The sequence below is a fragment of the Triticum aestivum genome, chromosome 3A (genome assembly GCF_018294505.1).
Source record: "Triticum aestivum cultivar Chinese Spring chromosome 3A, IWGSC CS RefSeq v2.1, whole genome shotgun sequence".
Taxonomy (NCBI): Eukaryota; Viridiplantae; Streptophyta; class Magnoliopsida; order Poales; family Poaceae; genus Triticum; species Triticum aestivum.
In genome coordinates, this window is record NC_057800.1 from 135,522,213 (window position 1) to 135,593,510 (window position 71,298).

Here is a 71,298-nt window from a genome sequence, read left to right on the forward strand (position 1 = left end):
GGCGTTACAATCAGTTAGTGGAAGCGGACGCTCTGGAACGTTAAACTGTGACCAGAATAGCTTGTCCACTTCACGATCTGTTTGATCTCGGAAGTATTCGGCCGCATCGACGGCACTCGCCGTCAAATCCAGATATGCGTCTGCCGAACTCCACGGCCGATCCAGAGGGGCATACCGTGGATCTCCGAACTTCCTCCGCGGCAAAAAGGGCTTCCCAGCCACAATATCACCGGCTTCACGCAGCTCCTCCTTCTTCGCTCTCATGGCAGAGCGGGTGTCTTTGGTCGCCATCATGGCCTTTTCAAGGTCCATTGCCTTCGCTCGGTTTTCTTCTTCAAGGAATTGGCAACGGTCGGCAGTGTCTTTTAACTTTACGACCATCTTGGCCATCTTCTCTTTGATCTCGCAATGCGCGACCTTCTCGGCTCTTAACTCTTCGGCCGCCTTCAAAGCAGCCGCATTACTACTTCTTGCTTGTTCTTTGTCTCAGGAAAGTTCCGCCCGAAGGGTCTCCACGGTGGCGGCTCCATCTGCAGTCAAAACATATTAAAGATACTGCCGTCACGCTGCTCTTGCTATGTGACATTCACCAGAAAACATCACTTACCCTATGCCTCGTCAAGCCGCTTGTTAACAAGCTCGATGTCGGCATCTGCTGCATCCAGTTGCCGCTTTAGTTCGACAAACTCATTAGTCCGGCTAGCCACCGGAGCTTCCACCACCTGCACATAAAAGCAGTATGGTTATTACATCGGACTACGATCCTCTGTTTGTCACCGCTCTCGGTAACAACCAGAGTCTCAGGGGCTACTATCTACACAGGGCACACCTAAAAATGTGTGGTACTATCACAAATGTATATCATTTTATGAACCTCAAAGCCCGTTAGTAGACTCATAAAGGCATCATACAACCCGCTTTCGGCGGACGAAATCCTTTCCATCACCGTACCCATCAACGTACGGTGTTCTTCCGAGATGGTTGCTCGCTTTAGCAGATCCCTCAGCGCGTCCGACCGCATACCAGACGGTGCCGGACTCCTTTGTTTGCTCTCTTCAAGAGGCGGATGCTGGGGACTTTGGGTGACTATAGGATTATCTTCTGGCCTCACCGGATTCAGAGAGGCCCTCCGTGACGACACTTCAAGGTCGCCCGCTTCTTGAGCGGGGGAGTCCGGGGGAGGCGTTTCGCTCTCCATCATCTCCAGAAGAAGGTCCCCTGAAGACGAGCTCTGTTGAGAAGGGCTAAGATCCGAACTACAAGACAAACGCTTCGGTTATTTTCCTCGGAAGTAAGGTAGAATATCTTTACTATTAAGTATTTTTTGATCACTTACGGCTCGTTAGAGGGCTGATCCCTGCGCGGACTTTGTGCGGCAAGAGCACCCCCCAAGGCAAGACCCTCTGTTGGAGACTTCTTCTCCCGTTTGGAAGCCTTGGTTTCCAGATCTTCAGAGGCAGTCCTCTTCCTTCCCTGGAGCGAGGGAAGGTCAGAATCTTCCCCTTGGTTATCCTCCCTCATGGAGGCGCTCATTCCCTCGGTTGGAATTGGTAGCGATGGGGGCCTGCTTTCGCCCTCATTATCCCCCCCCCCCTTATCTTCCTTTGAGGGCTCCGGGCAAGGTGCTAGCTCGAGCATCTTTTTCAGTACCGGATTGTCCAAACCCTCAGGGAGGGGGGCCGAACACCGAATCATCTTCACCTTTGTTAGCCAGTCCTAGTCGAAGAGCGATTTCTCAGAATGACGTCATGATAAATGAAAGACGGTGTGTTCGGCTAGAGGATTACTTACTTGGTCGGCAGTGCGGTTGCTGCTCAGGCCCACGTCCTCGGTAGTATCCGGACACTCTATTTGAGGTCCGAAGAATGATTTATACATCTCCTCGCGTGTCAGGCTGAGGAAATTCTGAATAGCGCGCGGTCCTTCTGGGTTGAATTCCCACAAGCGGAGGGGCCGGCGTTTGCAAGGCTGGACTCGACGAACCAGCATGACTTGCATTACCATAACCAAACTAAAATCTCCCTCGAAGAGATCCCGGATGCGGCTCTGCAATATGGGCACATCCTTGGCAGGACCCCAGCTCAGCCCCCTGCTGATCCATGAAATCAGTTGTGGTGGAGGGCCCGAGCGAAAGGCGGGGGAAGCTACCCACTTGGCACTTCTGGGAGCGGTGATGTAGAACCACTCCCGTTGCCATAATCCGGACACCTCTGGAGAGGAACCTTTTGGCCACGAAGCTCCTGCAATCTTGCTTATTAATGCGCCTCTGCACGCTGCGTACTGCCCCTCGACCGTCTTCGACTTCACATCAAAGGTCTTGTGCCACAGGCCGAAGTGAGGGGTAATGCGGAGGAAGGCCTTACATACGACAATAAATGCCGAGATGTGGAGAAAGGAATCTGGGGCTAGATCGTGGAAATCAAGCCCGTAATAGAACATCAAACCCCTTATGAAGGGATCCAGAGTGAGGCCTAGTCCTCGGAGGAAGTGGGAGATGAACACGACGTCTTTGTTGGGTTCAGGAGTAGGGACGATCTGCCCTCGGGCGGGCAGCCGATGTGAGACTTCAGCGGTCAGATATTTTGCCTCCCTCAACTTCTTGATATCCTCTTCCGTGACGGAGGAGGGCATCCACCGGCCCTGGAGGCTGGATCCGGACATGATTGAAGATCCGAAGCACCTGACCTAGGCTTTTAGTGTTGGAACTCGAGGCGGGGGAGGGATTCGATTGAGCACGGGAGGAAAAAAGTAAAAGCCTTGACCCTTTATAAAGAGGGTGAATATCAAGCGTCCTCCTCGTTGCCGTTTGGGACTTACCTAGAATCTAGGAGTCCTAGGCGTGGTTGGGTTACCCACGCCCGTATTGATGAGAATCCCGTAATAAGGGGAACACGATCTCTGCTTTGACAAGACATATCAAGAAACTGCCTTGTGTTATGTGCGGGGCTAGGTAGAGAAAAACGGTTCGAATAATCGTCATGGCATGATGTCATGTTGCCTAAACGTGTCAGCAGATTAGATTTGTGGAAATATTATTCTCTCTACGGTGGTATGTGGAACTTATTTTGCAGGGTCGGACACTATCCTTTATTTAAACTCTTCTGTGGTGTATCCGGAGGAGGAACCCGCCTTGCAATGCCGAAGACAACACTGCGCGTCGGACTCATCGTCATTGAAGCCTGGTTCAGGGGCTACTGAGGGAGTCCGGGATTAGGGGGTCTCCGGACAGCCGGACTCCATCCTTTGGTTGGACTGTTGGACTATGAAGATACAAGATTGAAGACTTCGTCTCGTGTCCGGATGGGACTCTACTTGGCGTGGAAGGCAAGCTAGGCAATACGGATATGTATATCTCCTCCTTTGTAACCGACCTTGTGTAACCCTAGCCCCCTCCGATGTCTATATAAACCGGAGGGTTTTAGTCCGTAGGACAACATACAATCATACCATAGGCTAGCTTCTAGGTTTTAGCCTCTCCGATCTCGTGGTAGATCAACTCTTGTAATACCCATATCATCAAGAATAAATCAAGCAGGATGTAGGGTTTTACCTCCATCAAGAGGGTCCGAACCTGGGTAAAACACCGTGTCCCCTACCTCATGTTACCATCCGCCTTAGACGCACAGTTCGGGACCCCCTACCCGAGATCCGCCGGTTTTGACACCGACAAAGGGCATTTATGACATTTCATGTCGGGTTGCCCCCTGGCTATAAATAGCCGCCCCCACAACCACTTGTTGGTTGGCTGCTCTAGAGAGAACTTGACACTTTTCATTTGAGAGCAACCCACCCACTGACGACTTTGAGAAAACCCTAAGTAAGGAAAAAAACCAACCAGAGCCAAAGTGCTTGAGCATCACTAAAGAGATTGATCTGTGTGATCCGACGCCTGTTACCTTTGAAGACTGTCATTCTTCCAGACGGTTAGGCGTTATGTTTTGAGCACCCAAAAATCATTGTGGTGTTCCTGTGAACAAGTCTGTGAAGATTTTGGAAGTCTGCCTTGAAAACTTACCATGAGTGATTCGGCGAGGTCTAAGTGACCTTGGCTCAAGAGGATTACGGTGAGGACTAAGTGTCCTCTGAGTTAATCTCAGCCGCCTCAACCAGACGTACAATTGACACAGCAACTGAAATTGGTCTACCAAATCGTTGTGTCTTCACCGAGACTACCTGGTCTCAAATTCCTCACCTTACCTTTATGGTATTCCGCTGCTGAAGATTTTGTGATCTATGTTCTAAAGAATTTGAACTGAAGATTTTCATCATACTATTTTTCATTTCTTCAATTCATCTTTCTCATGCTTGTATGCTTGTATAATTGCATGTTTTTTCATGTTATTCACCTATATGTATACCGTATGCATGCTCTCCATTACTGTGATGAATTAGATGTCTCTCGTTTCTATTTCTTCACTCTGATCTTTGTCAAATTCATCAGAATTTGAAGAATTTCTAAAAATCTCTCATTTACACCCCCCCCCCCCGGAGTAAACCTGCGCTTTCACATACCCCGAAGGTATGTTGTAAATTCTTTTTAGAACTTTTTGGATTGTTTAAATATGAAATTTGGGGGCTGATAGTACAATCTCGCCTAAAAGGCAGACCCTATGCTAGTCTCCCTCTGTCTCATCCGCGAACTGCTTTGCTATCATGTCAGAACATTATATTGCAAGTTATCAATATGGACTACGCACTGACCGGGCTGGCTGTATAGCTGCAGCTAACCATGTCTAGAGGTGGTGTTTCTGTTCTCGAGCTCAAATGAGCTTGAACTCGGGTGAACAGTAAAATTCAAGAAAAAAATCAATTTGGTGCAAACATTGACAAATTTGAGTGCTCACAAAATTTCATTGTGAAATGTCACTTGCGAAAGTCATGGCAAAAACCCAAAATCGATGCTTCAAAAGTGTTATTCTCAAAAGCATTTTGGAGTGCTGATTTTGCCTTTTTTTTTGCCACGACTTCTACGGATGTCATTTCACAATGAAATTTTGCAAGCACTGAAACATTTTTTCGAAGTTCACCACAAGAAAAAAAATCATCATTTTTTGAATTTCTTTTCATTTTTTGCGATTTTACCGTTCAGCGCGTGCTCAGGGGAGGCCGCGAGCAGAATATGACTTTGGACCATGGCTGAACTTTACAGTGCAAGCTATCGTCGCAACAAGAGCTTAAAGATTTTATTACGAAAAAGAAAGATGAAACACCACTGGCAGCACCGTACACATTGTTTTGATGAACACCGCCACGCTACGGCTGGAACGACAAGACGGCAGACAATGCGAGCCGCCGGCCGCAGGGGACTCGACACGTCGACGGATCTTTCACCGCGGGTAAACGAGTAGCGACTGCCGAGGTGTCGACGTCCCCGACGTCCCGCGGCCCAAATCCTGGCTCGGGTGGGGGTAATTAATCCCGGGGCGACCAAAAGTCCCGGGGCGAGCCAATGGGAACTCGACAGACTAGCCCCGGTGACGGGGACCGGGAGTGAGAGCTACGTGCGGGCGGGTGACAAAAAGGACGCGCCCAGCTAGGCTGGCCAGCGATGGGGCTTGAGTTCACAGGGACATGCCGCACTCTGCCGCGGCCATGCACCACCGATCCGTCCATTTGACTGTCTCGTCGTCGTCGCACCGGATAAAAAGACAGCTGGAAAACTCGCCCGCCTTTCTTTTCCGCTTCTCCGGTTCCATCGCGCACGTACGCAGGAGTACATGACGGCATGCGAAGATTGGAGCTTCCGTGCAAATGTTCCCGGTGAGCTATCTGGCTAGTACGTAGCTAGCTAGGCCCGCTGTGTATGGTTGGTCACGGTCACGGCTTTAGTGCAGGAACAGGAGTTCCATGTTTATGCCTTCCCTTTGCGATCTGAGCATGATGAAACCGTGTAAATTCTACAACATTATTGAGAAAAAAACAGTGTAAATTTTCATATTAAAAAACAGTGTGAAGTTCCGGTGAGCTACGCTAGCTAGCTAGGCCCGCTGTGTATCATTGCATTAAGGAAGAAGCGGCAAAGAAGACGAGTACAACGCCTTTCAGTCATTACAACGTCAATCTCGAGAATTAGCAACCACACCCGCCACTCACAAGAACATATTAATGTTCAAACTAGTTTACGACATGTTGGCCCTGCCTTTCAGACTGGATTGGCAGTGATTTAGTATGCAGTTGATGTTGTAAACACCGCATAGGGTTTCGACAAGAAATGCTAGACATGCCCTTTTAAACATAGTTACGCTCAGTTAGCCGCGGGGGGGGGGGGGGGGGGGGGGGATTAACCAAATGAAAAACAAATAGGGAAAATTGGATGGAAAGCTGGATCATCATAATTTATCTCAACGCCAAACAGATTCTTGATATTTCTAAATTTTGCACATGACCCATCTTCCGTAAAATAATCAGCTATACCTCATCTCTTACTAGGTATCGCATGTTAAACATTTTTTTAATCACGGGGGAAAGAGGTTCCTCACCTGAATTTCCATTAAAGAAGGCCCAAAGTCCCAAAGAGTTTTTACACCCCAAGGGAGAATATATAGAGAGAGATATACACCAAGTGGATACAGAGAGAGGGGGTCTGGCACTGATCACGCGGGAATCTGGCCCATCATAGGACGGCATCATCTTTGCACAGCTTCCTAAGTTGAATAGTCGAGGGGGTCGCCGCATTGAAGACGACATCATTCATGTGTTCTCAGAGGTTCCAAACACACAACATCATCAATGAGGACACCGAGGTTTGCGACATCGACGCCGAAGTAGCCGCGTCGGGGGGGGGGGGGGGGTGCAGTGACAAGCTGAAGAGCCGAGAGGGGTGGGGTTTTACCCCACTCAAAATTTAAATTGCGATAAAAGATTGATTGTTTGTGTTGTAAAAAAATGCACTCTCTAATCCATATTTGTTGTCGCTCAAATAGATATCACTGAAATATGTCCAGATATATCTGTTTCAGCGACAACTAATATGGATCGGAGGCTTATATCACCTGAATTTACAAAGAAGCGACTCCACACAAATCCTTTCCTCCCACCTAAATTTTCCTCTTGGTCCACCCCGGACACAAGCCCATTAGTTTCCCAGTAAAACAGGTAGCGGTTAAGAGCCTAACCGTGGGCTGGCTAATGAATTAAGTTTCGAGGGGACGCATAGAAAACATGGGGCTGTTGTATATTCGCTCTCCGCCTCTCTCATGCGCCGCACCGCACGTACCGCCAGCAGCAGCAGCACGGGCGCCTCTCCTTTCCTAGACGGGCAATAGGCCATTTGACCCACCCACTCCCCCCTTTCCCAAACACGACTCTTCCCCATCGCCACAGGAGTCCGGACTCCGGACAGAGCAATGGACTTGGTGGCCGGCCGATCGATAGATTCTCCCCACCCAGGCCGTCGATCGACAGCAACCATCTAGGACTAGGAAAGCCTGAGTGCCTGACGCACGCGGTACGCCTCGGCAGCTGCTCGTGCTCCAGCAGGTAGCTAGCCTAGCCAGGGCCGTCGCGCTGGAGGAGCGAGCGAGCGAGCGAGCTAGTCCAGAGATCTCTCTCTCCTCTCCTCGCCTATAAGTACGTCAGGCCGTCGTGGTGCAATAGCAACGACGACGGCCTCACCGAAACCACACACACGCAGCTAGAGCTGCTAGCACGGGCGAGCTGAGAGAGCTGGCCGCCTTCACACACACACCGCCACTCCTGCTCGCCGGCGGCGGAGAAGGATCGGTGGTGACAAGAAGGAGGAGAAGAAGAAGAAGATGGTGGGGAGCGGCATGCAGCGCGGGGCCCCGCTGGTGGTGGGGCGCGTGATCGGCGACGTGGTGGACCCGTTCGTGCGGCGGGTGGCGCTGCGGGTGGGCTACGCGTCCAGGGACGTGGCCAACGGCTGCGAGCTGAGGCCGTCCGCCATCGCCGACCCGCCGCGCGTCGAGGTCGGCGGCCCGGACATGCGCACCTTCTACACGCTGGTGAGTCCGCCGACCGATCCGGCTCCGCTTCCCGCCGTACGTCGCTCTAGCTCATGCTCCTAGACTGCTTACTCAAGTGGCTGCTGGCTGCGCGCAGGTGATGGTGGATCCGGATGCTCCAAGCCCCAGCGATCCCAGCCTTAGGGAGTACTTGCACTGGTGAGGAGAGCAGAGCACGCGCCGGCAAAACTCCTAGCGGCCTCGCTCCCTACTTCCCTAATCCCTCCCTAGCTAGCTTGCTTGCTTGGAAACATCCCCCCCCCCCCCCCCCCCCCCATGCCGTGCCGTGCCCCTAACCTATACTACCATATATCCAATCTAAATTCAGATTTATTGCCTCAGGCAGATATTTGTATACAGTTGACGGGGCCAAATAGGATCTTTCCGCCAAAAAGGCCTCCGATCATTCGATGGGATTAATCAGGGATAAAACGATAGCTCACTCTCTCACGTGGTGTGGTGGAGGCATGGGTGAGTTCAATCAAATTCTTGACTTCTTGTGCACCCGACCTCCAAGTACATGCTAGGGCCCTAGCGGATTCCAAAACCAAAGATAAAAGTAAATAAACGAGAAGGAATGGCTTCTTCTTGATTTTATGCGCGGAGTGGCTAAATAAGATTAGATTCTTATTGAGTTATGTGTATATGATAATAGATTGGCATACATAGTTTAGGGGAATACGCATTTAGACGCACAATAATACAATTAAGCAACTAATGTGCCTATAAAAGAGTTCCACTATGTTTTTAAATCATCTCACCAGTTAGTAACTTCGAAATTATCTTATATAGTCCTATATATGGAAAAGAAAGCATGTTATCTCGGCCCATGCATGGGGGGCGCATGTACTTAGGAGAAGGAAAAATTATAAAGAAAGAAACACCAACATTTGCAGCACACACACACACACACACACACATACAGCTATTCTAATGCACAAAGGTATTAAACTAAAGCTAAAAGTACGAAAATTCAAGATATACCAAATTACTGCTCCCTCTGTTCCATATTAGTTGTCACTGGTTTAGTATAAAGCTAAAAGTACTACTCCCTCCATTCCTAGATATAGGGTGTATAGTTTTTGGCACAAAAATTTAAAAACCCGTGTGGAGGGAAAATTTCACAAGTTTTGGGCAAGATTAAACTTGACTAATTGACATGAGGAAATAGAGGAGCTTGCCCGATATAAGGAACTGTAATCAAATTCCTAAAAAATATATCCAAACGAGTGGTGCAATGCAATACACCTTATACTTTCGGACTTTTTCTCAAAAATCTATACACCTTACATCAAGGAACGGGGGGAGTAATATGGATGGAGGGCGTATGAAATAGGAAACTTGTTTGCATTGTACAATTAGAATCAAACCGGAATAACCGGGACAATTATATCTTTGCTAATTAGGGTTATCACATTATGGGTTTATATTAGCTTATGTTAAACATAAAATAGGCATATGCAACAATTAAACTAGAACAAAGGTAATTACACCATAAATGGGATTAAAAAAATCAATGCTAAGTTAACTAGAACTTCTAGTGAAGTAAAGCAAGCGAAAAGCATAAATTTAAGGAAAAATGAAAGGTTAGGATTGCTAGAGGTAGCAAATTGTTTTTTGTTCTATGGGAAGATGATATGTCTCATCAGTCCGTTACTAATAGAACAAGAATGACATTTTACGAGTTTGCATTAAATTATATGCTCTAGTTCGCACATTATTAACTAGACTTGTAATGAAATGTATATTTTTAATAAAAAAACTATATCCTTTGATAAGATGTATCCTACATATATTTAGCTAAAGATTTAAGGGGAGGGGAGGGGGGGGGGGGGTCCTTATTCATTGTTTTGAGTTTGAACTATATATACCGTACAAGGCTACAAAATAATTGCTTCGCTTTTGCAAGTTTTAGAAGAGAAGAAAAATTCTCACAAGGTCTTACAACATTAAGCCAAACAAAATAAAGAATCGGTTGAGGACATTAATGTTATCTCTTATGCAATAGTATTTTCGTGGTGTGATCAGGAAACAATGCATAAGTGGAAGAAAAAAAAAGAGTCATCATCTAAAAAAACTAATATATAGTGCAACATGCCAATAAATGCATATCTCATGCTTTATTCAGTTTTTATTTTTCAAATAAAACTTGTGCAGCACAAAAATTGGCTTCGGCGAGAAATATTTATTTTAACACCATCAATTACTTAATTCCTGTGACGCGATATAAAAATCTAGAACACCGGCATGGAAGGCAATGTTTGCTTTGCACTTATATTGAGGCAGGGGGCGCCAAATTTGTATCCCTCTTTACATGCCCATGCTGGGGCTGCTTGACAACCAATTCGCAAATACCTGGATGGCCTACTCATAGCCTAAAAGGGTCACCCCAAAGGTCCAAACTGCAGAGGTTTCCTGAGACCAGAATCTCCTGCACAAACTTAATCATCAATTTCACTGAAGACTACTCATCTGCTCCATCTGTAAAGAAATATAAAAACGTTTAGATCATTATTTTATTATATTTCTTTACGGAGGGAGTGCTTTTTTGTAATTAAGTGCTGAACCAATATTAATGTGATCTACCGATGCAGGCTGGTCACCGACATCCCGGGGACGACAGGAGTATCTTTCGGTACAGGAGAAGAAAACTGATCTCACGTCTCACCACTTTATTATACAGAACTCAGCGTCGCTCTGGGCTCTAAATCTAATGGAACTTTTCGTACGGATGCATGTCCAGGGACCGAGGTGGTGTGCTACGAGGGCCCGCGGCCGGTGCTCGGGATCCACCGGCTGGTGTTCCTGCTCTTCCAGCAGCTGGGCCGCCAGACGGTGTACGCGCCGGGGTGGCGGCAGAACTTCAGCACCCGCGACTTTGCCGAGCTCTACAACCTCGGCCTGCCCGTCGCCGCCGTCTACTTCAACTGCCAGAGGGAGACCGGAACCGGCGGGAGGAGGATGTGATCATGATCACCAGCTCCTTGTAGTACGATACTAGTAGTATATGTGACCACAGGATATGACGATGATGATGATGGTGGTGAGGATGAAGTCGATCGTATGGGTGGTTTGATTATACAGGGCGAAATGGAGAAAGCATTTGTAATGTTCGAGATAATAACTATGCGTGCGACATTTTTGGTCCGATGCTCGTGCATGCTACGTACTTCTGAACCACACAGATTGAAAAGATGTTGGGATCCAACGGGCCAGCCGGGAGATCGTACGGAAATCAGATGGAAATTGTCGTGCGGGTAGCGTCGCTGTATTTGTAATGTATATGTGTGAACTGTCTTTATACTTTGTAGAAATGTATTATTGGGTGCTTGTGGTTGTTCATTTGCCACCCCACCTCCTCTCTACCGGAAGTAATTTTCTTACAAGACGGCTATCTCTTCTGGTCCCAATATTGTTTTCACGTCTTAAGAAATGTAACAGGTTATTTCTACGGCTTTCTATTTTGTGTTTAGCACAAGTAGTTTTGTGTAATCATTTGTTCTGAAATAAGCCAACATAATGAAGAATAAGAATAAACAAGTACTATTTGTTGAATCCAAGACACGATCTCAATACTCTAGAACCGCGAATAAAGACATCATTTTGCATTTGTTTTCTTATCTTTGTAAAACGTTCTTGTAGCAACAACTTGCATCTCGCGTGTTCCTTTAACAAGGAAAGACATTCAAATATGATTCAATGGTTGTGAAAACACATGTATCTATCATTTATATTGTTGGAAGCAGATAACAAACATTGTTCATGAGGCACGATTGCGGCCGAGGAAGAGGGCTACTCAAGAACCTAGAATACAAATATCTATTTTTTTCATGTTTCTTCTTGTAGATCAAAGCTTTGTGTAGTCTAAACGTTACTTTCCTGTTCTCCCTCTCCCAAGGCCCTAGATAGCCATCACCGCTCCCTGCCAGCAAGGCCATAGATCCACTCCTCCTCCACCGGCTGCTCCGATGTAGGCACTGCGGTGGTGATGGTGGCACCATGCAGATTAAGAATAAAAGGTTTTCTTGACTCCTGGTCCGCCTCGTCAGCGGGGGTCTCGACAACGAAGTAAAGGAGGGCGGCAAATTGTATGTTACTACTCTTTTGGAGTGGTGGATCTGGTTATGTCTTCATGTTATGCTTTTAGCAGAGTGAGTGCATTGTGGCGCTTCGTGTCTTGGTCCTATGGCTCCTCCAACCGACGATGTTTGGCCAACTTCGACATTCGTTAGGGAGCATCTGAGATTAGGTCTCTCTGCATCTGTCTAGCCGAATCTAGGAGGATCATCTAGCCCTTTTCGCCGCCTTATTATCTGGGATGGCGATCTGTTTTTCAAATCGATGTCATCCACGCCTTCCGGCTTTGATTGGTCTCAACGCGGTGTCAACAACGAAGGTCCAGAGACGGCATCGAGCTTCGTTCACAGCACGCCTTTGGCGAGTGCAAGAGGAAGACGGGTATCAATTTCCCCAAGGACCTGTGTGTAATTTTTAGTTTATGTAAGGATGACCTTGTAAGGATTGGTCTGCTTTAATAAATGGATTTTGGCCTTTTCGCAAAAAAAGTGCTCTAAACATTATGTAAAAGGTTATTGTAGAAACAACTCACATATACCTTTCATAAAGAAATACATTCAATATCATTCAACCTTGCAAAAAAAACCTATTTATCATTTGTGTTGTTGGAAGCAGCTGAGAGCACATATTAGTAAAATTATGTGTAAGCTACTGTTCATAACGCATAAGGGGCCTGCTCGAGTACATTACCTTTGCTACCACCAATCTTACTTCGCTTTGCACTTCTGCAACTTTAAATCCTTGTTTAAAACGTGTGAATTTCTTATGTTAAATTCCTTCAATTGTAATGCATACTTTAAATTGTGTGCACATATTTCAAAAGTTATGTACACCTACTGCTTATATAGTTTGCATTTTCAAAAACTATCTACAAAACGTAGAATATCATAACTCAGATGACTAGGTTCCGTGTGGTGAAACCTGCCCACATGGGTCAAGTCTTAGACTTGGCATAGGTGGTCACATTTTCTTGGATTCATTTTAGCATTTTCAGTGCTGCTCTTTAAGCGGTATGGCATATTCGTCAATTTTTGTGATTAAGGAAAAAATTAAAACATGTTAAGATATTTGTAAAAAAATCTCAAGAAAAAGATGTAAAAAAATTCAAATATGTGTGCTCACAAAAAAAAAACAAATGTATGGCCATATGTGCATGAAAAGAATTAGGAAAAGTATGTATACATCTTTTGTGATTAAGAAATTTTATGTCTTATTATGCACACTAAACTTGTTAAGATAGTTGTTACGATTTTTTACATATTATGGCAAGTATACATCTACGGGATTTCTAGAATACTTACATGCACAAACACATGGGTGATATGTATGTGGAACTATAATATCAAGATTATACTAGCCAGTTGTGCGTACGTCACCCCGCAAAAAAAAAAAAGGTAGCAATAAATGGTCTACATATTGTACAGGACGGTGGCATTGGTTTCAACATAGCTTATGATCCATACACGCTCAAAAGAAAAAAGGAAAAACTTATGATCCATACGAAACTCAGAACTCGCACTTTAGGCCGGACCAGGATCTGCACTGAGAAAACACACAGACCAGTTGCTATTGGCTATTGGTGAATTTCCCTTCCTAGGAGAATACAAGAAAGAGAAAATGGTATCAGTCTTCACCAGAAGATTTTGTCACGCGACAGTTGCTGAACATCAATACTCAAAACTGTTCCTCGTGATCTAAACCACTCTATAGAGCTGAGATTCCTTACAGTTGCTAGAACATAGATAGCAGAACAACAAGATAAACCAACAATGAAACAAAAATTACAACTGTCAAGCGTGAAATAAATCAGCAGAGAAAACTCAGATAAAAATGAAAATGTTTTGGTAACAGCAGTGCAATATCAACCATACATAAACATATGCTATAGTTCATTCTAAACTATCAAAGCATAAACATAAACAAAAAGGTGAGATTTTTCCAGGTCCTAAAGTGTATCCTGCTAACAGGTTGGTTAGTAGCACTGCCACAATTTTGCCAGTCCAGCTGTAAGATTAACCTCGTCAACATTCCAGCTTCAGTTTGTAAGTTGTAACGACGAACTTGTGGCCATGGGATCCTTGGTAGGGAATCAATATTTACCATAGCGGGTTAAATGTGGGATAAGAAAATTGAGAAAGGGGCCTAAACTGGTTCGCATGCTGAAGTTCTTATGATGTGAATGGGGATGATTCTTCAATTGATTTCTGATCTGTGGGCTTTAGCTCCCAGTTACGAGGGCTGCCAGTTGTCAAATCAGACTTTGAAATGTACAAAACCTTGTTGTGGAACCTGTGAAGTGTTCTCCGGTGACCGACACTTATATATGTGATCCCTGCAGCTTCAATCTGACTGTATAGATGAACCTGTGCCAGGGGAGAAATAGTTAAAACGGCCTCAAGGTATACCTATTTGTGCAATTCAGTAGATCTATAGGTGATAATTCCAGAATTGGCCTTTTTTGACAATTCATGGTACAAAGCAGCTCGTAAGAGTGACAACAGCTTATATAGATTGTTACCTCGTTTATGTCATCTAGTGCACTTGTGGACTCGTCCAGTAGGACCAGAGTTGGTTTTGCGAGTAATAACCGAGCGAATGCAAGACGCTGCTGCTCCCCTAGCGAAAGAACACTGGCCCAATCATGGACAGAATCAATGCCATTGAAACGTGGCAATATGTAGCCCAGCCTAACAACCTCAAGTACTCTGATCAGTTCATCAGTTGAGGGCATCTCAGGCTTGGCACCCAACCCATCTGACGTGGAGACTTCAGACAGAAAGGAAAGAGGAGCTGGTATTCATAAAAAATAGCACAACTTTAGGTCAGTCGCACATGAATGTTTCAGAATCAGAAAATAATCATACGTTTGTTCCGCATCTAACAACAAAATTCAAACAACTGTAGTACTCCTACAAGATCAGAAGGAAATTACAAATAACCACTACGATTTTTGCATTTTACTTCTGTTAGATGGTTGGACCCTTCCCCGGACCCTGCGCAAGCGGGAGCTACATGCACCGGGCTGCCCTTTACTTCTGTTAGATGGTATTAATCTACATTGTCTTAACACTGAAATGAACATGCTAAATTTCAGAACTATCCCGTGGTATTACTCCTTGAACTTTTTCCAAATGCCTAGATATTTTGTGAAGTATGTTAGTTTAAACACCATAATACTTCTCATTTAGGCATAAATTGTAACACCTCCAAATTTGCTAAAACCAACGCCACATGCAATGGATCACAGATGCATACTGTAACTCACTTGGACTTGCATCCCCGCTCGACTCAAAATGGTTAACCTGGAGTTACTAGGCATGGTGCTGTTGTGTTTCTGTGCTGTCTAAAGACTTTGAAATCGTCTAAACTCTGCATGTTGGATATATCGAACTCCTACAACACACATGAGGCAAACTGGACCAAGGTGTTACAGGTACATGGACTAATAATATCCCACGATACTTGCATTTCCCTGTCCTCTTTTCTCATGCTCTCAGACCAAACCTTCATGTTGCTGCTTAAGATCAGGAATGGCTAATGGGACACTGATGAATTATCTGCTCTGATGCAACTTCTGTAAGCAAGAAACATTGCGTTCGGCTGGACTGACGACTGACCGGACTAGAAGAAAGTTTCCTTGATGTATTCATGTTTTGTTTTCATCTCTCTCTAGCTGGGATTTTAGTTTTGGTATTCTGTAACTCACTATGTACTTTTCTGGTTTCTGATTTTACTGAAACTTTAGCCGGGGGGCTCCCCTCCTGACTTCGCTAAAGTAAAATAAACGGTACGTTATCACTGCCAAAGACTCGAAACAAATGAATAAATATTTGACCATTCAACAAAAATAAAAACTCTATGCTATAATTACTGTATATTAGGTATGTCCATAGGTACTCTTGTTCAAAACAAATTCATGTTGGGAGAAACAAAACAAAGATTGGTGTGATCATATGAGCAATTATGTTTTCACCTTTTCCTTGATCTTTCATGTATTAGTTACTTTTAGGATTACCATTATACAGTTCGTGCACAATTTCCATTTGACTCAACGTCCAAACTGATGTAGTCTGCACCTATACATGGTAATTTGCAATTAATACCTCCCCGTGAAACAAATTACCTTTTGTCTGAGCGTCATTAGTTGGTGACTGATGCGTATCTGCAGTCCATGTAGGATAGAGCAATTGCTGACGAAGAGTACCCAAAACCATATATGGTCTTTGTGGGACAAAAAATATGCCATTATCTCTTCTCTGCTTGGAACTTTGCAATAGTTCTTCACCCTCCGGCTTTATGTTGGATGGCTCATTAGAACCTAAATTTGCTGTCTGAAGCTGCCTAGAATCTCTGGCATGGTATATGATATTCCCAGTGCCACTAGTCCAAAGGCCAGCCAAAGCACGGAGCAATGAGGTCTTCCCGCAGCCGCTGGGTCCCATCACCTAAAAGTAATAATGAGAACACCACATCAGTCTGATGTCACCAGTATTATTTATGTTACTGATTGTACAACCAGATATAAGACATGAAATACCAGTAGGTGGTCCTTGTCTTTTAATTCCATACTGAAGTCAGTGATAAGAATATTTCCACCCCTAGGTGTTAACAATGTCAAATCACAAATCTCTAGAACTATGCCTGGCTCAGATTGCATTTGTGATCCATTAGAACTAAGAACAGAAGGACTGCCGCTCTTGAAAGAGATGTTGATCCCATCAATGCTATCACGTTGGGGTGATAGAGAAGACTCATTTTCACCCAATAGATCATCAAATTCACCTGTGGTTTAAAGTTCAATTAGGTTAACCTAGGCACCTTAGCAAGTACTGTAGCAGAGAGGGAGGGAGGGAGGGAGGTGTTACCTAAACGATCAATGACAGCTGAGAATGCACTAATTGACTGAAACTGGAAAACAATGAGAGAAAAATCACTGAGGATGTGATTGAAAGCAGACACCGATTGGTTTATTACTCCAAACTCGATTTTTCCTGCAAAGAACATTGGAGCAACAACTGCAGCTGGCAGGATTTGAATTAAATATCGGTAACCATTGGTGAAGAACTCCAGATTCCGGGATGCTATCAGTAATTCCTACAAGGATAACAAAAAATCAAACATCGGATTATTCGCAAATATAAATTGCATCATGAGTTTCTAGTTGAACATAAAAGTATAGAGAGAGCGAAGCTGACACAGAGTGCCTGTTTTCAAGAGTGGTGGTGGCATGGTGCATTCCCTCACGACAGTATAAATGCATAAGCATGAGTTTGTTTTGGGACCCGGAAATCATCTAAATTTGGAAACCTTTTTTAGAAGTATACGTGTTCCATTTACATCAAATCATGTAGACACACCTAAGAAAGCACTGGAAGGGCACCTGGCCCCGTACTTCTGCACAAACAACCCCCGAACAAAGACAACTACAAAAATAGACCTGGTTACTGGGTGAAATATATTTAGTCTAGTGGCAGGAGAAGCTTATGACTGCAATGTAATACCAACAGTTTATTACAGCATGATAAGAAAAGCAGTATTAATAATTTACTTTAAACATATAAAGAAGCATATTAATGTGAAATGCAACCTATGTAATACCACATCCAGAGAGAAATAAATTTGTAGACATTCAACATGCTTTTCTAGCTATCATGACATTTTATTTCGCTCGCCGATCTTGCTGATGCTGAGGAGATTGTGGCAACACCGCAAATCATGTGTCCTTGACAATGCACAGCCCGACTACAACAAAGATCTGGAAGTTAGTTGGCACTAAGAAGCCAATGGCACGCGCAACCACCTACCGCATTCCTTGTCAGAATATTGGCTCAGGCTCTTTTGTGTAGTTTTGTGGCAGCTTCAGGCTGCAGTTTTCATAGTTGGTTGTTAGGCTCTTGGTCGTGTTTTGGGTCATTATCACCTGTGGTGTTGTATCTTTTGCGCCTTCTCGGCGTTTCTTCCAATGCAAAAATATATACTCTTTGCGATGTGTTCTAGAAAAGTAATAATTATTTCACCTGCCACAGTTATCATCATAGTTGACAATCTTTTAGGATATCATAATATTAGCATATCTGGTATCTCAATGTTTTCAAACTACATAACATGACTCACTAATATGAGTAGCAATTTACAGGATTATCAAGGACAGGCAAAGTTTGGTCTAGAAACCATGGGTGTTTTGCTTTCTGGTGAAATGTGTTATAAATAAGCGATTGAGGATTATTTGAGAAACTCATCCAAATATCCTAATATTCTTTTGCAAAATATAAATGAGTGCTAGAAGAAAAACTTGTGGGTGCTTCTGGTTTATTGCAAGCTTGCAGCTCTACTCCACCCACTGCTTAGCAGGCTTACCTACTGATAAATGACCCAATGGCAGCTTTCATAATGTCAGAACTCGGAACTAACAAGGAAAGTGGAGCAAAACAAATGGGAATATAAGGTGATAAACAGGCTATACAAGCAATGCTTACACTTAGGTTTTCGTAAGCCCTCCTGAACCGATCCAACAGAAGTTGCAGTTCATTTTCCTCACCACCGTAAAAAGCAATTGATTCAGCGTTTTCTCTAACACGGACAAGCCCGTAACGGAAATCCGCTTCTTTCTTTTCTTGCATGAAGTTCAAGTTGACCAAACTCTGTCAACACAAGCATGGCAAACTATTAGTTATATGAATAACGAAAGAATGTGAACAATTATATCTATTTTGATTCAAGTTATAGATAAATAATGCTGGTAAAAGCCTTACCTTACCAAGGAAGACACTAATAGCGGTCCCTCCAAGAGAATAAACAATAAGAACAATGAATAATGGTGGATAGATCCCATAAAGGATATTGCTGAATGATACCAAATCCACGACAGCATTGAGAAGTGTCAGGGAAAACGCAAGCGCAGTTCCAGTGAATGCACTTAGGTCATCATTGATCCGCTGGTCTGGATTGTCTATTAGTGATTGAGACTGAATCTTGTAGAATGTTCTGTTCTTAAAGTAGCGCTTCATGTAATAACTCGTCATCCAAGATCGCCATCTTAAAGAGAGGGTTTCTCTTGCATAGTCCCTCAAGACAAAGAACTGTATAGCAGTGCAAGCAGGAGGTTGCAAATCAGAACATAAGATTAAGAGGTACACTAATTGCTGAATCTGCAACATGAGAAGCAACGTAACGAATACAGCTCCTAATGATGAATGCTAATAGGAGCATAGCAATTCCAGACACTTCTGGGAACCAGGAGCAAGAGTAAGATCCTTGCAGCTTTAGTCCTCTAGTGCAAAGATCAAATGTTCAATTGTGTATTACTTTTTCCGGGAGTTGGGGACCTTTTGCTAAATGGAAGAGATAACCAGGTAGATTTTAGGTAAAACATCAACAATAAATTTAGCTACAGCCTCTGAAACAACTAGAAAATATGAACATCGTGGATCTAGACAACCCTGGAAAGGATACCTATCATGATATACAAACCACTGATACTTAACACAGGAAACCACAGTTATGTTCCCTCTGTAAATACTAGTCATTGATTGTTAAACAGGACAGTGCACTAATGGAGAAAAGATTACTCATAAGATAGCATCATCTGATACTATCAGTTTTCATGTCTAGTTGCTACAAATAGCAGCTTGAAGAGCAATACCTACAAAAGGGCAGCAATATGCTCACCGGAACTCCTACAGCGAAACCTCCCAAGTAGTACAGCAGTTGCTTGGTAAATTGTTCCTGGTCCTTGTCTTGAAAGAGACACCACTAAATATGTGTTAGCAAGTAAAAAGATAAGATGAAGTACATTCACTTTGAATTATATGAAGTGACACCTTCAGTTATGAGTACATTCACTTTGAATTATATGAAGTGAGACCTTCAGTTACGCCCTATCGCTTGATGCTACATTTGAGATAATAAAAACGCCCTTTATCGGAAAAAAAGAAGTTACGCCCATACAGAAGGCTGAAACATAATTTCTTATCTACTTTTTATATTGCAAAAGATTAAACCGAGGTATGTCATCTTTAGTATCACTCAATTTTTATGTGGAACAGAAAACTGTTAATCGCTCCCTCTCCTACCCTCTAATCTTAATCACGTGCACTGGCAAAGTGGCAATTATGTGTGTGTATGTTTATTCAGAACACTAACATTCAAGCTACCAGTTCTTAACAGTTTTAACAAAAGATGAAACATACCGGCAAGGGCGTTGTAGAAATCACGACCCAGAAAGTTGAATCCAACACTAATCCCTGTAGTCGCCAACGTGAGAGCAAATACACCAGCAAGCTGAAGCCTTGCTTGGACCTTGTCCTCTGACCACCAGTAAGGGGCGGCGACTTTCCAAAATCTTCTAGCTAGCGTTTTGAGGTCTGTACCAGCTCTCTATCAGCATGAGATGAAGGAAATATGCATCCATTAGCAACGCAGCAAACAACAAACCAGCACAAGAGGCACCAGCATTTGCAGAGTGACACGCACAGCGCCCAAAATGCCATTCGCTGCAACGACATGGCATGTAGTTGAACAATGGATGTCGGGTCAAAGCAGATCTACGGCTAGTAACCGCAGCACAGCATTAGGCGAAACAAAAATAATAATAAACAGAAGTTAAGACTGAACTCCTTTCCCTAAAAGGAACTGCGGCTAATAGCGCAATGCGGACCCTGTGCAAAAACTGGAACTGCATTTTTAGAATAACGATCCTATAATCTTATGATGTTTGGCCATGCAAAATCAACCTCACTGAAGCGCATTGCAGCGACATCACGATAGCAAAGCAGACAAACTGGCACTTTGCTTGTGCACGACTAAACAATGCAGACTGTGATCTTATGATTGGTTTGTGAATTGCAGTACGGCCCTGTCGCTCTGAATCCGCCCGCTGAACTGCGAACCCCTGCATGATCTAGCAAAATCTAGCAATGCGGCAGGACGCTAAAGCTATTATTAAACTAGTAGAAGCCAGTTGCAACACAGACCTAAAGCTCAGAAGCCAGAACGGAAAAGTAGGAACTGTAAAACCATACTAAGTGTACTAAGCTCAAAGCGGAGCAGAGCAGAGAAGACCACGCCCAAAAGGCCACGGCGCGGCACAAAAGACCATAATCACCTTGTCCTCGCCTCCTGGAGGGCCAGGGGAGTCGCTGGAGGCCTCTGATGCGGCGGCGGCCGGAGGAGGGGCCGCCGCCCTCCGTCGCCCGCGGCGGCGCATGGCGGGGGGCACCGCGGCCCGGCGGAAGGGGAGGCCGAAGCGCGGCGACGCGGAGTGGCCGAGGCTGCGAGACAGCTGCCGCGGGAGCGATGGTGGTTGCGGCGCGGACGAAGTGGTGGGGAAGCAGCAGCATGTGGGCACGACGAGTAAGTGCATCTTCCTCGCCCGCTTTTTAAAATCCTCTCTCCTCGACCACCGACCGACTGCCTCGTCGTGGCAAGCGAGCAATGGCGAGCGCCGTGGACCACGGCGCGGCGGCGGGCGTGGGAGGCGGTACTGGCGGAGCAGAGACGCTACGGTTCACGCTGCTTCGAGTCGACCCGCGGGGGAGGCGGACGGGTCGCTGACATTCTGGCCACCGAAGGATAGTGGCCCCATCTCCGGGACGAAGGCATGCCGCGGGGGCGGAAGCAGCACCACACGCATCCTATCTTCTGAAACCAGAAACAGCGCGTACACCAAGGAACAGCAGCAGTAACACAACATAATTAAGCTCTCCTCAGCATCTGAGACGTCACACGAAATATATATTGCATCAACACAATTGGACATCTTCTTTCCTTTTGGATTCCTTTTCTTTTCTTTTCTTTTCTTTTCTTTTGTTCACAAGAGAAATCATCAATTTATTGCAGCAATGAAGAATTTACAATGCCTGGCTGTGGACGCCAGTTTATGCTTCTTTTTCTTGCCTAGCCTGGTAAAGCCCTACCTCGCTAGCTAGCAAAATCCTGTGACTAAAAAAACACAAGCTAAGCTGGTTGCATGCTGGCGGCCATGCACAAGACGATGAAAGAATCTGGATGAATGTGTGTGGCGCTTCGCCACTGTAATTGGGGTTGGTTAGTCCTTGTCAGAAATTTCAGTTCATGTATCCACGGCAGTTAGGGGCTTTACACAGGCAGGGAACCTTGCGATCCTCCGACTCGTCCGGGTCAAATTTGTAGTCATACCTGTGGATGACAGGGGAAAATAGAGAGGATCAGAACATCAAATGATTGCAGATTGTTGTATACACTCTCAACGCGATTAAATTGTCTTTTTTTCCGTGTGTAAACCAGACAGAAGAGGACAGGGTTATGAAGCAGTACGTCAATTCTTCTCCGGCTGAGACATCTCTTCTGGCAATCAGAATTATCTGGCTCTTGTTGTCGCCGACGCTCACGATCCTCGCGTAGCAGTTAGGCATGCACTGCAAACGCAATGACTATATTAGTTAACCATTTCATGGATTCAAGAAGATGCAGGTGTCAGAGAGCATGATCAAGGTTTACCGAGTGGTTAATTATGCGGGCGATGTTTCCTCTCTCCGTAGCATCAATCACAACATCTTCACTTATTTTGAACAGCTGCAGCAGCACAAGACGCAAAAAAACAATTCAGCACGTCAGAACAACAAAGCTACAGTTTTTATGTGGTTCTACACTTAATCGAATTGTCATCAAGAAAAGATTGCATGACGGCGATTAGTTACACCAGTTAAACCGTTCAAGTTGAAAGTAGGGAACCAATTAAAACAGTACAAAAAGGATAACTCACGTAGCAGTCTTTATTTTCCTTGTGATATCGTGCTTCCCTCAAATCAGCAACACTACGTCTGACTTGGTCCCCACGATATTCGATCACCTGGCACAAGTTTGGTTAGCTGACAAATTAAGAACAGATTCCTCACAAATGGGATGTATTTAAGTGCTTCGATAACATAGGCATAAGCATTTTCATGGTAAAATTTTGAACTCTAGTGTGAGACAGAAAATGTACTAAAAATGTTCATGCTGCTGATTTAACATGTATGTGCCTATAAATTATGCACAACAAACCAATTACATCTACAAATTGGAGATCAAGCATTGCAACCAATTATATTCATTAACTGGAGATCAGTCAATGCAACCAAGTATATTCACTAATTGGAGATCAAGCAAGTAACAAAAGTTATCTGCTGTATTAGACAGTGCACATTTAATCAAATTGCTGCCATAAATGCTACATTGGGCTGTTAAATTATGCTTTGTGACCAGATTAATATGGTATGTCAGTGCATGTGCTTGATAATGTAGTTAGTATGAGCACTGTTGAAGAAAAAAATATAGTCTGCAGTGATTACCATTTGCCCCTCTTGAATTTTCCTAACAGCAAAGAGCCCCCATCCATGTACTCCAGATCGACCACAAGAGACCCTCTTATTTTCAGTTCTCTGAAATAGTCAAACATATGTTTATTGGTTTGCTCATATAGCCTTTTAAGAACCAGGATCATTCAGAAAGTAAACCTGTAAATATTGAAGCCTTTCTTTGAACGTAGCAAAAGGTCGGTCGCCCTTCTGGTCCTGCTGACAAGGGAATAAGATGCCTAAATGTTTCTAGCATTCAAATGTTGCTTAAAAAAAGATGGTGATGGTCAGGACCAGGCACTTACCATGTATGTGTTCAAAGCCTCAATCAAATCTTGAGAGTGGTGTCGGGGTCCCATTATTCGATGGGCAACTGCCTCTCCTTGTTGTTTCTGGAAAACACAGATAATTTAGTACCAAGGACTTGCTGACAAAACAACAGAAATTAAAACTACACAGGTCTGTTAACATCACTTGCATTTAACATTAACCTAAGTTGGGCATAACAGTATGTCACGCAAAACAGTGCTGCTGCAATTTTCAGAATCAACACACACGAACACGCGCACACAACAGGCAAAAAAATTATACAGGAAGGATGAAAAAAAGGTCAATGTATATATTGAGTATAATTGTATAAATGAACTAGAAACGAAAATTATCACAAGGTAATGTCCAGGGTGGATGCAGAAAACCAAGATAATTAGAAAATACCTTGTTTTTCAAGATTTCATAAGGTAGGCACCTTGCAGCTGGGCAATCAGAAACTTCAGCAGGAAAAACCTCCTGGTGATTTTCACTCTTAGCTAGTCTTGCAGGAGATTGTTTCTCATTGTTTTGGAGCAAAAATTTGGTGGAGAACACTCCATCTGGTGTCTTCACTATCAACACATTATCTGGGTCAGGAGTACTGAAGTGGACAAGAAAGAATAACATGTATTAGTAACATTTACTGGTGATAATTTATGCCTCAGGTTACATTTTCACTTCTGCAAATGACATTGTTCCAAAATCATGCCAGTTCCATGGACCATATTTGCCATTGTTTTCTTAAAATAGGTTTGATTGGTACTAAAATCAACCCCAAAAGATTACACAAAAGGAAGTATATATAATGATCGTTAAGCCAGCTTAAAATTGTTCTTCTAGATAACCATTCATGAGTTTAACTTAACCAAAAAGGAAAAATCAAGTGATAGAATTATTACCTGTGAAACGCACAGTAGGAGACCATTTTAGTCACCTTCCTACCATTTCTCTCAGAGTATTGCAACTGCAAGAGTACAGGAAAAGTACAATTTTAATCTTTATGTTTAAAATCGGTTAATAAAGGAACAAACGCCAGAAAATGTTTGCGTCAAATGATGCACAGTTTAAACAGTTGTATCAAGTTATGCTTTAAAGACAGCATGCTTAAAAACTTTAGGATTAGCTCAAATGGAATTATTTGAGCAACGACACAAAAAAAATTGGCACAAGGGAATTTTTGCCACAACATAGCTTAAATGTAAAAGTTGGTGGAAAAAACTTGCTAATCCACAGCAATACTACACAGAAGCAAACAATATCAGGCTGGTAAGTGGCATATGCTCAAACATAATCTTTCAGACAATCATTATATAGCCAATAATATGCATTCTGTTTTCATATAAGAAAAGAGAGTGAAGGTTAAATTAAAGAAAATGGATATGCAAACATATTATGATGACAATTTCCTCTACAAAGAGGTGGCAAAAGCAGTCTACCTCCATGCGATATCCAGCTCTTGATGCACATGTTGCATGATAATAAGTAGAACACTTGTAGCACTGGGTGCAGGCCCCATGCATCTGCTTGCATATGATACATGTCTGGAGTTAACAAAAACACAAGAGTTAAACAAAGAGTAAGATGATTGAACACAGAAGCACATACAATAATTACCCATTAGGCAACCTTGCAAAGAGTACTAGATAAAAATCCTAACCTTCTTAAAGTACTCAGAAGGGATGCTCAATATGCCCACAGCTGGCTCCATTGTCTCGTCAACAGGAAAGGAGACTTTAGGCTGATACCAGGCACACATGACATGAACCCACAGTTGGTCAATATCAGTTGGCTTGAGAGCACCACCTAGGAGGTCCAACAAGAAGTACAAGTTAACAGCATGAGTGATCCATAAACAACATGGTAAATAAGACAAGAAAACATTAGAATATTAGATACCACTGTGGACCAATCAAACTTATCACAACCAAGGAATAAAACTAAGCATGAGTCGGGAACACACTAAAAATGTCAACAGAAGCTGCCCTCTGGTCTAGAGCAGGGGCACTCAGCCTTAGATTGATCTTGCCGACAGCCTGGGACGTCCATTAAACACCCACCTTGTAACTTTACCCTCCTTTGAGGCTGCTGTACTGAACTAACCCCCCCCCCCCCCCCCCCCACACACACACACACCCCACCCCCACGCCCACCACCGCCACTTTTCAATGAAAAATGAGACGCAAAATCTTATTACGTTTTCTCAGGAAAAAAACGTCAACACTTGAGGAAATTACTGAACTGTCCAAACAATTCCATATGATGAATCATGAAACTATGGAGCACATCAATTGGATCCCTGTTTGGGATGCGGAAACAATGAGGCCCTATTTGGGATACAAGAATTTCACAGGAATTGTTTCATATAGACATTAGGAAAAGAACAAGCATTCCAAACAATGTAGTATAGGATATTCATCGAGACAAAATACCTTTTACAGGGCATAGGCAGCACTCCTTTTTTTGTTGGGGCAGTTCACAAGCTCGACAAACCCAATTAGTTAAATCCTGTACGACACGAGCTCCATAGCACTCTTGATGGACAGCTATTTGACATCTGAATACATAAATTTTCGAGAAGCTTTTATTAACCACTAATCATGAAAACTTACATAATATTTTTAGTCTTCAAACATCAAAGGAATTCAAGTGCAGGTGATGGATAAAAATTCAAATGAAGGCAGGAACTACCTGTTACAAATGATAATTTTGTTGTAGTCCCAATCCTCAACCCACCGACAGACAGCACAACGTTCAGTTGTCCATTTAGCATAGACTGGACTGTAAGAGTTTGCTGCAGATATTGGAAAAATTCAACAGCGTGAAGTCATATTAAAATCACCAACCACAAAGCCCATGAAAAAAAATCAAGAGTGGCATACCTTGTAATGAAAGCAACTCTTCTTTCTTAATGCCTGGGGTAGAAGACTTGAAATTTCCACCCGGAATATCATGAAGCTGCAGATAATGACAAAAAAGGAATCTTGTCAGTTTTGCATGCATGTGTGCATTAGTGTCAACTAGAGATGATACACCGTGCATTGCTGTGGGACTTGGTTGCAATTATTTCGATGAGATTTGATTGTATTAAGTATTAATATTTGGATTAATAATCTGAGAATTGAAACTAATATATTTATTATATTTGATTATTGTATAGTTGTAGAAAAAATATTGAATATGAGTAGCATGCGTGTGGCATGTTAAGGTAGATCTTTTCCCATGCACAGTGGCATGGTCAGTTGGCATAGTTGCATGTTGAGAGAATTGGAGTTAGTGGGGATCAACTAACTAGGTATATATAGCATTCACATATTATGTTGAACCACAGACGTCCAAGTTGATGAAGATCCTGAGAGCTTACCAAGTCAATTAGTGGCTCCCCAGTGCCCTTGAGTTTAATACTCATCTTCCAATTTTTCTTCCTTGAGCCAGTATGCCTCTCCCACTCATTCAGAGTCATCATCTTTTTCTTGCAAGACCTGCATTCACATAATATCCTGCCAGCAAAAACAATACTCAAATACTAATACTGGTGCAACCGTGCAATGATGCAAGCACACATAAGGAAATCAATGCAACATGAAGACCGCTAGCAACTGTGTGATGGTTTTTATTGCTTCTGGCCCCTAAACATCATATGAATTCCCATCACAAAAGTGACCAATCCTAGGGGTGACTACGGTAAGAACTAAAGCGACCTAAAAGTCACTTGCTTATGCACCAAGTGAAGGTTAAAGGACCAATTGCAAGTATACAGTAGCCACTTCGATTCGGTAACATATGTTTGTGCACTTGTACTTTAGCTCTCAGGTCAATTTTTCTAGCCCAGAAAATGAACCAAAAGAGGAAAGTTGCTGCTCCACGAAAAGAAAAGATGGCATGTTTAATAATTTTAGTATTTCTTTCTGAACAGTTGACTTAATACAAAAAAATATAGTACTCCTACTTAAAATAATAAAACATTAGATTCAGATAGAGTATTGATGCAAATTTAAAGAAACATGTAATCTGAAGATTCAGTAGAAGATATGTCAAATGCTTACATGTGCTTTTCTGGCAAGTACAATGCTTCCATCCCAGAGCAGCACACAGGTATGGATTCAGGCAACTTTTCCTTTGAAGTGCTGGCAAATCTATGCTGGGACATGTTAGAAACTGGCATTTTTTATTTATTATAACAGCCAACAGACATCCATAGGTTTGAGAAAGAAATGAATAACTCACTCTGAACTATTGGAGGTGCTCGTTTGTTCAACTTTCATTACTCTCTTGCGTTTAGACTTACAATCAGGACAGAAATACTCGGTATTTTCTAAATCCTGCAAAATAATGTGTAGTCAGTGAAGCCTATCCCTGGAAGCATTGCATATTACATATATATAACAAACATCATGACATTAAAATCTCAACACCAAACAACATATTACATATATATAACAAACATCATGACATTAAAATCTCAACACCAAACAAAGGTGAACAAACAACCTCCAGGTCACTGCATGTCCGGTCGCATTCTACATGAACCCAAATCTGGCACTCATCACAGCATACCTGCCAAGAAACGGATTGCAGGTCAATGCCTACAAAAATCAAGAGAAGATAATCTATATACCATCACCAAAGCGGTTTCAAGGCTTACCCAGTTTCCGCCATCTGTGTGATGCCAAATTTTCTTGCATATGCCACAGTATTGCTTTGACTGCAATAGCTGCAGAAATAATAGTATTTACCCATGTAAGGCACTAAATAGAAATGAATCGAGTTACTAGAACATATGAAGCACCTTCGTTCAGTCACATGCCAGAGACATACATACCTTTTCACAGTGCCTACAAAGTAACTGCTCTGTTTCTTGCTTCTTTTTCTTTGAAATCTTGGATGGAAGACGATTACCGCAGCTATCGCAACATGCTGCTAATTTAACGACAACCTGCAACACAGTAAATAAATTAGATAGCAGCCTAGCCGAGGAACTGTAATAAATGAGGCAGCTACAAGCTCAGCTATTACAACTCCACACGTCCAATTACCTGAGAATGAGATTGACACTCCTGCTCGTTATTAGAACCAGTCACTTCACGTGCGCCATCGGTGACAGACTGCTCATTCACAGACTTGTCCAGAGAGCAGACCCCGTCCATTTGGAGCTCAAAAAAGCCGCGCTCGGCAAGGAAAGCCTCCTCAATTGCTGCACGGAATTTGCTTGGCTTGAGCTTAAGCTTATGGAGAGATTGTCCCTGGAACCTATCTAGGTACTCCACAAAGGGAAAGATCATCCCTTGCTTGACCCATCCATAGTCCTACAAATGAAGACGGTAATGTGAGCCCACGGAAAGAGAAACAGAAAGGAACCGTTTGGTTCATAAACCAACCAATTCAACCAGGAAAAGAGAACTGCAGCGCTTATCCAGGAAACTGTAATAAATAAATTACCCTGTTTTGGCCGCCGGCAGAGTAACCGAAGAACATGACGCAGAGCGCGCCGGGGACGCAAGAGTTGAGCACAACCTCCGGGGCGTGCTGCAGCGGGTTGATCACTAACGCCGGCCACGCGGGGCTCTTCTTCCCCGACCTTGCCCACACCACGTCCCCGAGCACAAAATCCTCTGGCCAGTAGAAATCCTCTCTCCTGACCTCGGCCTCCTGCTTTGGCTTGCACTCCACCACCGGGGACCTCCCCTCCAGCCCGACATTTCCAGTACCAGCATTGCTCGTGGACGGGACCACAGCGCCCACCACGGGCGTCTTCTCCGGCGCGCATTTCTCACCAGCATTGCTCACGGAAGTGACAACGCTTCCACTGAAACAGCCCGAACTGCCGCTCCTGCTGATGTTCCGGCATGCCCGGTACAGCTCCTCCTCCGTCTGCGCGGGCTCGCCGGTCCACACCTCGGTCTGCACGGCCCCAAAGGCGGAGCCTTTCGGGCCGACGGCGCGCACCTCCACCTCGTACACCTGGCCGTCCCTGTCCTCGACCTTGGGCGGCGCGGGGGCCTTGCAGGCCTTCTTGGCGGGCGGCGGCAGGAGGACGGCCGAGTCCCTGAACCGCGAGGGCAGGACGCGCTCCCGGCGGCGCTTGGCGGGCGGCATGCCCTCGGCGGCGGCGGCGGGGGGCTCCAGCTCGTACGGGACGGCGGCGGTGCAGCGCTTGGGCGGGATGCGGGAGGCGAGCATGGCACTGGCGCCGGCGGCGGCTAGGGCATGGGGGTGGGGACGCGCGACGCCCTGGAACCCCGAATCGGGGCGGCGGATTTGGGTCCTTAGGGTTCCGGCGGCGCCGAGGAGTGGGGATTTAAGGTCGGTCGGGGGAGGGGGGTTGTTCGGTCGGCTCCGAGATGGGGATGGGATTCGAGGCGGAGGCGGAGGCGGATAGGGACGATGCGCGCCGACGCGGAGCCGAAAATTTCGGGTTCCCTCCGTCCGGGCGCCCGAGGGATTGGGGTGGGGTGGGGTGGGACGTGCGGGTTGCGTTTTGAAGTTTTTGGAACAAGTTGTCTGTCGGGGTCGGAACCAGTGCTCCAGTAGGAAGAGGCGAGGCGAAGGGGAGTGAGAGGTGGGGAAGACGACCCAACGCCGCGAGATGGTCGGGCGGGGGCGAACAGAGTTTTCGCGCGGATCTGGATGGGTCCTGGGCCGCTGGCTGGTGCCGTGTGGCGGGCGCTGACGTGAGAATCGGTTCCTCGGCCATTGGATTCTGGCTGGGGCCCTTCTGTTGCTCGGACCGTGGGGGTGGGGGCTGTCCTTCTCTGTGCCGGACCCGGAAGGGAACTCCCGATCGCCGCCGCCTCTGCTTCGCTCCGACCTGACGCCGTGGCCATACTCCGAAGCCGGTGATCGGACCGTAGATGACGTGGCCATGGGTCTCCCAGACGGGCTGCTCGCCGACGTCCTGTCCTTGGTGCGCCGTTGTCGAAATGATCGATTTCAGTACTAGTGCCAAGCCCTCGCCCCTCCCCCCTTCCCGCCCCCGCCGAGCGCCACTCCGGCGCCGGCGTCCACCGCGCCCAGCGCTCACGCCGTGGGTCACTCCGACCGCAGCGGCCACCTCCCCTCTCCTCCCTCTGTGTCTCGCGCTCACGCCGCTCCCGCGCCATGGCCTCGAGCCCGATATCTGTGACCTCCACCTTCAGGCCACCTGGTGAGCGACCGGTGGTCTCGGGGTTGGGGATCTCCTCGGAGTCGGAGGGCTCGGAGGTCCGCGGACCGCGGGCGGAGGCGGAGATGCAGCCTGTTCCCGTGCCGCCTTCGGCGCCATGGGTGCAGCCGCCCCCCTCAAAGAAGGAGCTTTGGAGGAAACGCCATGCCATGGGTGAGCGGAGCAGAGATCCGGTACATGCGTCGGGTGATACGTCTCCAACGTATCAATAATTTTTGATTGCTCCATGCTATATTATCTACTGTTTTGAATGTTTATGGGCTTTATTATACACTTTTATATCATTTTTGGGACTAACCTATTAACCCAGAGCCCAGTGCCAGTTTCTGTTTTTACCCTGTTTTAGGGTTTCGAAGAAAAGGAAAATCAAACGGAGTCCAATTGACCTAAAACTTCACGGAACTCATTTTTGGAAGGAAAGAAGCCCAGAAGACTTGGAGTGCACGTCGGGGGATCTGCGAGGAGGTCACGAGGCAGGGGGCGCGCCCACCCCCCTAGGCGCGCCCTCCACGCTCGTGAGCCCCTCGTGGCCCCCCTGACGTACTTCTTCCGCCTATATATCTCCATATACCCTAAAAACATCCATGAGGAGATTAGATCGGGAGTTCCGCCACCAGAAGTCTCCGTAGCCATCGAAAGCCAATATAGACCCGTTCCGGCACCATGCCGGAGGGGGCAATCCTTCCCCGGTGGTCATCTTCATCATCCCGGTGCTCTCCATGACGAGGAGGAAGTAGTTCTTCCTCGGGGCTGAGGGTATGTATCAGTAGCTATGTGTTTGATCTCTCTCTCTCTCTCTCTCGTGTTCTTGATTTGGCACGATCTTGATGTATCGCGAGCTTTGCTATTATAGTTGGATCTTATGTTTCTCCTCCCCCTCTACTCTCTTGTAATGAATTGAGTTTCCCCTTTGGAGTTATCTTATCGGATTGAGTCTTTAAAGATTTGAGAACACTTGATGTATGTCTTGCCGTGGATATCTGTGGTGACAATGGGATATCGCGTGATTCACTTGATGTATGTTTTGGTGATCAACTTGCGGGTTCCGCCCATGAACCTATGCATAGGGGTTGGCACACGTTTTCGTCGTGATTCTCCGGTATAACTTTGGGGCACTCTTTGAGGTCCTTTGTGTTGGTTGAATGGATGAATCTGAGATTGTGTGATGCATATCGTATAATTATACCCACGGATACTTGAGGTGACATTGGAGTATCTAGGTGACATTAGGGTTTTGGTTGATTTGTGTCTTAAGGTGTTATTCTAGTACAAACTCTAGGGCTGTTTGTGACACTTATAGGAATAGCCCAACGGATTGATTGGAAAGAATAACTTTGAGGTGGTTTCGTACCCTACCATAATTTCTTCGTTCGCTCTCCGCTATTAGTGACTTTGGAGTGACTCTTTGTTGCATGTTGAGGGATAGTTTTATGATCCAATTATGTTAGTATTGTTGAGGGAACTTACACTAGTAAAAGTATGAACCCTAGGCCTTGTTTCCACACATTGCAATACCGTTTACGCTCACTTTTATCATTCGTTACCTTGCTGCTTTTATAATTTCAGACTACAAATACCTTTATCTACTATCCATATACCACTTGTTTCACCATCTCTTTGCCGAACTAGTGCACCTATATAATTTACCATTGTATTGGGTGTGTTGGGGACACAAGAGACTCTTTGTTATTTGGTTGCAGGGTTGCTTGAGAGAGACCATCTTCATCCTACGCCTCATACGGATTGATAAACCTTAGGTCATCCACTTGAGGGAAATTTGCTACTGTCCTACAAACCTCTGCACTTGGAGGCCCAACAATGTCTACAAGAAGAAGGTTGTGTAGTAGACATCAAGCTCTTTTCTGGCGCCGTTGCCGGGGAGGTTAGCGCTTGAAGGTATATCTTTAGATCTTGCAGTCGAGTCTTTTAGTTTCTTATTTTATCACTAGTTTAGTTTATAAAAGAAAACTACAAAAAAATGGAATTGAGTTTGTCTCATACGCTTCATCTTTTTAATATCTTCGTGAGTATGATGGAAAGGATAATTGTGCTCAAGTGCTAGAAGAAGAAATCTATAAAATGTTTGGCACTAAATCTTTGAATGATGAGCATGATTGCAATGTTGTTAGTACGAATTCTCTGAATATCCATGATGCTAATGATGATTGCACTAGTTATGATGAAAATGCCTCCTATAAACATGTCACTTTTGTGGAGTAGATTGGGTTTACAAGTACACACCAAATAGGGAAGATGGATATTGTAAGAGGCATAAGTACTTAGAAACCAAATTGTTGCAAGAAGAGCTAGATGAATGTGCTGAAAAATTATCTTTTCTTAGCCCTACTTGTGAACTTTGCAATGAACGTGGTCATTTTAGTACCCAATGCAAATTGTTTCATGAGCGTATCGTGTCCAAAAATTGTGATGACTTGATTTCTCTTGCACATCATAATGAACTTAGTTTGCTCTTGGGTTATGAAGAAATTAAACGTAGAACTAAGGATATTCCAAAATTTGCCCTTGATAAAATCCTTCATTTTGATCTAGAGGAAATTTATATATATTGCGCGGTGAATTGTATTGAAAATCCTTATATTGCCAATTACATAAAAAAACAAATAGAAGATGAAGAGAATACTAATGAAAGGGAGACGACTTCCCAATATCCTCCTATTATTCCTTATGATGAATCAGGTAACGAGGAGGAGCTTTCTATCCAACCAATCTCATTAATAAGGAGCTCTAAAAAGAGGATTGAACCCACACATGATGTGGTGAAGAAGAAGAAAAGAAAAAGGAAGAGAGGTAAAAAGGTATCTCTCCCAAATAAAGTTGCTCCTATTATTGCTGTGCCTCATGAAAATGAAGATGATACACTTGATGATGATCTCGTTATGCCTATTGCTTGTTGTGATGATTATGATTGGGAAGATAATGATACTTTTTATGATCTTGAAAATCTTTTTGGTACTTGCTTGGAAGAATATAATAATTGCTATACTATCGGTGATATCTATACTATTAATGATGAGAGTGATTATGCTTATAATATGAAAAAACCCAAGTTTGGGAAAGCTATGTTTGATGAGGATGACATATTTAAGAATATATTTGCTGCAATTAATGTTTGTCCCAAGTTTGGGTAAGCTATGATTAATGAAGATGATATTTTTAGTCTCCCAAGTTTTGATATGCAAGTTTATACTGATAGCATGCCTCCTACTTATGATGATTATTGTGATGATACTTATGCTATAAAAAGTAGTGATTATATTTATAAAACTTGTCATTGTTATGATTACCCCTTCTCTGAACATTACTCTTTTAATGTGGAAACAATTTATAGTATTTAAGTTTCCTATGATACTCCCACTATTCCGAATAAGAAGAATTTTGCTTATGTGGAAAGTAATAAATTTTCTATGCTTGTAGATCATGAAAAGAATGCTTTAGGTACTGGTTATATTGTTAAATTCATTCATGATGCTACTGAAAATTATTATGAGGGAGGAATATATGCTTGTAGGAATTTCAATAATATCAAGTTTCCTCTCTATGTGCTTAAAGTTTTGAAGTTATACTTGTTTTGCCTTTCTATGCTAGTTGATTATTGCTCTCATAAGTTATTTGCTCACAAAATCCCTATGCATAGGAAGTATGTTAGACTTAAATGTGCTAGTCATATTCTTCATGATGCTCTCTTTATGTTTCAATTCTTATCTTTTATGTGAGCATCATTGAAATCATCATGCCTAGTTAGGGGCGTTAAACGATAGCGTTTGTTGGGAGGCAACCCAATTTTATTTTTATCCCTTGCTTTTTGTTCCTGTTTAGTAATAAATAATTCATGTAGCCTATGCTTAGATGTGGTTTTATTCTTTTAATTAGTGTTTGTGCCAAGTAGAACCTTTGGGAAGACTTGGGGAGAGTCTTGTTGATCATGCTGTCAAAAACAGAAACTTTAGCGCTCACGAGAATTGCTGCCATTTTTATTTGAAGAGTGCTATTTAGTTAATTCTTTTTGCAGATGATTAATAGATAAATTCCTCAGGTCCAGAAATTTATTTGAGAATTTTATGAGTTCCAGAAGTATACGTTTGATCCAGATTACTACAGACTGTTTTCTTTTTGACAGATTCTGTTTTTCATATGTTGTTTACTTATTTTGATGAATCTATGGCTAGTAAAATAGTTTATAAACCATAGAGAAGTTGTAATACAGTATATTTAACACCAATATAAATAAAGAATGAGTTAATTACAGTACCTTGAAGTGGTGATTTATTTTCTTATACTAACGGAGCTTACGAGTTTTCTATTAAGTTTTGTGTTGTGAAGTTTTTCAGTTTTGGGTAAGGATTTGATGGATTATGGAACAAGGAGTGGCAAGAACCTAAGCTTGGGGATGCCCATGGCACCCCCAAGATAATCTAATGACACCTAAAAGCCAAAGCTTGGGGATGCCCCGGAAGGCATCCCCTCTTTCGTCTTCGTTCATCGGTAACTTTACTTGGAGCTATATTTTTATTCACCACATGATATGTGTTTGCTTGGAGCGTCAATTTATTTTTTCAAAATTTGCTTGCTGTTATTTAGAACAATGTTTTGCATCTTTTATTTCAATAAAAGTGGCATTAATAGTCTTTACTATGCCTATGTTACAAGTATACATGTTGTTGTTTGAAAACAGAAAGTTTACCGCTGTTGCAATAATTCCCTAGAAAAGTAAGAATGTGATAAAATGTTGAAACCTTTTGCATATTAAGCTCTGATAAATTTACTACCGTGGGGATTTTCTTTCATAATTTTTGGAGCTAGGGAAGTATGGATGTTGCAACATTCTTTACAGACTATCCTGTTTAGGCAGATTGCTGTTATGTTTGCATTGTTTGCGTATGTTTGCTTCTTTAATGATTCTATTTGAGGATAGGACTATTAAATATGCAGAGGCATTTAGTATGCAATGTTGAATAATAATTTTAGTGATTTTCTACAGTAGAGTATGATAAGGTTTTGGCAATGGTTTATACTAACTTATCTCACGAGTTCTTGTTGAGTTTTGTGTGGATGAAGATTTTGAGATTTAGGGAGACCGTGATATAAGAGGAATTAAGGATACACAAAAGCTCAATCTTGGGGATGCCCAAGGCACCCCAAGATAATATTTTGAGAAGTCTCAAGCATCTAAGCTTGGGGATGCCCCAGTTGGCATCCCACCTTTCTTCTTCAACAACTATCGGTTAGTTTTGGTTGATCCTAAGTTTTTGCTTCTTCACATGATGTTTGCCATTCTTAGAATGTCATTTTATTTTGCTTTGCTTGCTGTTTGAATAAAATACCAAGGTCTAAAATTATTAAATGTTAGAGAGTCTTCACATAGTTGCATAATTATTCGACTACTTATTGATCTTCACTTATATCTTTCGGAGTAGTTTGTCATTTGCTCTAGTGCTTCACTTATATCTTTTAGAGCACGGTGGTGGATTTGTTTTATAGAAACTATTGATCTCTCATGCTTCACTTATATTATTTTGAGAGTCTTGATAGCATGGTAATTTGCTTAAAATCCTAATATGCTAGGTATTCAAGAATAATAAAAATCTCTTATGAGTGTGTGGAATACTATGAGAAGTTTGATACTTGATAATTGTTTTGAGATATGGAGATGCTGATATTAGAGTCATGCTAGTTCAGTGGTTATGAATTTGAGAAATACTTGTGTTGAGGTTTGTGATTCCCGTAGCATGCACGTATGGTGAACCGTTATGTGATGAAGTCGGAGCATGATTTATTTATTGATTGTCTTCCTTATGAGTGGCGGTCGGAGACGAGCGATGGTCTTTTCCTACCAATCTATCCTCCTAGGAGCATGCGCGTAGTACTTTGTTTCGATAACTAATAGATTCATGCAATAAGTATGTGAGTTCTTTATGACTAATGTTGAGTCCATGGATTATATGCACTCTCACCCTTCCACCATTGCTAGCCTCTCTAGTACCGCGCAACTTTCGCCGGTACCATAAACCCACCATATACCTTCCTCAAAACAGCCACCATACCTACCTATTATGGCATTTCCATAGCCATTCCGAGATATATTGCCATGCAACTTTCCACCGTTCCGTTTATTATGACACGCTTCATCATTGTCATATTGCTTAGCATGATCATGTAGTTGACATTGTATTTGTGGCAAAGTCACCGTTCATAATTCTTTCATACATGTCACTCATGCATCATTGCACATCCCGGTACACCGCCGGAGGCATTCATATAGAGTCATATCTTGTTCTAAGTATCGAGTTGTAATTATTGAGCTATAAGTAAATAAAAGTGTGTTGTATTATAGCATTGTCCCAGTGAGGAAAGGATGATGGAGACTATGATTCCCCCATAAGTCGGGATGAGACTCCGGACGAAAATAAATAAATAAAAGAGGCCAAAGAAGCCCGAAAAAAAGAGGCCATAAAAAAGAGAAGGCCCAAATAAAAAAATAAAAAAATGAGAGAAAAAGAGAGAAGGGGCAATGTTACTATCCTTTTACCACACTTGTGCTTCAAAGTAGCACCATGATCTTCATGATAGAGAGTCTCCTATGTTGTCACTTTCATATACTAGTGGGAATTTTTTATTTTAGAACTTGTCTTGTATATTCCAATGATGGGCTTCCTCAAAATGCCCTAGGTCTTCGTGAGCAAGCAAGTCGGATGCACACCCACTTAGTTTCTTTTTGAGCTTTTCATACACTTGTAGCTCTAGTGCATCCGTTGCATGGCAATCCCTACTCACTCATATTGATATCTATTGATGGGCATTTCCATAGCCCGTTGATACGCCTAGTTGATGTGAGACTATCTTCTCCTTTTTTTGTCTTCTCCATAGCCACCATTTTATTCCACCTATAGTGCTATGTCCATGGCTCATGCTCATGTATTGCGTGAAGATTGAAAAAGATTGAGAACATGAAAAGTATGAAACAATTGCTTGGCTTGTCATCGGGGTTGTGCATGATTTAAATATTTTGTGTGGTGAAGATGGAGCATAGCCAGACTATATGATTTTGTAGGGATAACTTTCTTTGGCCATGTTATTTTGAGAAGACATAATTGCTTAATTGGTATGCTTGAAGTATTATCATTTTTATGTCAAATATGAGCTTTTGTCTTGAATCTTATGGATCTGAATATTCATACCACAATTAAGAAGAATCACATTGAAATTATGCCAAGTAGCACTCCGCATCAAAAATTCTTTCTTTTATCATTTACCTACTCGAGGACGAGCAGGAATTAAGCTTGGGGATGCTGATACGTCTCCAACGTATCTATAATTTTTGATTACTCCATGCTATATTATCTACTGTTTTGAATGTTTATGGGCTTTATTATACACTTTTATATCATTTTTGGGACTAACCTATTAACCCAGAGCCCAGTGCCAGTTTCTGTTTTTACCTTGTTTTAGGGTTTCGAAGAAAAGGAAAATCAAACGGAGTCCAATTGACCTGAAACTTCATGGAACTCATTTTTGGAAGGAAAGAAGCCCAGAAGACTTGGAGTGCGCGTCGGGGGATTTGCGAGAAGGTCACAAGGCAAGGGGCGCGCCCACCCCCTGGGCGCACCCTCCACCCTCATGAGCCCCTCGTGGCCCCCTTGACGTACTTCTTCCGCCTATATATCTCCATATACCCTAAAAACATCCGCCAGGAGATTAGATCGGGAGTTCCGCCTCCAGAAGCCTCCATAGCCATCGAAAGCCAATCTAGACCCGTTCCGGCACCCTGCCGGAGGGGGCAATCCTTCCCCGGTGGCCATCTTCATCATTTCGGTGCTCTCCATGACGAGGAGGAAGTAGTTCTCCCTCGGGGCTGAGGGTATGTATCAGTAGCTATGTGTTTGATCTCTCTCTCTCGTGTTCTTGATTTGGCACGATCTTGATGTATCGCGAGCTTTGCTATTATAGTTGGATCTTATGTTTCTCCTCCCCCTCTACTCTCTTGTAATGAATTGAGTCTCCCCTTTGGAGTTATCTTATCAGATTGAGTCTTTAAAGATTTGAGAACACTTGATGTATGTCTTGCCGTGGATATCTGTGGTGACAATGGGATATCATGTGATTCACTTGATGTATGTTTTGGTGATCAACTTGTGGGTTCCGCCCATGAACCTATGCATAGGGGTTGGCACACGTTTTCGTCGTGATTCTCCAGTAGAACTTTGGGGCACTCTTTGAGGTCCTTTGTGTTGGTTGAATAGATGAATCTGAGATTGTATGATGCATATCGTATAATCATACCCACGGATACTTGAGGTGACATTGGAGTATCTAGGTGACATTAGGGTTTTGGTTGATTTGTGTCTTAAGGTGTTAATCTAGTACGAACTCTAGGGCTGTTTGTGACACTTATAGGAATAGCCCAACGGATTGATTGGAAAGAATAACTTTGAGGTGGTTTCATACCCTACCATAATCTCTTCGTTCGTTCTCCGCTATTAGTGACTTTGTAGTGACTCTTTGTTGCATGTTGAGGGATAGTTTTATGATCCAATTATGTTAGTATTGTTGAGGGAACTTACACTAGTGAAAGTATGAACCCTAGGCCTTGTTTCCACACATTGCAATACCATTTACGCTCACTTTTATCATTCATTACCTTGCTGCTTTTATAATTTCAGATTACAAATACCTTTATTTACTATCCATATACCACTTGTTTCACCATCTCTTCGCCGAACTAGTGCACCTATACAATTTACCATTGTATTGGGTGTGTTGGGGACACAAGAGACTCTTTGTTATTTGGTTGCAGGGTTGCTTTAGAGAGACCATCTTCATCCTACGCCTCCTACGGATTGATAAACCTTAGGTCATCCACTTGAGGGAAATTTGCTATTGTCCTACAAACCTCTGCACTTGGAGGCCCAACAACGTCTACAAGAAGAAGGTTGTTTAGTAGACATCATCGGGCAGGCCGGCGATGTCGCCGGAGATGAGGGACAAGTGCTTCCGCTGCTTGGAGAAGGGCCACTTCCGGGTCGATTGCACCAACGAGATCGTCTGCTTCCGATGCGGGCTTCTTGGCCACGGCTCCAAGGACTACAAGAGGCCCCGTAGCCCGTCTTCGGTGGATGAGCTGAGGCGTGATGCAGTGGCCAAGATGGCTCGTCGTGTCAGCCCCGTGCCCCCCACGGCATCGCGCAGCGCGCCGTCGGATGCACCACCGCCCCCTCCCCCCTCCCAGCAGCGCACGAGCCAGGATGCGCGCCTGGTTTGGCCCCCGCTGGCACCACCGCGGTTGCAGACACACATCGACGTCGAGGAAGACCCCACGGAGATCTGTGTCATGCGCCATTCACAAACGGTGGAGGACCTTGAGCGCCGCCTCCAGTTCGCCATGGTGGCGTACGTCGGAGGGGCGAGGCGGGGGATCCCTGTGACGCGTGTTCTTGAGGTTCTCGCCCGCAAGCTGGACATCCCGCCCGACCTGGTGTCCGTCCATCGCCATCGACCGGAAGACTTCTTGGTAGTTTTTGCTTCTGCGGAGTTGAGGAACGGGGTTTCTACATGTTCGATTGTGGAGTTCGAAGGAGACATGCTGTTTTTTCGGCCGTGGAACCGCCAGTCACAAGCTATGCACGACATGTTTGGGTTCAAGGTATGGCTTGAGATTGAGGGCATTCCTCCCCATGCTTGGGACAGATCGGTTATCGAGGAGCTGTTGGGTTCGTCTTGCAAAGTGGATACGCTCGCGCCGGAAACCAGCTCTCGCGCGGATTTGTCCTCGTTCAAGCTGTGGCGTGGACAGCTCACCCCAAGGCATCCCCATGCTGCGGTGGCTCGCCGTGCCAGAGCCTAGAGAGGAGGCAGCACCGGCGCTGCTGCAATACAAGACGATGATTCACCTCGATGCAGTTAAGGATTTTCGTGAAGCGGGGGAGCCATGGTTTCTTGGCGGCTCGTCGGGCAGCGGGCAAAGCGGTATCCCTGACGATGATGACTTTGGTGGCCCGGATCACAGCACCACCCGACTGCCATGGAGATTTGGTGTGCGTGACAATCGTGTCGGTGTTTCTGGCTTCGCCGCCGGTGACCGCGCTCCTAACAGTCAGGGCGCGCGGGGGGTGGGCGCTGATTGGAGGTTGCCACCGATGGGCCCTGCTGATCCTGTCACGCATGGGGCCTCGCGCGTGACGATCAGGGATAGGATCACCAGAAGACCGTCGGCTTTTGACCGTCTGACCACTTCGGCGGGGCCCACGGAAGCATCTCGAGCCATCCCGAGGCAGGTTTCAAATCCTTCGGGCGGCAACTTGGCGGTGCATTCGGTCCCGGAGGCCGTGGTTTTGCGATCTCCAATCACAAGGCAGGAAGACCTGGCAATGATTGTCGTGCCTGAAAGTGCGCGAGAGGCGACAAGCGCAACAAGGGAGGACCCATCTGTCCCAGTTACAATTGGAGCCGCTGCAACACAGGTGGGGACGGTTTCAACGACTGTAGTGGAGAGGACAAACGCGACGACCGAGATGGCTTTGGTGATTGTGCCGCCTACTAGTGAGAGGGAACAGGAGTTCAAGTCACCAACCAGTGACAAGGCATAGGTGGAGGCTACGGGAGATGAGACACCTACTACAGACAAAATTCTCGAGGCTGGGGGATCGAGGGGCCAATGATTGCCCACACTACTGATTTGGCGCGCAACGAGGTGGGTAGTGGGTGCGTGGGCATCCTGCCACATGTCGTTACCTGCACAGAGGCGGCTCAAGGTGACTCGATGGGACAGATGCTGCCACCGAATGTCGTGGGGCCTGGCAGGATAGACTGCACCAATGAGAGGGGACTGCATGGATGCACACATGCACCGACGAGACTGGTTGATGGGTACCATGCAGATCGCGACAAAGGACAGCGCACATCCCCCCTCGGGTCTACTGTTGCTGAGGAGCAGTTTTCCATGTTCGTGCAGCAAGCGGTGGTGCCAGACAGGCAGGTTGCGATGGTGGCTACCGAGTTAAGCAGTGAGAGAGCTGGCACAACGGAGGGCTTAACTGGCCAAGATGTAATGGCATTTGACAGACTGAAGACTTTTTTGTGACAACATAGTGAAGAAGCTCGCGCCGCCACTGCTGAAAGAGGTTCGGGCGTCGACGCTCCGCCCGGAGGCTGAACCATTCACCCCAAAGCGCACGACTCGCGCAGCAAAGCGCATCGGCACAGCAAGCAGCGGTCCAGCCAAGCCAAAACCTACAGAAAATGTGCTCCTAAAGACGTTGGGTTTGGTCCCTGAGGATATGGTGCCAGATGAGCAGGCAGTTCAAGAGCTCAGGATGTTGTTCGACTCCCCGCTCAGAGAGCAACACGTTCGGGTGATTGCTGCGCTGTTTGGCAAGACCTTACCATCGGCTGCAGAGTTGGAAGGAAGAGAGGGCAGAGCAATCACTGCGGTCTAAGCAGTAGATGTCCGGTGTTGGTGGTGGACACACTTTCGATGGAATACAACCCTGAAATCCTCAGTTGGAACGTGCGCGGCCTAAACAACCCGGCCAAGGGAAAGGCGGTGAAGGACTTTGTTGCCACGGTGAAAGTTAACCTAGTGTGCTTTCAGGAGACTAAATTAGATGTAATCGATCACTTTATGTTAATTGAATGCCTAGGCCGGTCATTTGACGGCTTTGTGTATTTGCCGGCGGTGGAAACCCGTGGAGGGATTCTTTTGGCGTGGGATACCACCATCCTTTCGGTGGACAATGTGCAGTATGACACTAACTTTCTGACGGCACTCGTGCGCGCTAAGGACGGTTCTACATGGTGGATCACTGCGGTGTATGCCCCTTAAGGTGATGGGCCTAAAACTCAGTTCTTGCAGGAGCTGGCCAATCGACGATCACTTTGCCCTGGCCCGTGGCTCATTATGGGTGATTTTAACATGATATTGCGCGCATGTGATAAGAATAATGCTAACATCAACGGGGCGATGATGTCCAAGTTTAGGAGCTTTGTCGATGATCATGAATTAAAGGAGCTCTACATGCATGGCTGCATGTACACTTGGTCGAATGAGAGAGATACACCGACTATGACTAAGATAGATAGAATTCTTCTGTCGGTTGATTGGGATTTGGGTCACCCGGACAAGTTGCTTCAAGCGCTTTCTTCGAGTGTCTCCGATCACGCGCCTTTGCACCTGACTACTAGCATGCATTTTTTCCCTAAGAAGAGATTCAGATTCGAGCTTTATTGGACGAAGTTAGAGGGCTTTGATGAAGCGATCAAAGATGCTTGGGTGTGCGATGAGACGACCATTGACCCGTTCAAGAGGCTGGATGCTCTGTTTCGTAATGCGGCCATTTACCTACACGCCTGGGGCCAACGCCGTACTGGGAACATCAAGGTACTGATGTCTGTTGCAAACTGGATAATCTTCAGACTAGATCAGGTGCAGGAATTCAGGAGGTTATCCCTGGCCGAGCTCTGGCTGTGCAGAACGCTCAAGCTAGCGTTGCTGGGTTTAGCCTCGTTGGAAAGGACCATCGAGAGGCAACAATCTAGAATCAGGTGGCTGAGGGAAGGAGATGCCAACACCAAACTTTTTCAGCTGGCAGCAAATGGTAGGCGCTCCAAGAACTTCATTCCGTGCATCGAGCATGAGTCTGTGATTGAAATGGACCAGCAGAGGAAGGAACAGATCTTCTTTGGTAACTTCCAAAACTTGCTTGGCGTGGCGCATCACAGGGAGCATTCCTTAGATATGGAAGCCCTAGATATGGAAGCTGCTGATCTTACACAACTAGAGGAGATTTTCACTGAGGAGGAAGTTTGGAAGGTCATTAAGGAAATCCCCCCGGATCGTGCACCGGGGCCTGATGGCTTTGTTGGAGCATTTTATCAAAAGGCATGGGCGGTGATCAAGCAGGATATCAGGGCGGCGATGCTCAAACTATATGTTGGTGATAGCAGGGGATTTGGCAAGCTCAACAAGGCACACATAATGCTCATTCCCAAAAAGGATGATGCCAAAATGGTTGGAGATTTTCGCCCCATCAGTCTACCTCATAGCTTCTCCAAGCTATTCACCAAAGTGCTTGCTACTAGAGCACGAGCAAGGATGCCTGAGATTGTCAGTGTTAACCAGTCGACGTTTATCAAAGGTAGATGCATTCATGATAACTACCTGTTAGTGAGGCAGGTGGCACGCAAAGTTTTCAAAACCAAGGAGCATGGATTGTTTCTCAAACTTGACATCTCTCGCGCGTTTGAGTCCCTCTCTTGGCCTTTCCTCTTCGAATTCATGAGAGCAAAAGATTTTGGGCCTCGCTGGCTAAAGTGGGTAGCCACAATTCTTGCCACTGCTAGCACCAAGGTCATAGTTAACGGCGTACCTGGACGCACCATCTACCATGCACAGGGGCTGAGACAAGGAGACCCAATCTCCCCATTGCTATTTGTGGTGGCCATGGATGCACTCTCGAGATTTTTTGCTAAAGCTTCTGAGTTGGGAGCGATCAGCAACTTGCGTGGCATATCACCTACTCAGAGGCTTTCTCTTTACGCGGATGACGTGGTCTTATTCATTAAGCCTTTGGGTGCAAGATTTGAATTTTGTGCGGACTGCACTCGAGCTATTTGGGGAAGCCGCTGGGCTACGCATTAACTATAACAAGACCACGGTTGTGCTTATCAGAGGAACAGATGAAGATAGACAACGTGTGACGGATCTGTTACACTGCGAGACGGGACACTTCCCGTGCAAGTACCTGGGCATCCAATTGGCGATCCGGAAACTGACTAGGGCTGATTGGCAACCGCTGCTCGACCAAACCAAAAAGCTGCTACCAACTTGGCAACGTGGCCTCATGCAGAAACCTGGGCGACTTGTCTTGGTGAAGTCCGTGCTCGCGGCGCGTCCGATCCATCAGCTAATGGTACTTAATGCACCAGACTGGGTTTTCGAGGAAATTGATAAGTGCTTGAGATCGTTCTTCTGGGCCAGAAAAGAAAAATCAAACGGTGGTCAGTGCTTAGTTGCCTGGGACACGGTTTGCCGCCCCACGAACTTTGGGGGCCTCGGGATCAAGAACATCAGGAAACAAGCGCTAGCTTTGAGAGTGAGATGGGAATGGCTGAGGCGCGTCGATCGCGAGAGACCCTGGCAAGGTATTGGGATGACAAAAGACAATGAGGCCGGTCTAGTATTCAACAACATGATCAAAATAGTGGTGGGTAATGGTGAAAATGTCTACTTCTGGAAGGATAGATGGATACATGGATTTACGATAAGCGAGATTGCTCCGTTGATCAGCGCCATGGTTCGGACCTGGGAGAAGAATGAGAGGACATTGCAACAGGCTACTGTGGATAATACATGGATCCATGACGTTTAGGGCGACCTCTCCTTCATGGCCCATATGCAGGTGGCTAACCTCTGCCAAGCTTTGGCCATAGTCCCGAACAATGCGGCTGCACCGGACCAGTTCATTTGGCCGGCGGACGTCTCCAGTTGCTATACTGCCAAATCTGTTTACAACTGGTTGTGCCTAGGGCTCCTAGCTTCCTCCACTGCAAGATGCATTTGGAAAAGTTGGGCCCCCTTACGTTGCAAGATTTTTGCCTGGCTCATGGTGTAGTATAGGCTGTGGACAAGTGATAGGCGTGCGTGTCATGGACTCCAAGATGAGCCTTCCGCCTACTTCACCTGTCTTCAGGAGATTGACTATGTGGACCACATTCTTGCCCATTGTGCCTATGCCAGAGAGGTGTGGCACCGATGCTTCGATGCTCTACAGGTTAATGTGCAGGTGCCGAACACGGAAGAGAAGTTCACTGAGTGGTGGCTGCAGCAAAGAGGAAGATTTTCGAGAAAAGTTCTTCGTGGATTTGATTCCTTCATCATAGCTACTGCATGGGCGTTGTGGAAACAAAGAAATGCGAGGGTTTTCAACAGAATCCACCAACAAAGAACCCCACCAGAGTTAGTTCAGATGGTGTTGGCCGAGATCAAAGAATGGAAGCTTGCTGGCATTGGAGCTGGAGGATCAGATCCTTTCGTGAGAGAGTGGTCTAGTGGTTACTGGTGTTGCGTGGGTGCCGACCTAAAATGTTCGAGTTGATGGTTGGCTTCTTGTAATTATACTCTTTGTCTTCTATAAAAATATGGTACACTATTGACGTACTCCCGAAAAAAAAGTACTGGTGCCTGAGGCGAGGTACAAAATCAATTCGACGCAGGATGCAAATATAGAACCTCCTTGAGGGTACCCTCAATTTTGGACTTTGAGTTCATTTGGTTGAACTAATTAGGATCGGAGGGAACCTTAAAAGGCTCCAAATTTGCATGACTAGGCTAACGTACGTGTGGCGAAGCCAGCCGACCCATCTTGTGCACTCGTTTTACACAACGATGTCCCCATGATGCAGTCAAATTCAGCAGTTCTCGAGTATGAGAGCATTTTAACCGATTCCTTAAACTTAAGGAAGTAAATGGTGGAGTGAAAATTTACTCAATTAACGGTGGCCGCACCTAACCGGTCCCCTAAAAGTTAGTGGAGTAAAAATAAAATTGTCTAGATTTTGTGTTCTAGCCGCACCAACTTCATACACTACACAATACATATCTTAAAAACATTCAAATTAAAACATGGATAACATAACCATCATAACATAATGTTTCATCATCACGTCTTTCAAAGTAAAACATGTGAAATTCACCCTACATTACGCAAACACGATATTTGAATCAAAATCACCACAAACATAACATGTATATGTTGTTGATCGAGCCAACGTTTTGCATGCACCACCACCTCCTTGGCCACCACCACTCAAACGATGCCGTTGGCGAAGAAATCAACTTCACCATCCTCTCGGCCACCATCAACACCGCCATCCTCTCGGCCACCACCACCAACATCAACACCGCCATCCTCTCGGCCACCACCACCAACATCAACACCGCCATCCTCTCATCTGCCACCACCACCAACATCATCGCCTCCACCACCCCTTGGCCACCACCATCAACACTACTATCCTCTCGGCCACCAACACCAACATCAACACTGCCATCCTCTCAGCGCCACCACCACCAACATCATCGCCTCCACCACCCCCTCGGCCACCACCACCAACACCACCTCCTCGACCACCAAAATCAACACCGCCCCTTGGCCACCACCTCCTCGGCCACCAAAATCAACACCGCCCCCTCGGCCACCACCAACATTCCGTAGAGAGGCTTCTGATGCATGCAAGCCAAACAAGGTAGTGTAGCACTTTCAAAGAAGTATCCCAATGAGTAATCATCCTAACGAAGGACGAAGGAGACTATTTATAGGTAGCGTCTCTGTCACACACAAGGTGTCACAGTTCTTATGCGAAGTAACTGCTTGTGCTTCTACAAATATCGTTACTGTCATGAGTCACAAATAAACCAGTTTGACAAATATAAAGGGAATTGTAGTAACAACTAAAAGAACTAATAAAAGTAAATAACATGAATAAAACTACAGTTGGGTTTCCTGCAATGAAGAGATTATGTGCGGAGAGATTTCAGCTCATGGTAAGAAGTGTGCCATTGCTACGGTAGTACCAGTTACCTTGTATTACACTCATAGCATTTGATATAGGTATTCTGTAGGCGGTTCTCCCTGGGCTTATGAAACTCCTCCAGTAGGGATTATATTTCATTCTCTGGTCTTGTTTCTTCGTTGCCACAAAGTGGGTGTTCCAACAATTAAGGTCCTTAGACCGGAACAAAGCATTAAGATCAATGGATCACCGTTATCTCATATTGTCTTCGGTCCTCATAGATATCTCCACCTATCACGTCAGAGGCTGCCGATTTCCTAAACAATATGTGTTACCTGTGTAGATCTTGAGATCATGTTGCCTGAGCCCTTAAATTGGACAACACGCATAGAGTTCACCACGACATAACAACATACTAGATAGATCATACTACTATGAATGCAAATGACGACATATAGAATAGGCACAATTTAATCTTGACACTTACCTATATCTCCCACACCTAGGGGAATTACTCACACGTCATAAGAGAGGAATCAATCACAATGAAGATAAAACCCATGAAAACCATATCGATAGTACCGTGAAGATCCACAATAAGATGGAATGGATAATTCAAATAGTCTTGATCTCTAGATGAGATTGAGTAAAGTTACAATTGTTCTCCCAATTGAAATTCCTCTTACAATAATGAAAGGGGTGATGATGATGATGTAGATGGAAGAACCAAAGGCTAAGAAGATCTTCAAAAGTTCTTTAGATCCCCCCTTCTCCTATTCTGGGAGGTGTGGCGGCGGCTAGGGTTCTATTCTCCCCTCGGACCCTTCACAAAACATGGTAGAGCTGATGGCAGTCCATATGACCGCTCATACGAGCGCTTGCGGTCATATGGAACACCGTCTTTTAGTCTGGTTTGTCTATTGACTTCAGTTTCTTCAGGAAAGTTGCTCCATTTGGCTTGATTTGCAGCAACCCTCCTTAGTTTCCTTCCATAGCTGATATTTCCTGCCAAACATTGATAAAGTGGATTTTCTTCTCTTTCGAGGGATTAGCATTAGCAATATCCGAAGAGTAATAAGAACTCCAATAAAACCAATTAAAAATCACTACTAAAACATCACAAATTCTCGAGCCATCAGCTTCCAAGATCTCTCCACGAGTGAGCTCCCAATACTTTCTTGTGTTTTTATCCTTTGTGTTTGGATTGATGAACATGATAGCACGTTCTTCCGCCTTCTTGGCATCACGAATCATGTCCTCCTCAAGTGCAAGCCTACGCTCCTCTACCTTCAACTTTCTCTCTTCGGCCATGGACTTGGTCTTCCATTTCTCATCCTCCAATGCCTTGAGCTCATTACACCTCGCTGTCTTCTCCTCTTTGCATTTGGATACCAACGTCTTCTTGGTCTCCATCATTGCCACAATTCTTCCTTGTAAGTGCCATCAAATGCATTTCTCTTCTTTCTTTCTTTTGTAATCTTGTTTCCTCCAATCTATTGTTGGCATCTTCATCAACCTCGTCATCCTCCTCAGCGGATATGCTCAACATTGACCTCTTTGGAGTGGTCTCCACAATTCTTTGGATCCACTTCTCGTTCTTGCATAACTCTTTGTAGCAATGATGCAAAGTGAAGGGCTTATGGCCGAACTTGGTGTTCACATGCTTGAATAGATTTTGGATGTAGGGGACATACTCCACCACTTGCACGCCACTCGATGGAGCATGATTCACTTGGTCGATGCAACCAGACCATCGGTTGCATTGGTCATGAATGGTGCTCCAACAACGCACAAGAAAACCTTGGGTACGGCTTGATACGTCCACAGAGTTGTTGTAGTGGTTAGTATTCCTCTCCTAAAACATGGTCTTGGTTTGATCCGTTCCAATCGTTGAATCCATGGAGATGGCGCACCAAGCATCGCAAAGCGCAATGTCCTCCTTTTGGGTGTAGTTTTGGGTGCGGCACCTTGGGACTTTGGTGCTTGCTTCGGTCACCTCCACAACCTCCTCCTCCCCAGCCTTCTCCTTGGCCACCTCCTCCTCGACCTCCTCCTCCATGTCTTGGGTGGCCGAATCGCAAAACGAGTCGTAGTTGAGCTCATCAAGGCCAACGGCAGCCGAGGGCTCCAACGATGCGAGGAATTCGGCCATGTTCATCTCCGCACTGCATTATCAAAGTAACACTATCAACAATCATTACCGATCACCAACAATCACTATCGGATACCGAAACAAACGCGAGGTTTTTATTTTTACCTTATTGGCATTTCATCGAGCACTTGGTGGTAGTGATTCTTGTTGTCGGCTGCAGCCGCCGCTCGCGCCGGAGCAGTCGTCGTAGGGCTCCGGAGTTGTAGGATGAGGCATCTGCCTAGGATGAGGCACCGCTATGGCCTTCTTCATCTTCTCCTTTGTGGTCACCTCTGCGAGCGCCACCATCGCCGCCGTCGACTTTCAAGCCCGTTCGCCTTCGGTAGGTGTGGCAGGAGGGCGACATGCCGTTGCTGGAGAGGTGGTGGCCACCCCGGAGACCATTGGAGCGGTTGGAGGAGGATCTTGGACGCGTGGGTGGGTCTTCTTCATACCCAAACTTTTCTTCGGCGGCAACGGTGCGTGGGTGGTTTTCGGCGGTGAAAAGCCGACGTCGATGGCCCGTGGGGTGAGGGAAGGGGCCGGGCTATCCATTCCGGGCGGCCCGGCAGTCATCGGTGGCGGTGACGGGGCCTGGCGGCTGCGTCAGCGGGAGATAGTGCGGCGCAGGAGGGACGAGAGGGAGAGGTGCCACTTTTAATTGGCCACGACGGATGGAGTAAATTTAGGGACATTTTAGGGAGAATAGGGAGGTGGAGTAATTTTTTTACTCCATTGAGTTTCTTAAGGGATCAGCTAGGTGCACCGTAAGGGAGTAAAACAGAAATTCTACTCCCTTATGGCCTTTTAGGGGATCAGTTAGAAATGAGGTCCCGAGCTGGTAGCCTTGGTGCGATGGTAACAGAGACACGAGTTTTACCAGGTTCGGGCTCTCAACCTATGTCATGCTTTCATTGTATTGATTGACGGGGTACGTAGTACATGTTGATCTACCGCGAGATCGTGTGTGTGTATGAGTTGGCTTCTACAGTCTTCACCCCTCGGCTTATATAGATACTGAGGGTGCCTAGGGTTACACATAAGTCAGTTACATTTAGGAGTAAATGTGCCCAAGATCACCTCTAAGTCTTGGAGTATGCACCAAGTCTTCGGAAGATTTCATCTTGATTCTCCTGGGACACGATGAATGTGACCCACTGGTTGGTTGTTTTGGGGGTCCCCGCCCAGCCCATATGTCCTGAAGCCGACGTGGCTAGCACCTTCCAGTCCAGGACACCATCACTCCGTCTTGACTTCGACAAACTCTACAATCTGGACGACGATCAAGACTAAAAATACCAACTCACACAGGCCAACCATGTAGTTCCGGTCTCCGGCAAGGTCCTGGTGCCATGGAAGCCGCGATGTACCCATCTCAGGGCGAAGCACTATTTCAAAATTTTAAACCCTACTGCTATAGAACCGAGTCAAATTTTTTGGGTTCCAAAGGAACGCCCTTAGGCACATTGGATCCCACTTATGAATCCTAAAGTGTTCAGTCTCGCAACCCACTCCGCACGAACTATGAGCTGCCGGCAGTACACTATTTACTCATGATGGCAACACATTTTGACATGGCAAATTATGTTGTTGGAGCATGGAAGTTTCACCATTTTATGTTGATTTAGCATGTCAATTTTCTTAAGCAACATGACAAATCTCGAGCAGGGCAATTTTCATCATTCATTTTTTAGTATAGCAACTCTCCATGATTGCATCATGGCAGATTCTTGAAAATGCATGGAAATTATTCTCATGCAGCATGGGAATTTTCTGAGAATTTGTACAGAGAACATGGCAAAAGTTACTCTAGAAAATGGCAAAATCATCTGTTTTCGCATGTCAATTCTAGAGCGTTTGTTGGGATGAGTTTTTTGAGTGAACAAAAACATTCGTTTTTCCTACCTAACTGTGCAAGATCATTCACTCGGATTACCTCCCTCTGGAAACGTCAGATGTATTGCCCAATTTGAAACATTAAAAAAAATATGCACTTTCAAAGTTTGTCCTCCTCGAGTTCGTCTATTTAGACATAGTCGATGAAGCTGTAGCATAGATTCTTGTCGTCTCATTGAGGCGGTGAGGTTAGGGTTTCTTGTCGTGTGATGAGATTTGACGTCAGGTGCTTTAGATCTATTTAATGTCTCAATGGCGACGACTACGACTCTAGGGCGCTGGTCCTTAGAGGCATGTGTATGAAGATTTTCGAACTATGATTGACAAGGTCAAGTCGGCTCCGGTAGAGGAGCGGTGATAGCGGCGCGTCAATGGCTCGTTTTGGCGGCAGTAGTGGTCGTTCGGTGGTCTTAGAATCTCGATGTAATCTCAATGCTTTGTAGTTTGTACTTCTGATGAACTTTGATAATTAGATCTAGAAAATTTTCACAAAAGAACCACATTAGCCGAGTTTAGCCACTACAAGTGTGCGACTTGCAGATTGGAGAACCGGTTGATGGCATTCATCCCATCTTCCCTAATGATCTCCCAACAAGTTTTAAAAACTCCGCAGTAAAGCCACCTGGGCCCAGGGCCTTGTGGGAGGGGAGTTGATGGATAGCAGCCTTGACCTCGGCCTCAGAGAGTGTGTGTCAAGGCCCCAAATATTTCTAGCAATGATGTTGAGCGCATCCCAGTTTAGAGCAGCGGAGCCATCCTTCTTCACGGTAGTACCAAAGTGTTCTTGAATGATATGGGTCTTTTGTTCATGAGATGGACCGGGTCCGTGATATGAGGGTTATCCTCATTGCTGCACAGAAGAATTGTGTCCTTGATGCATCACCAGGTGACAGACCTATTGCAGGAGCAGATGTTGACGTTATGAACATTTGGCAAGCTCGATATGATGACTACTTAATAGTTTAGTGTGCCATGCTTTACGGCTTAGAACCGAGACTTCAAAAACGTTTTGAACACCATAGAGCATATAAGATGTTCCAAGAGCTGAAATTGGTATTTTAGACTCATGCCCGAGTCAAGAGGTATGAGACCTCTGACAGGTACTTTGCCTACAAGATGGAGGAGAATAGCTCAACCAGTGAGCATGTGCTCAGAATGTCTGGGCACTACAATCACTTGAATCAAGTGGGAGTTAATCTTCCAGATAAGACAATGATTGAAAGAGTTCTCTAGTCACGATCACCAAGCTACTAGAACTTCATGATGAACTATAAGGGATGACAAAAACAATTCTTGAGCTCTTCGCGATGCTGAAATCGACGAAGGTACAAATCAAATAAAAGCATCAAGTGTTGATGGTTAAACAAGACCACTAGTTACAAGGAAAGGGGCAAGGGAAAGAAAGAGAACTTCAAGAAGAATGGCAAGCAAGTTGCTACTCCCATGAAGAAGCCCAAAGCTAGACCGAAGCCTGAAACTGAGTGCTTCTACTGCAAAGGAAATGGTCACTCGAAGTGGAACTGCCCCTAATACTTTACGGATAAGAAGGATGGCAAAGTGAACAAAGGTATATTTGATATACATGTTATCGATGTGTATTTTACTAGTGTTTGAAGTAACCCCTGGGTATATGATACCAGTTCAGTTGCTAAAATTAGTAACTCTAAACAGAAGTTGCAAAGACTAGTTAAAAGCGAGGTGACTATGTGTGTTGGAAATGATTCCAAGGTTGATATGATCACCATCGCACACTCCCTCCACCTTCGGGATTAGTGTTGAACCTAAATAAATGTTATTTGGTGTTTGCGTTGAGCATGAATATGATTAGATCATGTTTATTGCAATATGGTTATTCATTTAAGATGGAGAATAATTGTTATTCTACTTACATGAATAAAACCTTCTATCGTCATACACCCAATGTGAATGGTTTATTGAGTCTAGATCGTAGTGATACACATATTCATAATATTGATGCCAAAAGATGCAAAGTTGATAATGATAGTGCAACACACTTGTGGCACTGCAGTTTAGGTCATATTGGTGTAAAGCGCACGAAGAAACTCCATATAGATGGACTTTTGGAATCACTTGATTATGAATCATTTGATACTTGCGAACCATGCCTCATGGGCAAGGTGACTAAAGCTCCGTTCTCCGAAAAAATGGAGCGAGATATTAACTTATTAGAAATAATACATACCGATGTATGCGGTCCAATGAGTGTTGAAGCACGCGGCGAGTATCATTATTTTCTGACCTTCACAGATGATTTGAGTAGTTATGGGTATATCTACTTGATGAAACACAAGTCTGGAACATTTGAACAGTTTAAATTTTTTTAGAGTGAAGTAGAGAATCATCATAACAAGAAAATAAAGTTTCTACGATCTGATCACGGAGGCGAATATTTGAGTTACGAGTTTGGCCTTCATTTAGAACAATGTGGAATTGTTTCACAACTCACACCACCTAGAACACCACAGTGTAATGGTGTGTCCGAACATCGTAACCGTACTTTTATTGGATATGGTGCGTTCTATGATGTATCTTACCGATTTACCACTATCATTTTGGGGTTATGCATTAGGGACAACTGCATTCACGTTAAATAGGGCACCATCTAAATCCGTTGAGATGACACCGTATGAACTATGGTTTGGCAAGAAACCTAAGCTGTCGTTTCTTAAAGTTTGGGGTTGCGATGCTTATGTAAAAAGGCTTCAGCCGGATAAGCTCGATCCTAAATTGGAGAAGTGCATCTTCATAGGATACCCTAAGGAAACAATTGGGTCCACCTTCTACCACATATCCGAAGGCAAGATCTTTGTTGCCAAGAATGGAACCTTTCTAGAGAAGGAGTTTCTATCAAAAGAAGTGAGTGGGAGGAAAATAGAACTTGATGAGGTAATCATACCTTCTCTCGAACGGGAAAGTAGCACATCAGACAAAATCTGTTCCCATGATGCCTACATGATACGTCTCTGTCGTATCTATAATTTTTGATTGTTACATGCCTATATTCTACAACTTTCATATACTTTTGGCAACTTTTTATACTATTTTTGGGGCTAACATATTGATCCAGTGCCCCGTGCCAGTTCCTGTTTGTTGCATGTTTTTTGTTTCGCAGAAAATCCATATCAAACGGAGTCCAAATGGGATAAAAACTAATGGAGATTTTTTTGGAATATATGTGATTCTTGGGAGGAAGAATCAACGCAAGACGATGCCCGAGGGGGCATGAGGCAGGGGGCATGCCCTGGGCCCTTGTGGCCACCCCGTAAGGTGGTTGATGCCCTTATTTCACTGCAAGAGAGCTAATATCCGAATAAAGTCGTGTCCAAATTTCAGCCCAATCGGAGTTACGGATCTCCGGGAATTTAAGAAACGGTGAAAGGGCAGAATCTGGAACGCAGAAACAGAGAGAGACAGATCCAATCTCGGAGGGGCTCCCCCCCCCCCCCCCCGCTGCCATGGAGGCCATGGACCAGAGGGGAAACCCTTCTCCCATCTAGGGAGAAGGTCAAGGGAGAAGAAGAAGAAGAAGAAGAAGAAGAAGAAGAAGGGGGGCTGAGGGAGTCCTGGATTAGGGGGTCTCCGGACAGCCGGACTATATCCTTTGGCCGGACTGTTGGACCATGAAGATACAAGATTGACGACTTCGTCTCTTGTCCGGATGGGACTTTTACTTGGCGTAGAAGGCAAGCTAGGCAATACGGATATGCATATCTCCTACTTTGTAACCGACCTTGTGTAAACCCTAGCCCCCTCCGGTGTCTATATAAACCGGAGGGTTTTAGTCCGTAGGACAACAGACAATCATACCATAGGCTAGCTTCTAGGGTTTAGCCTCTCTGATCTCGTGGTAGATCAACTCTTGTACTACTCATATTATCAAGAACAATCAAGCATGACGTAGGGTTTTACCTCCATCAAGAGGGCCCGAACCTAGGTAAACATCGTGTCCCCTGCCTCCTGTTACCATCCGCCTAGACGCACAGTTCGGGACCCCCTACCCGAGATCCGCCGGTTTTGACACCGACATTGGTGCTTTCATTGAGAGTTCCACTATGCTGTCGCCGTAAGGAAGGATGCCTCATCTCGTTGTTAAAAACAACATTACCGCCAGGGGAGCCCTGGCTGTCGGCCAAACTCTCCGGCTAGGCAGTTTCATCATGACCGCCCGTTCGGCTGCTGCACCGACAATGACTTCTCGGGTCATCGAAAACAGCCTCCACGTCGGCTCGGAATTTGTCGAATTTTGGGTTCCGGAAGACCCTTGAGGTTCGAACACTGGGGTGCGCGCGAAGATTTCGCCTCCTACCTACCTGCACCCCTCCGCCTCACTAAGATCTAAGCTACGGAAGGAACAACACAAGAGACACAGGGTTTATACTGGTTCAGGCCACCGTTGTGGTGTAATACCCTACTCCAGTGTGTGGTGTGGTGGATTGCCTCTTGGGCTGATGATGATCAACAATACAAGGAAGAACAGCCTCGCGAGGGTCTGTTCTTGGCTGGGGCGATGAACTGCTAGGAGGAGTTCAGTCACCCTTCTCTCTCTCTCTTCTCGATTGTTTATCTCGATCTCCTTCCCCTCTGATTCGATCTCCCCCTCCAACCCTGTGGGTGGCTGGTCCTATTTATAGAGGCCCTGGTCCTCTTCCCAAATATCGAGCGGGAAGGGAGTCAACAATGGCGGGCTAATTTGAAGGGGGACAACTAGTACCAGCTACCCTGACAAAAGTAGTCTTCGCCTGCACAAAGCTCTGGTGGTGACGCTGTCTTGGGCTCCACGATGACCTCTGTCTTGTAGTCCTCCTGGTCTTGGTCTTGTTGCACCGAAATGGCAACCTTTGCCTGATGCCTCGGTACTCCGCGGCTGCGCTTGCCCCCTTTGCACCAAAGAGGAAAGAAGGACACTGCGCGGGCTGGCGCTCGCCTGGCGCCCTTGGTCGTCATGGCTTGCGTCATGGGCACCTCATGAGGTACCCCGCCTTGATCTCTCCGCCTCCTCGTGAGTCAGCTTGATGAGGCCGTGCCTGAGGAAGCTCCGCGTCGTCCGCCCCGCGAGGCTTGGCCCCTCGCGAGGGTCTTGGGTCTGTGTTGGTGAAGATGGGCTGTGCTGGGCCCCCCTTTGAGCCACGCCGCAGGCCGTAGGCAGGCAAGTCTGGGGACCCCCGTTCCCAGAACGCCGACAGTAGCCCCCGGTCCCAAGGCGCGCCCGGACTTGGCCGTGCAGGGAGGCAGAAGGGCAAGAGTGAAGCGCCGTGGGCCCTAACAGCCTGCGGCCTTGGGCGCCGCGTGGCGGTTGCTTCGACGTGGGCGTCTCCACTTCCCCATGGCGCCTCGGCAACTGCACGGATTGGACAAGTCCCTGCATGCAAAGCGGGTCATAATTACCTGCGATCATGGGGGCCGTCGGTTGGCCCTCGCCAGCTATAAGTACGGATCAACATGCGCCCTTCCAGTTCATCCCCCCTTGCTTCTCCTTCTTCTTCATGGCCCCGTCGAGGAGGTTCTCTGCCGTAGAGAAGGCGAAGGCTTGCCAGGTTGAGCCTGCCTCTCCCCCGCCCAAGCGCGTCCGAGGGCGCCCTCGCAAACATCCTGTGGCCACCACGGCAGCTCCCCGCGGCCGTGGAGACGATTTCCAGCACGGCGACGGGCAGATTGCTGCAGCCGGGGGGTGCGTTCCGGCCGCGCGTCCCCCTAGGCCACGCTTTCGCGTTGCAAAGGTGCTGCCGGAGTTCGTCGTGTGGTCGGCGGAGCCGACTAGCACCCGGCTTCCACTTCCTCGCTTCCTCCTCGATGAGCTCCCGGCCGGCGCCTCAGGCGGCCTCTGGCTTCAGGCCAACGGCTGCTGCAGCCGGGCCTCATGGGCTTCACTGGAGGTCTCCACAGCCGGGAGCCTGGCCCTGGCCCGCGGTTGGCAGACGTTTGCCCGCGCGCGTGGCCTGAGCCGTCGGTGCACCCTGCACTTCAAGTTTGACGGTGATGCCACCCTCTATGTGAGGGTGTTTGGGGAAGATGGTCGCCGTGCAGGGTGCTGCCCCGAGGACGACGACCGTGGCCGGGAACCCAGCTCCGGCGATTATGGAGAGGACAACGCTCGCGTGACTAGCGGCGCTCAGGGTTCCCCAAGCTTCTCCGGTTCTTCTTCAGGCGGCGACTCTTCTAGCGGTGGCCGCGGTCAGCCTCCACGCCATCGTATCTGCTTGGGAGGTGGCGGCATGTTCGCACACCATTGCGCCCCGGTGAAGCGCGAGAGGGAGTCTGCCTGAGCCCCGGAGGCAGCTCGAGTCTTCCCTGCAGGCCGGTGCGAGGCGAGCTGCGCGTGATTTGTTCTTTCTTTTCCTTTTTCTTGCGTAAAAAGACAGTAGTGTGGAGCCCCGCGGGGACGTGTTTGGGTTATTGCTGTTAATCATCGTTTTGCTTCCGTTATCGTGCCTTCCGGCTACATGCCCGCGCATGGATAGTTCCCGGCCCCAGCCGTGGGGGGCGATCGACCCAGGCCCTGTGTTCATGTCGCGGTGCCCGTGGGGCACGGACTGGAGGGGTGCTCCTGTAATGGGCCTAGGTCGCGAACCCTTTGAACGACTAGGACAGGAACACTCGCGAGGGCGCTTGGTTGCCCCCCCCTCGCGAGGCCTTGCATAAGAGAAACCGAGGCAGGAGAGTGAAAAGTCGAAGAACCACAAGCCAAAGACGGCAACAACTTCAATAAAACTTCGAATGAGAAGGAACAAGCCAACTGCAGAAAGCAAATGAAAAGCCGCGTCCGGCACCTAATCTAGTCTTCGACATCTTCTCACCAGCGCGGAGCTAAGTGCTGCCACTGGGCGTGGGAGGGAGCCCCAGGGCCTGAGGCCGGCGCTCCTGAGACTCCGGGGCATGTACAACCCCAACTCATTATTACGTGAGAGTGTCACGGGCGGCGAGCTTCACAGGCGTTGGCCTTCTTCACAGGCTCCGGGCCTTTTCCAAAACGCGACAGCTTCATAGGCATTCGCCTTCTTCACAGGCTCTGGGCCTTTTCCCAAACGCGACAGCTTCACAGGCATTCGCCTTCTTCACAAGCTCTGGGCCTTTTCCAAAACGCGACAGCTTCACAGGCATTTGCCTTTTTCACAGGCTCTGGGCCTTTTCCAAAACGCGACAGCTTCACAGGCATTCGCCTTCTTCACAGGCTCTGGGCCTTTTCCAAAACGCGACAGCTTCATAGGCATTCGCCTTCTTCACAGGCTCTGGGCCTTTTCCAAAACGCGACAGCTTCACAGGCATTCGCCTTCTTCACAGGCTCTGGGCCTTTTCCAAAACGCGACAGCTTCACATGCATTCGCCTTCTTCACAGGCTCTGGGCCTTTTCCAAAACGCGACAGCTTCACAGGCATTCGCCTTCTTCACAGGCTCTGGGCCTTTTTTAGGGGTAGAACCTTCGGAGGTGTTGGATGTTCCATGCGTTCTGAATCGGCACCCCCTCCTGAGTCTCCAAGCGCGTGGAGCCGGGCCTGGAAACATGAACAACTTTGAACGGGCCCTCCCACATGGGAGAGAGCTTGTGCAGCCCCTCCCTAGAGAGGACCCACCTGAGGACGAGGTCTCCTACCTCGAGAGTTCTGGGGCAGATGTTGTGGCAGTGATATCGCCGCAGTGCTTGTTGGTACCTCGCCGCTCGCAGCGCGGCTTCTCGGCGACGTTCCTCCCCTAGCACGAGGTCCATCCCCCGCATGGCGTCCTGCTGCGCCTCGTCGAACACCAGGACCCGCGCGGAGCGACATCTGACCTTGTGAGGGAGGAACGCTTCGGCTCCATAGACCAGGAAGAACGGGGTCTCTCCAGTCGGCTTGGTCGCGGTTGTGCGGATGGACCACAACACGGACTGAAGTTCGTCGTACCAACCTCTGCCGCAGGCCTCCAGCTTCTTCTTGAACGTCCTGGTCTTGAGGCCCCTCAGGACCTCTGCGTTGGCTCGCTCGGCCTGGCCGTTGCTTCGGGGGTGCGCCACCGAAGCATAGCATATCTGCGTTCCAAGATTAGCACAGTATGTTTTGAAGAGGTTACTAGTGAACTGCAAACCGTTGACCGTGATGATGCGGTTCGGCACCCCGAACCGGCTCACGATGCCCTTGATGAACTTGACCATGGAACCCGCGGGAATGGTGCGGACATCCTCTACTTCAGACCACTTGGTGAACTTGTCCACGGTGACGTAGAGGTAGCGGTAGCCCCCTGGCGCCCGAGGAAACGGACCCAAGACGTCCAGCCCCCAGACTGCGAATGGCCACGAAAGGGGTATAGTCTGCAGGCCTCCTGCTGGCTGATGGATCTGCTTTGCGTGGAACTGGCAGGCCTCACAAGCTTTCACTAGTTTGACGGCGTCATTGAGTGCGGTGGGCCAATAAAACCCACTGCGAAATGCCTTGCCGACGAGGGTCCGTGATGATGAATGATGTCCACAGTCTCCGCCGTGTATATCTTCCAGCAGTTCCTTCCCTTGCTCCCTGGAGATGCAGCGTAGGGATACATCGTTTGGTCGCTTCCGGTAGAGCTCTCCATCCTTGATGCAGTATGCCGTGGCCTGGCATGCCACTCGCTCCGCTTCCTCCTCCTTCTCCGGTAGGGTCCCTTGTGTTAAGTAACTCCGGAGCTCCGTGATCCAGCATCCCTCCTGAGGTTCCATCGTTAGAAGCAGGCGTGCTCCTGAGGCCAGGCCACAGGCCGGAGCTCCTGAGGCAGGTGGCTGGGGGAGCTCCTCCCGAGGCTGAGCCGTGTTTGACAATGACGGCAGGGCTGAGGGCTTGAAGAGCCACTCCTCGAAAACACCAGGCTCCTGAGGTAACCGCCTGGACGCCCGTTTGGCGATGTCGTCGGCCTCCTGATTGGTGCCACGGGGCACATGCTGCAACCCCAACCCCCAGAACTGCTTCTCCATCCTGCGGACCTCCGCAAGGTAGGCTTCCATGTGCTCATCTTTCGGCCCATACACCTTGTTGGAGAAATTGACAAGGAGCTGTGAATCACCCTTGATGGTTAGGCGTTTCACCCCCAGGGCTGCTGCGGCCTTCAAGCCCACTATTAAACCTTCATACTCCGCTATGTTGTTGGAGACCTTTTCACCTTGCTGGAAACAGAGCTGCACAACGTAGTAGAGCTTGTCCTGAGTGGGCGATATAAGCACCGCCCCAGCCCCAGCGCCATGCCTGGAGAACGCCCCATCGAAGTACATGACCCAGCCTTCTGGCGCCTCGCTTCCCGGGGAGAGGGACCGATCCTCGTCGGCCTTGAGGCCTGGTGCCTCCGTCCATTCTGCCACAAAATCCGCCAATGCTGCTCCCTCGATGACTCTGGTCATGCTGAATTCAAGCTGAAATGCTTGCAGTTCTATGTTCCACTCAACGACCCTTCCAGCTGAGTTAGGGCTCCTGAGCACTCTTTCCAAGGGGTATGACGAGACAACCTTGATGGGGTGACCCTGAAAATAATGCCGTAGCTTGCGCGAGGCCACCAGTAGCGCGAGGAGGAGTTTCTGAGGCATGGGGTACCGTGCCCTCGCATCCCGCAACACCGTGCCGACGAAGTACACTGGGTGCTCAACGAGGTTGGGTGCATCAGTGCTGGCGGCTCCCTTCGGAGACCATGGCGCCTCTTGAGGCGATGAGGCCTCCTGAGGCTGGCCATTTGGGAGAGGGGCCTCTCCCGCCTCCGGTGCACTCCTCTGCGGCGGCTGATCCTCCTTAGTCGCGGTGGCGGTTTCTGTGGGCCTTCCTTGTTCCTGTTTTGCCTTGTCCCGGGCTGCTGCTGCGGTTTTGATTCGACGCTCCTCTCTAACCGCCACCAGGGCTGTGCTGGCGGAGTAGGGAGTGGCGGCGAGGTAAAGCACCAGGGGCTCTTGAGGGCGCGGAGCCACCATGACCGGTGGGCTGGTCAGGTATCTCTTGAGATCTTGGAATGCCTTGTCGGCCTCTTTAGTCCACTCAAAGGGCCCCTTTTTCTTCATTAGCTGGAAGAAGGGCAGCGCTCGTTCCCCCAACTTGGAGATGAAGCGCCCTAGCGCGGTCACGCGCCAGGTGAGCTTCTGCATTTCTCTGAGGGTCTTTGGCAGGCTCATGTCTTCCACCGCCTTGACCTTTTTCGGGTTAGCCTCGATGCCTCGGTGGGACACGAGGAAACCCAAGAGCTTGCCCAAGGGGACTCCGAAAACACACTTCTCTGGGTTGAGCCGTAGGTTCACTGCGTTGAGGCTCGCGAATGTTTCCTCCAGGTCTTGTATCAGGGTCCTGGCCTCCCGAGACTTTACCACAATGTCATCGACGTAAGCTTCAACATTCTTCCCGAGCTGCGGGCCCAAGGTGATGTGCATCAGCCGCTGAAAGGTCACCCCTGCGTTACGCAGCCCGAATGGCATGCATGTGTAGCAGTACACCCCACACGGGGTTAGGAATGCTGTCTTTTCGACGTATTCTACCGCCATCTTGATCTGGTGATGCCCACAGAAGGCATCCAAGAAGCATAGCAGGTTGCATTCCGCGGTGGAATCGACGATCTGGTCGATGCGGGGGAGCGGGAACGGATCTTGCGGGCATGCTTTGTTGAGGTTGGTGAAGTCGACACACATGTGCTCCTTCCCTCCCTTCTTTGGCACAACGACAGGGTTGGCCAACCAATCCGAGTATCGGACCTCGCGAATGACCCTAGCGGCTTCTAATTTGCGGGTCTCTTGGACGATGAAGGCCTGCTTTTCTATGGACTGCCGCCTGGCCTTTTGCTTCACAGGGCGCACGTTGGGGCACACGTTGAGGTGATGCTCGATTACACTCCTAGGGATCCCTGCCAACTGGTCAGGCTCCCAAGCGAATACCTTCTTGTTTGCGCGCAGGAACCCGACCAGGGCCTCCTCCTGCTCGGGTTCGAGGTTGGCGCCTATGGTGAAAGTGGCGTTGGTGGACCCGTCCTCCTCGACGGGTATCTGCTTGGTTTTTGCCTTGTCTTGGGTGAACAACTGTTTCTTCTTGGCGGGTGCAGCCCCCTTGGGCTCGGGGGTCTCCAAGTCGGCGGGCTGTGCTGACGCCGTCGTCTTGAAGGCGAGCTTGAGCACCCGCAGCGCATCTCTGGTGTCCCCGTGCACAGTGAGGACACCGCTGCTCCCTGGCATCTTCATGAGGTTGTACGCCGGGTGCGTCGCGGTCATGAACTGGGCCAGCGCTGGATAGCCGAGGATGGCGTTGTAGGGGAGGCCGATGGGGGTGATGTCGAAGTCGACCAGCTCCGTGCGGAAGTTGTTGTAGGTGCCGAAGGTTACTGGGAGCCGGATCTGTCCCAAGGAGCTGGATGATCCGCCCCCAACGCCTGAGAAGGGCCGGCTGGGTTGCAGCCGTCCCAGGGGTATGCAGAGGAGGTTGAAGGCCTCGACCGAGAGCACGCTGAGGCCCGCACCACCATCGATGAGAGTTCTGGTGACGGCCACCTGGCAGATGGTGGGGGTGCACAGCATGGGGAGCGCACCCGAGCAGGCCGAGTTGGAGGGGTGGTCCTCCGAGCTGAAGGTCAGGCCGGCCTTGGGTGCTGCACGGTCCGGGAGAGCCCCCTGCCGCGTCTAAGCGGTGCTGACCCGGCGGGCAATGAACGGCCTTGACATGGTGACTTGTAGGAGGCGCCTGGAAGCCGCCCAGGGGGCCGCAACGACCGGGGGTGTTGGTGTAGCGCGATGGGGCGGGGAAGAGGGTGCGGGGCTCTTCCCAAGAGGCACGGAGGCTGCCGGCAGGTGGAGCAAGCCATGGTGCCGGCGGAGGCTCCGGTGAGGGCCATGGGGAAGCCCAGTTTGGCCAATGACCCTATCGTCCACCCCAGCTTTGAGGAGGGCCTCCTCGCCTCACCAGCAAAGAAGGCCAGCTGACTGTCGCGGCCGCTGTAGCCGGCGGCGTCCGTTGGCTTGGAACTTGTCCTGCCACCGCTACCCGTTGCAGGGCTGGGGCCAGGGCTCAGGAGGCCCCCCGGCCCCCATGCTGGCACCGGCGGCCGGATAGCGGGCGACGCGCTACTCATTGCGAGGCAGGCCGTGGCGGTGGCGGAAGGGAAAACTCCGGTGCACCCCTACCTGGCGCGCCAGATGTCAGATTTCGGGTTCCGGCAGACCCTTGAGGTTCGAACACTGGGGTGCACACGGAGATTTCGCCTCCTACCTACCTGCACCCCTCCGCCTTGCTAAGATCTAAGCTACAGAAGGAACAACACAAGAGACACAGGGTTTATACTGGTTCGGGCCACCGTTGTGGTGTAATACCCTACTCCAGTGTGTGGTGTGGTGGATTGCCTCTTGGGCTGATGATGATGAACAATACAAGGAAGAACAACCTCGTGAGGGTCTGTTCTTGGCTGGAGCGATGAACTGCTAGGAGGAGTTCAATCACCCTTCTCTCTCTCTCTTCTCGATTGTTTATCTCGATCTCCTTCCCCTCTGATTCGATCTCCCCCTCCAACCCTGTGGGTGGCTGGTCCTATTTATAGAGGCCCTCATCCTCTTCCCAAATATCAAGCGAGAAGGGAGCCAACAATGGTGGGCTAATTTGAAGGGGGACAACTAGTACCAGCTATCCTGACAAAAGTAGTCTTTGCCTGCACAAAGCTCTGGTGGTGACGCCGTCTTGGGCTCCACGATGACCTCCATCTTGCAGTCCTCCTGGTCTTGGTCTTGTTGCACCGAAATGGCAACCTTTTCCTGATGCCTCGGTACTCCGCGGCTGCGCTTGCCCCCTTTGCACCAAAGAGGAAAGGAGGACACTGCACGGGCTGGCGCCCGCCTGGCGCCCTTGGTCGTCATGGCTTGCGTCACGGGCACCTCATAAGGTACCCCGCCTTGATCTCTCCGCCTCCTCGCGAGCCAGCCTGATGAGGCTGTGCCTGAGGAAGCTCCGCGTTGTCCACCCCACGAGGCTTGGCCCATCGCGAGGGTCTTGGGTCTGTGTTGGTGAAGATGGGCCGTGCTGGGCCCCCCTTTGAGCCACGCCGCAGGCCGTAGGCAGGCAAGTCTGGGGACCCCCGTTCCCAGAACACCGACAGAATTCGCCGAGCAGATGGATCCAATGGAGCTCTCTTCCCTAAACGAGCTCTTGGATCGCATCACCGCCTTGGGAGTCGCTATGAACTATGATCGGATTGGGCTTAAACCCGATCAAAGGGAGATTAACTCTCCACCGGTCACCCATCATATTGCGGTGGTGGAGGAACAATGCGGCGATTCTTCCTCTATCTTGAGGACTAACTATGTTCGGATTCCTGAGATCTCTGAGCCGGATACCCATTTACGGGAGGACATCACCCAAGCCCTGAACCTAGAGTCAGGCAGCGGGCCAGACTTATCGGGCAACATCCCAGAATCCAAACTTCCAAGATTGGAAACTCCTCGGCCCCTGGATCTCAAATCGGGTAAGGGTTCAGACTCAAATCCACCCACCCACCCAGACATAAATGATCTTTCCCACATCAGGCAAGAGCCCCATGAAACAGTACATCATTATTGAGCCAGATTCCTCCTTGTGATGAACAAGGTTAAGGACTGTCGCAAGGAAGACGCGGTCTCATTTTTCTGCAATAATTGCACGGACAAGGGAATCCTTAATGCCTTAAGTCGCCGTGACATATCACGCTTCGCTGACTTGGAGTCCATAGTACGAAAGTACTGTGCGATGGAAAGCGCCTGGAAAACTAAAATGAAATTTTGGGATAATCCGGCTCCAAATATACACCCATTCTGAAGTAAAAGGGTGCACTATCATAAGACACCCGGGTTAATTACAAAGAAACAAAAACCCTCTACAGGGCATGGAACCGTATTGGAGGGATGGCTCAAAGGACCCTGCAAAATTCATAGTACAACGGATACCATACCAACACACAACCTTAGAGCATGTTGGGTACTCCGGCAGGTGGCCAAAAGTGGTGAGGACCTTCTCATCCCAGATGCCACAGAGCACCATCCCGGGGATAACAATACGGTATTAACAGTCTCTGAAACCTTTGCATCAAATAATAGGCGCAAGCGAACACTCCGTAGCCTTGCCGAAATCTGCCACGTGGCATCAATAAATCCATGGAGTGACACGACTATTACCTTCAATGCCAGTGACGAACCTAAATTCCGAACAGCCCGAGCACCAGCTGCACTGGTCCTCAGTCCAATTGTGGACGGCTTTCGACTCACCAAAGTACTCATGGACGGCGCAGTGGATTGAACCTCATCTATGAGGAAACTCTTCAAAAAATGGAAATAGACTGGAACCGCATTGAGCAAAGCAGCACAACCTTCAGAGGAATCATCCCCAGTCGGGAAGCACGCTGTGCTGGGAAAATCACACTAGATGTGGTATTCGGCATGACGGAGAACTATAGGTCCGAAGAAATTACATTCCAAGTGGCCCCGTTCAGTAGTGGATACCACACCCTTTTAGGGCGGGAGGCGTTCACGATCTTCCAAGCCATACCCCATTATGGCTACATGAAGCTCAAAATGCCCGGCCCCAACGAAATCATCACTCTCGCTAGTGATCCGGACACAACACTCCGTGCCGAAAACAAAATAGTCGCATTGGCCCTCGAGGCATTATCCGAAGCCCTTTCGGCCGAGGAATTAACTGCGCTACGCTCCACAGTGGACAGGGACGACGTGATACCTGACAAGAGATCCAAGTCCACCTCTTTTAAACCAGCAGATGAAATAGTCAAATTCCAAGTCCACCCAACGGACCCTACAAAAACAGCCTCCATCGGGGCACAGTTAAACCCCGCCGTGGACGCCGCACTACGAGAGTTCCTGCACGACAATTGGGACATATTCGCCTGGCACCCCTCAGACATGCCAGGAATCCCACATAGGCTGGCCGAGCACAGCCTCAATATTCTAAAGGGATTCAAGCCAGTCAAGAAGACTCTTCGGCGTTTCTCTGAACCTAAGAGACAAGCTATGGGAGAGGAACTAGCCAAGTTATTGGAGGCCGGATTCATTAGAGAAATAAAACACCCAGACTGGCTAGCAAACCTGGTGATGATACCAAAGAAGGACAAATCCTGGCGCCTATGTGTCGATTTCAAGGACCTCAACAAGGCTTGCCCAAAGGATCCCTCCCCCCTCCCCCGCATTGATCAAATTATCAATGCTACCGCAGGACACGATTCATTGTGTTTCCTCGATGCATACTCCGGCTACCACCAACTCAAGATGGCGGAGTCCGACCAAGCCACAACGGCATTTATCACAACATACGTCCCCTTCTATTTCAACACAATGCCTTTTGGGCTCAAAAACGCTGGCGCAACATATCAACGCATGATTCAGACATCTCTGGAGAAACAGATCGGCAAAACAGTAGAGGCATACGTAGATGATGTGGTCGTCAAAACCAAACACGTTGACTCGCTAATAGACGACTTGAGGCTCACATTCGATAACCTCCGAACATACGACATCAAGCTCAATCCGGAAAAATGCGTTTTCGGCGTACCAGCCGGAAAGCTCCTCGGTTTCATTGTCTCCAGTAGAGGAATTGAAGCAAATCTGGCCAAAATCCGAGCTCTGTCACTGTTGGCTATCCCAACGGACCTCAAACAAATCCAGAAATTAACCGGATGTGTGGCGGCTCTAAGCCATTTTATCTCCCGCTTAGGAGAAAAGGCATTACCCCTTTATCGCCTCCTTCGGCGCACCGAACACTTCGAGTGGACGGACACTACCACAGCCGGATTGGAAGAAATAAAAGCCATACTGGCAACCAACCCAATCCTGGCCGTGCCAAACATCGGCGAACTAATGATGTTGTACATTGCGGCAACTCATCAGGTTGTAAGCGCAGTGCTCGTCGTTCAACGGGAAGCGGACGGACATAAATTCCCCCTTCAAAAGCCGGTATATTATGTATCCACTGTCCTCACTCCATGCAAATCACGGTACTCACATTATCAAAAGATAGCCTATGCGGTATTCATGGCATCCCGGAAGCTGCGACACTACTTTCAAGAGTGTTCAATTACAGTAGCCTCGGAAGTGCCACTTAATGATATTATAAACAATCGCGACGCCACGGGCCGGATTGCCAAATGGGCCATTGAGCTCCTCCCGTTCGACATAACATACAAACCCCGGCGAGCCATTAAATCGCAAGTATTGGACGACTTTGCCGCCGAATGGACGAAAGCCGAACTCCCTAAAGAGTACGACGCATACTCCAATTGGATCATGCACTTCGACGGCTCCAAAATGCTGGCTGGTCTGGGGGCTGGTGTCGTCCTGACGTCCCCAACTAGAGATACAGTTCAATACGTACTACAGATACTATATACAGACTCCAACAACGCAGCCGAATACGAAGCCCTGTTACATGGTCTTCGGATGGCAGTTTCTATGGGCATTCAACGCCTGGAGGCGCATGGGGATTCGAACCTTGCAATATCCCAAATAAATGGAGACTTCAATGCCAAGGATCCGAAGATGGCGGCCTATCGCAACGCCGTCCTAAAGATGTCAGCTCGGTTCGAGTGGCTCGAATTTCACCATGTGGCTCGGGAAAACAATCAGGCGGCGGATATCCTCGCCCGCATCGGTGCAAAACGCGATGCGATTCCCCCCAACATCTTTTTGGAAAGGTTGTTCAAGCCATCCGTGGTATGGGAAGGGGATACCGGTAACTATAGTCCGGACCCGACCAAAATGCTCAATACCGAACACTCTGACATAATCGGAGGCTCTGCCACCGAAATAACACCTTCAGCCCACGTAATAATGGCCATCATCGCCCTATGGACAGAACCATTACTGGCCTACCTAACTAGGCAGGAACTTTCCGAGGACCAAAATGAGGCACGCTGCATAGTGCGGCGATCTAAAGCCTACAGGGTCCATGAGGAAGAGCTGTATAAAAAAAGCACTACCGGAGTCCTTCAAAGGTGCATCCCCAAAGAGGAAGGGCGGAAATTTTTGGCAGAAATTCACGCCGGACTCGGCGGCCACCACGCCGCAGCCCAGGCCCTTGTAAGCAAGGCCTTCCATACAGGTTTTTATTGGCCGACGACCCGGGTAGATGCACATGACTTGGTCCAACGCTGCGTCGGTTGCCAGCGTTTTGCAAACCAAAGCCACATGCCATCCACCGCCCTCCAAACAATCCCCATTACCTGGCCCTTCGCGGTCTGGGGGCTTGACATGGTTGGACCCCTTAAAGGGGGAACCCATAAGAAAAAATACTTACTGGTCATGGTGGATAAATTCACCAAATGGATAGAAGCCAAACCTGTTAAAATGACCGAATCCGGACCGGTGATAGACTTCATATCCGGGGTTGTACACCGTTATGGCATCCCCCACAGCATCATCACTGACAATGGCATGAACTTTACGGCCGACGAGGTAAAACTCTGGTGCAGCAACATGGGCATCAAGCTCGATTATGCTTCTGTCTATCACCCACAAACCAACGACCAAGTTGAGCGAGCAAATGGTCTTATCATGAGCGGCATCAAACCCTGATTAGTGCGGTCTTTAAAGGAGTCTAACACGCACTGGGTAGAGGAGATCGACTCCGTACTCTGGGGCTGCGGACCATGCTGAATCGTACTACCGGATACACACCCTTCTTTATGGTGTACGGTGCAGAGGCGGTTCTGCCCTGCGACATAATTCATGACTCACCTCAAGTGTGCATGTACGAAGAAAGAGAAGCCGAGCTCGATCGGCAGGACAGTCTGGACACCCTGGAAGAGGAGCGCGACGTGGCAAAAGCCCTTTCCGCATTCTATCAGCAACAGGCTCGAAGATACCAAAGCAGAGAAGTACGAGCCAAAACTTATAACGTTGGCGAGCTAGTTCTACGCCTGCCGGAGAAGAAAAAGACCAAGCTCGAGCCCAAGTGGGAAGGTCCCTTCATTATTGACCAAGTTCTGACCGGTGGAGCGTACCGTCTGCGGGATGCATCAAATAATCGACTTGAGATGAACCCATGGAACGCAGCCAGGCTCCGAATATTCTACGCCTAGTGCCGGACTCTATGTTCGTCTCCTTCTGCTGTCCATTTTTCGCATATACATTATTTTTCTTTTTTCTCTTTCTTTCTTTTATTCTTTCTCAAGGCCTTCAAGGGCCAACTTGTGCCTTGCTTGCACACTATTGACGTGCTAATCGCGCTCATTATACCTCGGGGCTTCTTACACAGAAGCTTAATTATTTATCTGGGATTCATGCCCCGCACATGTGTTATTCTTCCGCATGTACCTTTTCTTCGCCATTATATGCATCGATATGACTTAAGTTTTGGCCAAGCTGGGTTGCTTGGCTCTTGTATTTATGCCCTACGTTCCCGTTAATTCGGCTAGGGCATAAGGGGAGCACCTTTGTGATTGTTACTACCGGGTCAGCCGGATGTGTACCTCAGACTGGATGAAACCGAAAGCTAGCGTTCTTAAGGGAATATTCGGTTGGTGAACAAAAGATGATTTTTATTTATTTTCCATATGTGCCCCCAGATGTTTTTGCCTGCGTTTCCTCTCGCAGTACGGACATGCACTTTAGGGCATGCGTACCCAGGAAAAGGAACCCTTAACGGAACTATTCTCCCTGGAAGATGTTTCTTACTACCCATGTAATATAACATAACTAGTTGGGTACTTGTCTGTTCAAGCACTAATGACCCCTACGCCTGGTTTGCACGCATACCCCAGTTCTTATATAACTGAGCGGGTATTCGGATACACTCTGGACTATCGGGTCCCGAGGTTGAAGCGAAAAGGTCCGCCATGACAAATGGTTTACAATCCAGCTAGAAGGCATTATACATGTAACTTTAATTACATAGTCATGTAGACTGACTAAATTCCTCTTCTATACCATCCAACAGGCTGTCTAGCCTACAATCCTGTTGGGAACACTTTGCGGCTAATTCTACTTGCCCATACACTAAGCTAACGGGGATCTCTTTCCCATCAGGCCCCACAGGTCCGACCTCGGCCACGTGGTTTGGGTCAGCCTTGGTATATCGCGTCTTCACCATGGCTCGGGCTTCCCTGGCACCTTGATGGCAGGCCGATATCTTCCATAATCGGAAGCGCCGCCGTGCTCCCTTTTGCTTCTCCGCAAGCTCTCCAATGCCTGCTGGCAGGGAGACGGATGGCCACAAGGCCTGGGTAATACCTTGCATCACTTGCCGAACTTGTTCGTGCAGTTGTGAGAGCTCGGGTAGAAGATCACCCGCAGACCCGGGCATCTCCTCCATGGGACGACCCGTCAGCATACCTGCAGACATAACTCTGTTAGATGGCTTCTCCGCCGCACCCTTTTAAGGGTTGGTTCAAGCACTTACTGAAAATGCCGCGTCGAAGCCGCTTATTCTCCTTCTCGGAGTCCGCAGGCTGAGCTCGAACATCTTTCAGTTCCACGCTCAGCTTGGTATTGGCGTCTTGGAGATTGTTTTTCTCCCGCCTGACCTTAGTCAGCATGCGTTCGCCAGCCTTTAGCTGTCATACGACATGCTGGTCCTCTGGATTCTCTCCGGAGTCATCTGCAATATCTATTGTTAGATCTGCTGCCATGCCGCACGCTATATGGTACCTATCATTCTTTGAAACAAATGTTACCAGCTGGGGACTTTTCAGGTTCCTTCAATGCGGCAACGGTGGCCCGTAGTTGGGTCTTGCATTCCTCCAGCTCCTGTGACAGTCGAGTATTCTTCTCTGTAAGAACCTGCACAATAAATGATCCTTAAATCAGTTGTGCCAACTGTTTCAAGTCTTAGGGGCTACTGATACATATAATCGTTAGATTTGCTTACCCGTACATCCCTTAAATATTGGTCAGTGGCTTTGGCTAGACCATTTTGAGCAGCACGGAGGTACGCGTCTCCAGAATTGAAGGCATCAAATGCCTCTGGTGAGAAGCAAGCGTCA

At 47.2% G+C, this 71,298-nt stretch overlaps 3 protein-coding genes across 5 annotated transcripts; 1 reads left to right on the plus strand and 2 right to left on the minus strand.

The window, feature by feature from the left end:
• The first annotated feature begins 7,282 nt into the window (after positions 1–7,282).
• On the plus strand, positions 7,283–11,358 carry LOC123060690 (protein HEADING DATE 3A). The gene is made up of 4 exons (XM_044483507.1): positions 7,283–7,964; positions 8,062–8,123; positions 10,559–10,599; positions 10,708–11,358. Exons 1-4 carry the CDS (start codon positions 7,755–7,757, stop codon positions 10,929–10,931), a joined length of 537 nt encoding a protein of 178 aa, XP_044339442.1. The 5' UTR covers positions 7,283–7,754; the 3' UTR covers positions 10,932–11,358.
• Positions 11,359–13,838: 2,480 nt separating this feature from the next.
• On the minus strand, positions 13,839–21,670 carry LOC123060692 (ABC transporter D family member 2, chloroplastic). Its single transcript, XM_044483512.1, has 10 exons — positions 21,145–21,670; positions 20,231–20,417; positions 19,710–19,777; positions 18,794–19,120; positions 18,518–18,682; positions 16,907–17,135; positions 16,579–16,823; positions 16,165–16,486; positions 14,560–14,831; positions 13,839–14,404 (listed from the first exon to the last, which is right to left on the minus strand). The coding sequence occupies exons 1-10, from the start codon at positions 21,400–21,402 to the stop codon at positions 14,210–14,212; spliced, it is 2,268 nt and encodes a 755-aa protein (XP_044339447.1). The 5' UTR covers positions 21,403–21,670; the 3' UTR covers positions 13,839–14,209.
• Positions 21,671–21,772: 102 nt separating this feature from the next.
• On the minus strand, positions 21,773–30,252 carry LOC123060691 (histone-lysine N-methyltransferase ATX4). Of its 3 annotated transcripts, none has more exons than XM_044483511.1 (22): positions 29,102–30,252; positions 28,699–28,968; positions 28,485–28,598; positions 28,308–28,376; positions 28,154–28,219; positions 27,890–27,984; positions 27,709–27,789; positions 27,027–27,162; positions 26,545–26,620; positions 26,354–26,456; positions 26,095–26,219; positions 25,323–25,468; positions 25,102–25,206; positions 24,565–24,629; positions 24,071–24,266; positions 23,662–23,748; positions 23,516–23,575; positions 23,351–23,440; positions 22,783–22,869; positions 22,518–22,592; positions 22,335–22,435; positions 21,773–22,196 (listed from the first exon to the last, which is right to left on the minus strand). In XM_044483511.1, the coding sequence occupies exons 1-22, from the start codon at positions 29,840–29,842 to the stop codon at positions 22,106–22,108; spliced, it is 2,979 nt and encodes a 992-aa protein (XP_044339446.1). In that variant the 5' UTR covers positions 29,843–30,252; the 3' UTR covers positions 21,773–22,105. The 3 variants fall into 3 exon arrangements, with proteins under 3 accessions (XP_044339446.1, XP_044339443.1, XP_044339444.1); XM_044483508.1 differs by having other exon boundaries at positions 27,709–27,798; positions 29,102–30,249; XM_044483509.1 differs by having other exon boundaries at positions 23,516–23,572; positions 27,709–27,798; positions 29,102–30,217.
• Positions 30,253–71,298: the final 41,046 nt, after the last annotated feature.

Bases quoted from the DNA above. Each gene is read 5' to 3' on its own strand.
- LOC123060690 (XM_044483507.1), top strand. From the start codon at position 7,755: ATGGTGGGGAGCGGCATGCAGCGCGGGGCCCCGCTGGTGGTGGGGCGC. The intron at 7,965-8,061 runs GTGAGTCCGCCG...GGCTGCGCGCAG, and splicing joins TGCGCACCTTCTACACGCTG to GTGATGGTGGATCCGGATGC. The intron at 8,124-10,558 runs GTGAGGAGAGCA...CTACCGATGCAG, and splicing joins CTTAGGGAGTACTTGCACTG to GCTGGTCACCGACATCCCGG.
- LOC123060692 (XM_044483512.1), bottom strand. From the start codon at position 21,402: ATGCACTTACTCGTCGTGCCCACATGCTGCTGCTTCCCCACCACTTCG. The intron at 14,832-16,164 runs GTAATTTGTTTC...TATGAATACCAG, and splicing joins TAATGACGCTCAGACAAAAG to CTCCTCTTTCCTTTCTGTCT. The intron at 14,405-14,559 runs GTAACAATCTAT...CCCCTGGCACAG, and splicing joins CACTAGATGACATAAACGAG to GTTCATCTATACAGTCAGAT.
- LOC123060691 (XM_044483508.1), bottom strand. From the start codon at position 29,842: ATGCTCGCCTCCCGCATCCCGCCCAAGCGCTGCACCGCCGCCGTCCCG. The intron at 25,469-26,094 runs GTATTTTGTCTC...TGGACCTCCTAG, and splicing joins CTGCCTATGCCCTGTAAAAG to GTGGTGCTCTCAAGCCAACT. The intron at 22,436-22,517 runs GTAAACCTTGAT...TTGCGTTTGCAG, and splicing joins CCCGCATAATTAACCACTCG to TGCATGCCTAACTGCTACGC.